Source organism: Diceros bicornis, unplaced genomic scaffold, assembly GCF_020826845.1.
Source record: "Diceros bicornis minor isolate mBicDic1 unplaced genomic scaffold, mDicBic1.mat.cur scaffold_376_ctg1, whole genome shotgun sequence".
Lineage (NCBI taxonomy): Eukaryota > Metazoa > Chordata > Mammalia > Perissodactyla > Rhinocerotidae > Diceros > Diceros bicornis.
The window spans coordinates 3,831-75,919 of NW_026691246.1; the positions used below are offsets into that span (position 1 = coordinate 3,831).

Here is a 72,089-nt window from a genome sequence, read left to right on the forward strand (position 1 = left end):
GAAAGCTGAAAATAGGGGATATAACTTCCCATTCTCTAAAGCTAAGAGTGCTTATCTATCCCCCTAGCTATCGAATAGACCAAGAATAAAGCAGCTATCCTCTACTCAGTTTCCTAGATGTCACCTTCTCCATGTCCCCACTCTCTTCAGCCACTCAGCTCCACCAGGGCAGATACCCAGAACCTGACTGAGCCATCAGAGTGTTACCTCTCGCTGCTCCCAAGTCTTAATGGAGACTGGCTCCCATCCAGGCCCCCTCCTGCCCCACCTCCTCATCACACTCTGATTTCCCCGCCTTTTTATCTGCCTTTTTGTTCTGAGGGCTCAATGCCTCATAAAGATAAATCTTTGCTGGATTTCACATTGCATTAAGACTGCTCCTCCCCAGCTGCTGATGAAAGCAGATTTGAAGACTATTCATTCATGTACCCGAAAAGCATTTGCGGGGTCTGTACTATGTGCCTGACCCAGGATGGGGAGAGAGAGAAGCCAGAGTACTCTGCCCCATGAGTTCAAAATGCTCAGGTCTCAGACCAGACCCATCCTGGAAGTAAGCAGGACATAGGGGCTCTGAGAAGCTTGGGACAAAGAAGCAGCCAGGGTACATCAGAGAGAGTAATTTCCAGGCCTTCTAGCACAGTCCCCTTAACGTGTATATGAAGTGTGTTTGCTCCAGAACAAGGGCTGAGCTCCTCATTTCCACAGGAGGAAACTGAGGATGAAGCCAGGAGACACGTCATGCTGTAAGCCCGCCATGCTGCCCACTGAAGCCTGCAGCCCTCTGTCACCGTGTTGGGGCCCTGAAGACGCTAAAACCACCCCAGTCTCTGCACACACTATGGGTTTAGGCCACCAGGCAGTTCCGGTGCCCTCTTTTCATGAACACAGAGATCCAGGGCAATTTTCTCTTTCAGGGGAGATCAGATGGAGCAGAGAGGCCTGCCCGCACTCCCGGCCCTACATGGCATCTGTACTTTCCTACAACAACAACGAAGGCAGGAGCAGATGTGGAGAGTTCCTGGCATGAGACAACTTTGTGCTGACAGCAGCTCACTGTAACGGAAGGTGAGGAGCACAAATGAGTCCTTCTCTTCCTGGGAACCTCTTGTATCATCCCAGGGCTCAGAACTCAGGAAGGTACCTTAGCACACAGAGCCAAGGACTAATCAGAAAAGCCATCCAATCTGCTCAGGCCACGACAAAGTGGGATACAGGGTTGGAGCATGTGGACAGAGAACTGGGTGGCAGGCAGGCTGCTGAAGAACGAGGCTGGGTCACTGCTGCACAGCAAAGAAAGGCCACGCTGTCCACCTTTCCCTTCCTCCCTATCTGACTCAGCTGCAGGTGTGTAGGCTGGAACTTCAACCTATGATTCTAAGACAGAGCGTAGATCCTGTGGCTTACTCAATCCTTCTTTCTTCACAGAAAAATGAGTGTCGTCCTGGGTGCTCATAATATCAGAAAAATGGAAAACAGCCAGCAGGTCATTCCTGTTCTTAAAGCCTTCCCTCACAAGGATTATAATAATAATTCAAAGTTCAGCAACATCATACTACTGAAGGTACCATCTTGCTGACTTTCAGGTGCACGCACACAGGTTATGAGGGAGCACACAGCTCATTCAGGGTCTCAGTCCCCTCCTCTCCTCCAACCTGTCTGCTCTGCCTGGGTAAATGTAATAGAAGGGGGCTTGGGAGACTCCAGGTGAGGGGTACAGGCACCCTCACCCCTGGCTCTGAGTCCAGCTGGAAGGCGGGCCCTCAACTGCCATCTCTCACCTTTCTGACCAGCTGCGAAACAAGGCTCAACTCAACTGGGCTGTGAAGACAATCGCCCCGCCACAGAGCCAGGACCGGGTGAGGCCGGGGCAGGTGTGCAGCATGGTAGCCTGGGGAAGTCTGGAAAGTGGCAAAAAGCCGAACCAACTCTGAGAGGTGGATCTGGTACTTCACAACGGGCAGAAGTGCAAGAACGTCTACAAAAACTACAACAACTCCATCCAGCTGTGCGTGGGGAACCCTAAGGACAAGAAGGCCACTGCACACGTAAGGAGACAAGTGTCTTCTCAGCCTTTCCCAGGGACACAGTGATGCTGGGGTGACATGGCCATGCCTTCTCCCACCCCACAGCCAATGGTGGACCAGGGTACACTCATGGGTACAGGTTTGCTGTTCCCAGCATGTGCGGCCCAGGTATCTCCCTCCAGCCAATCTCATGGCCTTTGTCCATTGGACAACAAGAGGAGGGTCTGGGACTGGGTTGTGCTGGAGAGAGGGCATAGCCAGGACACAGGCTCATGGTGTAGATAGATCACACAGTATCCACCACCCCCCCGGGCGCTCAGAGCCAAGGTGAATGGTGACCACTCAGCCACTACCCCTCTGAACTGCTGGGTCCTGAGAGGGGGGCAGGAGAGCACCAGGGAGGATATGAAGCTGAGAAGGGGGGAGCCAGAGGGGTCTGACTGAGACTTCACCATTCTCTGTCCACAGGGGGATTCCAGGGGCCCTCTCATGTGTTAACAACATGGCCCACAGCATTGTCTCCTTCAGAAAAAAGAGTAGGAAACCTCCACTTGTCTTCACCAGAATCTCAAGCTTTCTGCCCTGGATAAAAAGCACAATGAGACACTTCAGACTTCAGGGACCAGACTGAGGTGTTCCCAGGATTGATCCATCAGTCTTCTCTGGGGCAGAGGCCAGAACTACACTGGGCAGAGGGGGGTGGAGGGGGCGCTGCTAGGGACTTAATAAACGTCCATCTCTAGAGTAGAAATCACAGATTCCTCTTTCATTCACCAAAATGTCCTATAGCCTATAGCTCATTGGGTAAATTTTCCTTCTATTTTTCAACGTCTCTAAATCTTCTCTAAGAGAATGAATTCAGATAAGTAACCTCATTTTTAAAACATCCATCTTAGAGAAGGCTGGACTGGAGAGAAGTGGCTTGCTGAATGTTTACCATTGATGAGTGTGCTTCAATTACGGGAAAATTTATGTTGGGTGTAAAAGTAATACATACTCATCATAGAAAGATAAGTAAACACAGAACGTACCAGTAAGAACATTAACCTTCCTGGGAATTCCACCACCTAGAGATCATCATTAATCCTTAAGCATGTTATCCTCCCTTCTTTTTCTATGTACTCATAAGATGGTGTTGCTTTAACAGAATTGAGATTGGGCTCATAATGACTTCCTTTCCACTACTCTTTCATATGTCACCATACTGGTGAGAGTGTTGGGATAATCTGTTTTCAAATGTTTGTGATTATTAGGTCCTGAGACATCAGGGCCGTGGTTCACTGGGCCCTGGACAGAGAATACTTAGTGTAGAGTAATTATTGGGATGATCGGCATCCATTTCCCCCTCACCTGGCAACAGTAGCCAGCATTTCTCGAGGGGAAAACCCTGCCCCCAAAAAAGGCACCAAGATTTTAGTGGAACAGTCCCCGCCTGAGGTCCAGGGGTGCTAAATGACCCAAGTATAAACCAATCAGGCAACTCAATCCTGCTGGACCCGATGATGGTTTCTTTTGGTCCAATGAACATAAAATAAATGACCTTTGTTCAAAATTGTGGTATAAGAGATGCTCTCTTTGTTACAGAATACTTAGATTTAAAGAGGAGATTCTAAATATTCCAAAATACAAGGTTGGACTGGTGGTCAGATAGGCAGTGGGGTCACATTTGGGGTGTTTGGGTTCCAGCTCTACATACCCCTAAGGCCGGTGCAGCCATGGTCTCACACCACCAAGTGAAACCCTCACCACAGCCCTTATGATCATGTACTCTAACCACAGATTCTCAGTCTACACCAGCCAACCTCCAGCTTCTCAACGGCAGGAAGCTTGTTGCTAATCTCCCTGGACCTAGGTTACCACATAATTAGTCATGACTCCACCAGGATGGAAAAAGAGCCAAGAGCTGAGAAATGGAGACATTCTTGATTCTTGCTTCTTCTGGGTTCCATCGCCTCTGCTGGCCTCAGCACGGGCTTCGCTTTCTTGTTCTTTCTTCTTGCTTTCGCCTTGTGACTTAGCACTGGGAGTGCAATTGTGGTGACAGTGCTACTGTCACCTACCCCAAGCCAGGGAATGTCGACAAACCCCCTTGCATGATGGCACAGGAAACCCAGAGGAGCACAGGTCTAGGAGGTCTCTGAGGTACTGAGCCACCCCTCTTGCCTTCCTCTCAGGGACTCTGTGTCTGGAAGGAGGAAACATCAGCAGCTCTGACCTGAGCAGACCTTCAGGAAAGATACAGCCACCTCTGCTCTTGTTGGCCTTTCTTCTGCCCCCCGAGGCTGGGACAGGTGAGTGACCATCCCCACTCCAGAAGCTTCAACTCATCTCACAAAACCCTCTGTACTCCTGACCCTTCTGCCCTGCAGAGTCAGAGAGTTTCCCCAATTTGAGCCCAAGAATTTTCTAGACCCCAGCTCCCATCCCAAATCTAGACAAATAAGTCCAAAGCTTCATAGACGCCAGAAGCAAGGGTGTTCACTAAAACACTCTTCCACGTTCACCCACCAGCACCAGTAGGTGTGAGCCTCTCTTAACATCTGGAAAGTGGATTGCTCATAGAAAAGCATTTGGCAGAGGATGTGAAGCTACAAAAGACAAGTAACTAAAATCACTCACTCCAACCCAGGAAAGGACCGCTCAGATGAACTGGTAACAGTATTGGCAGTTGTCCCGGGAGCCAGTTTAAGAACCAGTTACATTTCTCAGCGCCCTCCACCCCCTCACTCTTGCCCAGGAGAGGAGCCCAGGGTGCAGTCGATCTCAGAAAGGGCTGGATGACTGTACCCGGGCTCCTCTGAGGCCTTGGCTCTGCTGCAGGCCTGAGCCCACTTTCAGTCCCACCTCCCCCTGCTTTCCCAGGCCCTCGGCTGCTCCACACCGTGCCCTCCTCCCATCCCTGTGTCCTTGAATCCCACCAGCATTATCCCCACCAAACTTCTGCCTAAAGCTGAGTGAAGGCCCTTCATTCATACAGCCAAAAATGGTTACTGAGATCATAGGATGGCTTAGACACTAGGACGTGACGATTTTAGAAAATCCAACTCTATAGGCTCACGGACAGATAATTAGATGAAGGTGATTTCCCCAATCACAGTGTTAGCAGAGGTTCAGAGGGGTTGGGAGACTCACTGAGACAGAAGCCGTCAGGGGAGCCCTGTCCAGGATCCCTAGGGCTCCACCATCGTGAAGAGAGATCTTATCTCCTCAATACATTGTCTGAAGTAGGACGTGGAGAACAAGCACTGTTCCCCTTTTCTCACAGGGGTTCTGAGGTTTCATGTTCAGAAAAGGTTCTTCTGCTGCAAGGAGAACCCAGGAGATCTCTCCTCCAGAGTCTGCAGGGCACTGTAGACCCCACCGTCAGTCACCACCTTCCGAAACCTTCCCTCTAGACCACGGCCGCTCCCAGAAAGCCCATCTTTCAGTCTTTGTTTCAGAGGACATCATGGGGGACGTGAGGCCAAGCCCCATTCCAGCCCCTACATGGCGTTGGTTCAGTTTCTGGTTAACGAGAGAAAGAACAGGTGTGGTGGTATCCTCCTACAACGGGACTTTGTTCTGACAGCTGCTCACTGCTAGGGAAGGTGAGGGGCCACAGACAACGGACACCTCCTGAGACCCCCACAGAGACCCTGTCCTCTGTCCAGGGGCTACAGCCCAGGGGAGCTCCCACAGCTCCTGGTAACTCAAGGTCACGAGAGCTCATCAGAGAAGCCATCTGAGAGCATGACTGGGGGATAGAAAGTGAAAAATAGGACAGGTAAAGTTTGGGGTCAGAGGTCAGAGGAGAGAGCTAGTGGCCCGGTTGAGAAGAGAGACCACACTGGCCAAATAAAGCAGCTGTGGAGGGTGAAAGCCTGCATGAGGGTCAAAATGCAAACTCAGAGGATTTTCACAATATTGCCTAAGGGCAAGAGAAAGCTTCCAGAAGCTCTACCCTCAGTGTTATTGAGAAGCACAGAGCACAGAGACACTCAGCACCCGGCCCTCCTGTTGCCTCAATTTCCCCTAGCTGCTGCCCTGGCCTGTCCCAGCTGTCACTTGCCCATCATGGCTCTTGGGCTGGATCTCCTGTGACTCCACACCCTCAACACTCCCACTCTACTCTCTGTGCAGCTCAATCAGTGTCACCCTGGGGGCCCACAACATCCTCGACCAGGAGAGGACCCCCCAGGTCATCCCTGTGAAAAGAGCCATCCCCCACCCAGACTATAAGAACTTCTCCAGAGCCAGCCCGGTGGCTTAGTGGTTAAGTGCACGCGCACCACTACTGGCGGCCCGGGTTCGGATCCCAGGCGTGCACGGACACACCGTTTTTCCGGCCATGCTGAGGCCACGTCCCACATACAGCAACTAGAAGGATGTGCAACTATGACATACAACTATCTACTGGGGCTTTGGGGAAAAAAAAGGAGGAGGATTGGCAATAGATGTCAGCTCAGAGGCAGTCTTCCTCAGCAAAAAGAGGAGGATTAGCACGGATGTTAACTCATGGCTGATCTGCCTCGCAAAAAAAATTTAAAAAGAACAAAAAAAAAAAGAACTTCTCCAACGATACCATGTTACCCTCTCACTGCAACCTGTCCCTTCTTTCCTTCCTATCCTGGCTGCCTGACTAGTTCCAAGTGGCTCAGGGGAGAGGGAAGACAGTGCAGCCCCATCGCTGTGTCCAGGCCCAGGAGGCCATTGGCTGAGCTGGACTTTCCTGCCTCTTCCCATCAGCTGGCGAGAAAGGCCAAGCAGACTGCAGCTGCGAGGCCCCTCAGCCTGCCCAGGGCCAAGGCCCAGGTGAGGCCCGGACAGGTGTGCAGTGTGGCCGGCTGGGTGAGAGTCTCAATGGGCCCTTTAGCACCACTCTGCACCAGGCAGAGCTGACCCTACAGCAGGTTCGCGAGTGTGAATCCTGCTTTCCCCGCTATTACAGTGGGCCTCCCAGGTCTTTGAAGGGGACCCTAGGAAGATGAAGACCAGCTTCAAGGTAAGGTTTCCACCATCTACCGAGACAGGGCCCGGGAGAGAGGAGGGTGGAGAGCTGTGGGGTATGACAGTGGCCATATCTTCATGCTTTCTCCTGAGAGCTTGGGCAGGGTGGGTCCACGAATCCAGTCTTCAGCTATTCCCCTGAGTGAATCAGGGGTGCAGGGTGAGGAAGGATCAGTCAGCCCACAGCAGAGTTCTCACCAAAATTTCCCTGAGGACTGGAGAGAAAGCCTTGGCCTGGGTGGAGCTGAAAAGAACAATCAGAGCCAGGCTGGAGCCCCGGGATAAGGGAGGTGACAAGGCTGCCCTGGCCCTGATCTCCCACACAGCCCCCTAACAGAGAACACCCACCCCCGGGATAGTGGGGAGGGCAGGACCACGAGGAGGCCAGCTCAGTTCTTCTCTCTGCCCACAGGGGGACTCTGGTGGTCCCCTCGTCTGTGATAATGTGATCCAGGGTATTTTCTCCTATGGACAAAGCAATGAGACCCTTCTAGGATTCTACATGAAGGTCTCACACTTCCTGCCTTGGATAAAGAGAACAATGAAGCGACTCTAACAGCAGGCCTGAGGCTTCACTTCCTCTGTGCTGACCATCTCTTCAGGGGCAGAGGCAGAAATCCCACGGGAGTGGGCAGTGGGTTGGCAGGGCCATAAAATGGATCACCAGTACGAACATCACTGAAGTCTACTGATTCATGGAACCACTTTCAATGTGCAACAACGCTGCTCCAGGCTGCCCTCTGCTGTCCATTCTGGGCTGCACTTTCTCCTTTCTCCCCCAGCCCTCCTTCCCCCCTAAACCCTATGTTGTATAGTTTCTTAGTCACACCACTGTGGTGCTTGGCCCTCTGCAATGGCTGAGTCTAAAGGCTGCCCATTATAGAAAGACAGTCTTCTCCCCCAAAATATGTTCCTCCCTGGGCCTTAGAAATTTCTTTTCTTCTCTAAGCCAAACACCACCACCAAGCCTGCAACAACTGAGCAGAGAATGGAGCTGGTCAGTGGAAGCAGAGTAACAACCAGGGCCTCTCTCTCCAGTGGGGGCAGCTTCTCCCAGCCTGGACAGCCAGGACCGTCTGCAGCTTAGGAGGCTCAGATGCTCCTTTGATGGCCCTCAGCCTCACTCAGGTCACATTCCCTGCCCTGCTCTCAGCCCAGCACTGAGCTCAGTCAACCTTCCTCCCTGGCTGACCGACCCACACCAGCCCCTGTTTTCTATCATCTGACTGCCCTGACCACCTGCTCCTTTCCCTTCCAGCTCCTTCCCTTCCTGTCCCTACCTTCTTTAGAGCCAGCCTCTCTCTTAACTCCCCAACAGAGTTCCCAAAGCCCCATGTGAATTCTCCTCTATTGCTTGTCCCTGTCATACCTGAGCTGTCAGCCCACCTGATGCCTATCAGAGGAGCCAGTATCTACTTCCTACCTGGGCAGAGACAGTTCAGGGCTTCCATCCACCAGCATCCCTCAGAGCCTCAGCCAAAATGGCCTGTGGAGTCACTCAGCAGCCTCAGCCCCTTTCAGCCTGACCTGACTCCCCCTGTTCGCAACATGGGGTATGGCAGCTTTGTGAGCCTGAGGGCTCAAGGGCCATGGGCTAGAAAATACCATTTTGGCATCCATCAATAGATCAATTGTTGACTTCTCTCTGTGGGCCAGGCACATAACGGGCTCTGTGCTTGACATTGGGACACTTACATGAGGGGAAATTTCCTCTAAATTCCCCTGGTTCCTCTCCTTCCACCAGGCAGGTCAGTTTGGCAGATGGATCTGTATGTGGAATCCACAGGAAATCTTGTCTTGAAAATAATTAAATTCTCTGTATTTTATCATTATTGTACATTACACTTTCACATGGGTGATCTTCTTGATTCCAGAAGGGCAGTGTAAAATCAGAAGGGATTTGGAGACCCACAGGTCCCGAGGTTCCCAATCTGTGCTCTGTGGAGCCCATGTCCAGAGGGAAGAGCAGGAGGGAGGAGGGAACCGGGGCAGCCTTCTCTTTATTTATTTACATGTAGAAGGCATGACCTCAGTCCACAAACCAACACAATGCCACATTTCAAGGGCGAGACCCTTCATTGTGACCCAGAAGACCTTCTTTTAGGATCTTGTATCCTTCAAACAGCCCCCCCAGTGAGTCAGCTGTGACAGAACATGACAAATTCACGCGAGCCGGACAAACATGACAACTGGGACCAACATAGAAAAGAGAAGCAACTTCATTGAAAAGAATAACAAATAAATCACATGGCTATGAAAAGCAAAATCCAGCACATTGGAAAATAAGTTGAAAAGCAACCAAAAGCTTATTTTGTACACACTACTGTCCATCTGCCAAGTCCCTGGGGCTCACAGCACCGGCAGAAGCACAGCTGAGAGAAGAGCTGAATGCATGTGTGGACATGAGCAAGAGAATGATAGAGGGTGCTGGTCCAGGGGACAATTTCGGGTCACAGCAGCACAACAGTGAAAAAAGCACATTCTTTTTTTTTGTTTTTTTTTTTTGAGGAAGATGGGCCCTGCACTAACATCTCTTGCCAATCTTCCTCTTTTTCATTTTTCTCCCCAAAGCCCCAGTACCTAGTTGTGTATCATAGTCGTAGGGTTGCAACTCTTCTATGTGGGATGCCACCTCAGCATGGCTTGATGAGCGGTGAGTAGGTCCCTGCCCAGGATCCGAACCAGTGAACTAGCAGCTGCTAAAGCAGACCGTGGGAACTTAACCGCTACACCACCGGGCAGGTCCGAAAAAAAGACCCTCTTACGAGAGGCCATCACACTAAAGAGATAGAGATTCCAGAGAGTCGGCCATGAGGAGCTCCATGGAGCTCCAGGGTGTAAGCCAGAGCCAGAGAGAGAGGGGCCAAGGACATCCGTTACCAGGGGCCCAGGTGTGTGGCCTTGAGGGACAGTGCCTGATGGGTCAGTTCCCCTCACGCCTGATAGGAGCGCTTGACATACTATGACGCACATTTGGAAGAAAAACTATTACCTTATAACGCCTGTAGCATCAGGAGACTGGGCTGCACTTGATGGGACCTGTTGACTTAAAATGATGTCTAAGTCAGTTTACATCTAATTCTCTCTCTAGATCCAGTGATTTTTATTTCTTGGACTTGTTCCTACATGAGGTTTAAAGTGCGTGTGTGTGTGTGTGTGTGTGTGTGTGTGTGTGTGTGTTATTCATAAAGATGTCACCACACCATTACTTAATAATAGACCCCAAATTGGAATCAGTATTAATGTCCAAAATAGGAAAAGGGTAAAATACGGTACATGCACATTATGGATTCTGCAGCCCTTCACATCTACATTATCCACAGCTCTAGAAAACTAAGCTAAGAATATTAATGGACAGGTTATTTTAAAAGACTAATAAACATTTGGAAAAAGGTAAAACTCACTAATTAATCAATGCAAATTAAAATATTAATAATTTTTGCTTATCTGATTGGGAAGGATTTACAAAAATGATAATACTGAGATTCAGTATGGACATTGAGAAAATGGCATGTCTGCATCTGGTACACAGAGATCCTGAAAAAAGGAGGAAAGGAGTCTTTGCCCTAGCCGTCAACCACACGGAGAAAAGCAAACAAGGTTATTCCTTATAGATTTGTTACGCAAGTCAAATCATAGAAACAATGCCAATGTTCAGCACTAATTTGAGGATGAGCTTTTAAAAAGTCACACATGACTGAACACTATGGAAACTTAAAGTTATGAGATAGAATTACATTTTGCCACACGGAAGAATGTTCGCCAGGTATTTTTGGTCAAAAGCAGGTTACAGAACAGTATATACGACAATCAAATTTTTGCTTATATACATAGTTTTCTTTTAGGCCTTTTTTTCTTCCTATGTATCCATTTTCCTATTTTTTCTAAAACTTTTATGTATTATTTATATAACTTAAATACATATTTGTTAAATATGAATGAGATTCTAAAACAAGATTCAATAATAGATCTTTAATAAAATGAGGAAATGGTTCTGTTGAGTAACTTAAACTATAGGATTCAAAACTGAATATATTGTGATGACACCTATATAAAAATATACACAGAAAAATCATAGGTGGAAATCCATTGGTTATCTGTGGTCAGTTGGCTAGTAGAATTAAGGCTGACATTTTTCTTCTTTCTAGTTTTGAATTTATTCACTATTTTAAATTTTATAATTATTAAAATAATTTTATTTTAAAATATATTCCATGTCAGAAAAAAGGAGGCTTAAGTAAGTTGATCCATGTCTTAGTTAAGATAACCCTAACTGTTCTAACTGATGTTTTAGCATTTCAGTGACTGACACAACAGGAGTCGATTTCTTGCTCACACACGGTCCAAAATGAGTTTCCTGGTGAGCAGTGGCCCCTCTAACTCTTAAGTGCTCCAGTTTGCACAATAATTACAGGGTCAGCCCGTGATTAAGGGACCAGGCTCAGTCTCCTAAAGATGGATCCGTGTTCCCCAGGTTCCTCGGCCTCAAACCCTGGAAGGTCAAGAGCCTCTCTTACCATATCACCTCTCTTACTCTCTATAAATGGGTGTAATTGTGACTGGTGCCTGCCATACATCTGAGCTGGCAGGGAATTTAACCTTATCAGCCATTCTTGGGACTGACTGCACACTAGGGTCATGTCATAGTTCCGGGGTCTGAAACATGGCCCAGGCCCGGTGTCTTGGGAGCGCTCTCTCTCATCACATGTCATCAGTAGGGTTGGTTCACTGCTGACACATCGCTCTCTCTGTGCAGTCTCCTCCTACCCCGGGGCTCTCTGCAGATTCATGCCCATTAGGTGACTTCCTCTGGAAGGCGCAATGGGAGGGTGAGTCCAATAGAGGGCTTCGTCGGAGCATCAGCAGCTATTCCACGGGCAAAAAATGCAGACTGGAAATAAGACATTGTGATGGAGACAGCAGACTAGTAAAAGGGAGAGAGGGAGGGAGCAGTCTCCAATCTTATTATCCCACAGTCATATGTCATAAGTAGGACTCCTTCTCCAGGTGTGAAAGGAAGGCACAAGAGGAGAAAGAGAAGCTATCGTTTGAAAAATCGCTCCTAGAAACCCTGCTCAGTGACTTTCATGGGCTAGTATTGTGTCACATGTAAACAACTATGTGCAAAGGAGTCTGGGAGGGTGAGTGTGTTTAGCTGGATATACTACCACTCTGAGCAGAATTAAAGTTCTTTACCGAGGAAGAATGGAAGGTGGATATGGGGCAGGCAACCAGCAATCTCAGACACAAAAAGTATCCTCTGTTTTAACAGTGAGGACACTAAGTATCACAGCCTTCTGCACAAACATGAGCCAGGAAATCTTTGGGGCTGCTTGGAGGGTTGATGATAAAACTCATCTCCTAAGGCAGACAAGTGTGGACTATGGAATGTAATTGTGTACCTCAGACTTGCAACCTGTATGTAATAGGACACTGTTAGAGCTGGGGCTGTAAAAGATATTTTGATGTGGTTGTTTTGTCACCAGAGAAGAGACTCATGCAACTAGACCTGAGGTTGTGACAGGATGAAATCTGCCCACCCCGCCCCATCAAGTCCTCGCGGGGTGGCAGCTGTCATTTTACTTCTTCACCACAGTGTCCTAAACATCTACAGTCTCATGGTGTCTCCCCAGCCAATGATAAGGAGCCTGCTCTGGGACCACAAGGAGGTTTTTCTTATTGGGTTAGGGGAGTGGAGCAGAGATCTCTTTTGATTACCTGCCTGGGCAGAGTCAGCTGTCCGCACTTGGACTGCAGCAGGAGCATCCTCCCTCAGAATCTCAGGAAGTAGGTCCAAGCAGTGGCAAGTTTCCATGACCCTCAGACCCACCACCTCAGCACCTTCTCCTTCATTCCTTGACCTGATGTTTCTCCCTCATGGTCCTGCCACCCGTGGGGGCCCAGTGAGCTATAAAACCTTCCTTCTGAGAATTTTCTCTCCCAATGTAACTCAGAAAGCTGCTCAAGGACACTCCTGACACAAGAAAATCACTCAAGACTACTCCCCCTCACCACCACCCCTAGGAGGTGCAGGAGATCCGTCCTTGTCCTGAGATCAAGGCAGCTCTAGGGGAGCAGAAGACAGTCACCATGTGGGTAGAGCATAGAAAGGTCAGGGGGGCTTGTCATTCACAAGGATACATGGGATATATTATGTTTTCCCACAAGGAACTTTGACTTGGATAAAAATCTTCCAGGTAGTGCTTAAGTGTGCACACTCTACAGCCAGACAGCTGAAGTGTGAATCCTGGTTCCACTACCACCTAAAGGCACAACCTTGGAAAAGTCCCTTAACCTGGTGTGCCTCAGTGTTCTCAACTGTAAATTAGTGATAATAATACTACAACCTCATGGGATATTATAGAATTGAATGAATTCATATAAAGCACTCGAAACAGTACCTGATGCAGAATAGGAGCTCAATAAACGTCATCTGCTCATCATTGTCCCATTCCTACTGCACGAGGCCCTCAGTAGCTCACAGCTCCCACCTCATGCGGTGCTGCTCCCCCCCAGGCTTCTCTCAGAAGAGAAACTTGGACTGGGCCATAAAGCAGAAGGGAGAGCTTGTTTGCTTCAGTAGGTAATACTCCCTATCGATCAACCCTTCTTTATGCACTGACGCACAATCTCACATACAGAATCTCAGTTGAGGTATGAGAGAAAATGGAGAAAAGGAAAAGAAAAAGAGAAGATGCAGATGAAACAGAGACCATTAACACAAGGGAAAAACAGAAAAGAAAGGATGTCATTTTCATTTATTCAGGATCACATTCCAAGTGAGGTGATGGCTGTCTTCCTTTTTCTCGTCTCTTTTCTCTATTTTGTTCAACTCTAAAAAGATGTCCGTTTTCTCTCAGGTCGATATCTCTAATTAATGCTGTATTTATTTTCTATTGCTGTGTAACAAATTACCACAAATTTAGCAGCTTAAAATAGGACCCATTTATTATCTCACAGTTCTGTACATCAGAAGTCTGGGCAGGTTCCACTGGGTTCTCTGCCCAGGGTCTCTGAAGGCTGAAATCAAGATGTCAGCCAGGCTGGGCTCTCATCTGGAGGCTCTGGAAAGGATAAGCTGCCAGGCTTATTCAGGAGGTTGACAGGACTCGGTTCCTGGCTGTTGTAGGATTTACAGCCCCATCTCCTCACTGGCTATCATAGGGGGCAGCTTCCAGAGGCTGCCCTCCTTCCTGACACATGGCCCCCTCAATATTTAATCCAAAAATGGCACATCAAGTCCTGTTCATGCTTGGGATTTCTATGACTCCATCTTCTGTAACCACCTAGAGAAAACTCTCTACTTTTGAAGGGTTCATGTGATTAGGATAGGCCTACCCAGATCACCTCACTCTTGTCATATAACCTAACATAATCATGGAAGTGATATCTTATTATATTCACAGACTCCAGCCACGCTCAGCGGGGAGGATATTACACAAGGGTGAGAGGCACTAGAGGTCATTTTAGAATTCTCCCTACAGCAAATGCCATGAACTTCAAGAGTGACAATGACAAAGCTTTTAAATGAACCGAGGGAGAAAAATGGGGCAGGGACGGTTCAGGGTCACCTAAAGAGTTGCATTTGGGATATCTTCCCCCTAGGACATAGGACCTTCTCTGTATCAGGTTCAAAATCACTTCAAGGGCTCAAATGCTCTGGAAACATATACGCCATCCCAGTTCCAAGGCACATAGACCTTGATAGAAGCAAGAGCAGGCTCCTGAGCAGACAGAACTGTGAGCAGGCCCAGGGGGACATAAGACAATGCTCACCTGGTTCTGACCTGGGAGGTCATGACACAGTGGCCCCAGGCCTTAGAGATCATGAGATATCAGGAGAAGGTCAGGACATTCAATACACATTCAATGGATTAAGAAAAGGAATATTTTCTTCTCCTTGGGCTTCTCTAAGAAAATTGAAGACTGGCTCAGCCTCCAATGGGAAGGAAAATTCCAAGCTAGTTGGAAGCAAAGAGGAGGACTTTATTAATGAGAGAAGAGACTAAGCCTAGTGATCTGAGTCTGTCAACTGACCATTCAAGCTTAGTCCTCATCCTCCAGTTGGAGGGCCCAAGGGAAGGGTCAGTTCTCAGACACAACAGGACTTAGAGATCTGAGCGGGTCACATTGCAGACATCAGCTGATTTATCTATTTGTTACAACAATGTTTACAACAGGTTTCAACAAAGTGCCTTGTTCTATCTCAGCCAGCTCGTGTGATAATTTTCTGACAGAAGGAAGTAAACCATCTCAAGGAAGGAAGGAGATCAGCTGTCAAGATCAGTCAGAGGAGCAGGGCTTTCCAGGAAGGCTGCCCAGGGCAGGGGCTGCTCCACATGTCAAGTGTTTTCCCTCAGAGGTGGAAGGAAAGCGAGAACTCAGGGGCCCCAGCCTCTCCCTGCTTGTGTAGCTTCTGCTGTCTCTCTGCCCTCACTGTATTTTTCTTCCCCTCTTGTCTTTATTGTCAGAAGCAAATAAAGGAAGAAAATCAAGAGCTGTGGTTCCCAGCCAGTGTAGTGGCTCAGGTGTAGAAACCACGGGGAAGTTTGGACTCTGTCTGAGCTAAACTGGGTGCAGTCGGGGTTGTGGGAACAGTGAGGGGAGCAGAAGTGCACTGGTGGTTCTTCGTTTTGTCTGTTTTCAAACATTTAAAATTGATTTATCCTATACCAGCTCTCTGTAACCATTTTATTATTCAACATTTAAAAAATTAATTGATTTTTTTTAAAGAAACACACTTACTTGGTGCAAAATTTGGGTTCCAAAAGCATAAAAAAGTCAAAATACTTCTCTCATCTCTGACTCCTAGTCATGCTGTTTCGCTCCCTGGAAGAAACAAATCAATGATACATTTTTGAGATTTATCCATGTCAATGCATGCGAGTAGAGTTCATTCATTTTAATGGATGCATAACATTCCAATGTATGCAAATATCACAATTTATTCTTCTATTCTTAGGAAATTTAGGTTGTTTCCCATTTTTCTAATAGAAAAAGTTGCAGTGAGCTATCTTTGACATGAATCTCTCTAGGGATGTTAGGGTATATCCTTACAGTGGAATGGCTGTGTTAGAGAGTGTGTGTAACTTTACTTGTCTTGGTAGTTGCTTGGTTGCTTCACAAAGTTATTGATCCAGTTAATGCTCCCAACGATACTGAGTATTGTAAGTCTTCATCATTTTTGTCAGTCTACTAGGTGTGAAATGGCAAATCATAGTGGTTTTTATTGCCACTTCCCTTCATCTTTTCAAATATTTATTAGCCATTTGAGTTTGCTCCTCTGCAAATTGTTGTCTTTCTCTTTCACATTTACATTTGATTGTTTGTTTTCCTTAAGGATTTTAGACTTCTTTATAGATTCTAGGTGCCATTTTTTCAACAGATCACTGTAATTATCGTCTCCCAATCCAAAGTTATTTTTTGCTCTATGATGTTGCCTTTGGTTAAACAGAAGATTTAAATTTTCAAAGACTCCAATTTATTCACTTCTGTCTATTGCCTTTGAATTCCACATATTTTGTGGAAAATAGAAGAATTTAATTTTTGGCAAAATTTCTCATTATTTCTCATGGTGCTCAGGCACTTCAGAACTTCTGTGTGTGGTCCCCTCAAGATAATTACTTGAACATATCAGCGAACACTTTCCATCTTCAACTGTACGTTTGCATGACTGGTAAATATGACCTTGTCGGGGGAGAGGGAGAATCTCCCTCTGCCCTTTTCCTTAAGGTTCTTATGGCTGGCCAAATAATCAACAAGACAGGTTAGCAGGAGAAAATAATACCAAGTTTAATAACATGTATACATGGGAGAAACTCAGAAATGAGCAACCCGTCCCTCTGTCTAAGCTGCTTGCTTAAGTATTGCAGCTAAAGGCGAGGAACATGTTGAGGGTGGGTAGTGGTCTGGGACTTCAGAGGCCAGGAAGACAATTCTTTTCAGGGTCATCTATAGATAATGTGGTCAGGGAGACACAGAGTTTTTGATAAAAGAGGCTTGGTGCCTTCTCTATTGTAACCTCTATCCTACATTATCTGTACAGCCGTCATGATAATAACTCCTTCCTGAAACAGATCTTTTGTTTTAAATTCTTTAGGCAGATTGAGAGGGGAAACTCAAATATTCTTCCTGAGTTCTCTGAGTCCTTATTGGCTTCAGCTCGAAATAATCTGCATACCAGAGTGGTGCTTCCTGGGGTAGCTTGCCCTGAGCACCATCAACCTCCTCAGGAAGGTCTTTCCTACCTCTAGAAAAAGACAGGTCAACCTGTCATCTTCTCCTATAATTGTTTTTCCTTCAGAGCACTTGCCACCATTCATAATCCTATACATGTGTGTGTACTTAGCTAATATATGTCTCACTCCTGGAGACTAGAAACTAAATCTGTCATTCCATCTCCATCTGTATTGTATAAAACTCTTCCCTTAGAAACTGTTTCTCCAGTGGTCCTATGAGTTAGCTTCCCCATATCAGCTCAAACTATGGAAAGGCTCACAATTTGCAGGAATTTGCATCTCTATCTTTTATCTAAGGCCCACAGTGGTCTTCTCTTTATGAGGTTCCTACAGTGGCTACAGTGATTATGAAAAGTCAATGGCTCTTTCAACACAGTGAACCCTAGAAGGGTGACTTGTGGTGACAGCAGTCTAGTTTGTGGATTATTGGCTAATCAAAATGAATTCTCACCACTTCCCCAAGCACTATGCATTTATTCTATGACACATTTTGAAGGGATTATTCTATTTTCTTAAATTTAGGGCAATGAAAGGAGTGTCAAGGTTATAGTACGACTGATTAAGCCATGCTGGAATGCCTACCTTCCATCTGGATGCCATGGCACAGGCATCTGTTATCACATACAGACCCCACTCACAGTGCTCCCATTGTCTGCCTGTCACAGGTTTTCCTGAGTCTATCATATACCCTCCTCCCCTCAGGCTCGAGTTTGGAATGGAAGCAAGAAATCAGATGAGAACACTGATCTGGAGCATCACGCGTGGGGTGTACAGCCATTTTATATAATGATGGAAAAAAGAGGATGGAAATCGCATAGGAAGGAGGGAGTTCGGTGGAATTCCTAAAGCCGAATATTCAATCTGCATGTAAAAAGTCAATACTGAGATTACACAATTGGTCTTCACTTCTAGAAAGTCATGTTCCTAGAAATGAAACTTAGTGATGGAAGGTGGTGATATACAAGAAGGGGTGCACATTACACCATCTAAAAGTAATCTAAAAATCGCAAAGAAGATGAGATCAAATGCCAGAAATGAAACATTGTATAGAGAGACAGAAAAAGTCAGAGATGTAATTTTTTTGTCATTATTGTTGTTGTTCTTTAGGTGTGGAAGATTAGCCCTGAGCTAATATCTGTTGCCAATCTTCCTCCTTTTTCTGAGGAAGATGGGCCCTGGACCAACATTCTTGCCCACCTTCCTCTACTTTGTATGTGGGACGCCTGCCACAGCACCGCCTCATAAGCGGTACGCAGGTCCGTGACCGGGATCTGAACCCTGGAAGACCGGGCCACGGAAGCAGAACACGCAAACCCAGCCACTACACGACCAGCCCAGCCCTGGATGGAGTTTTTGTTGCATAGGTTGAGAAAAATGAAAAACGTACTAATTGTTGACAACTAGTCAGTTCTAACGGACTCTTCCAAGCCTGATTCTCTGGAGATCCCAAGAAGCTCCTGGAAAGTCTTTCCCTTTTCTATCACTGATTCTTCAACAGTCTTCTGAGTACCTACTAAATATTTATACACTATCAGTTTATTTCTCACTACCTTCTCCTGACTGCTCCACGTCCACCCCACACCTTACAGTCCACATCTTCTCTATTTTGCATCAGGTCTCGTCCTCCCCATCCTTCCTTGACAACATTAAATAAAGCTCTACATGCGCACTGTCCCCAAGGCTGTTTTTGAGCACGCCATGCTGCAGGGTTCGCCCCAAATACAAGAAAGACATCAGAGTCAGAGCATGAGGCCCAGGGACCCGCGATTACAGGGAGGAAAAGAGCCAGCAGGGCTGCAAACCCTCCTCTCCTCTGCCCACCCCTGCTTCCTCCCTCGATCTACTCCACACATTCTCCCCCTTTAATCTCCAAAGACTCCCTGAAAGAATCACCCTTGGGATCATTTCCAGACTCCAGCCTGCCCAAGGGAAAGAGCTGGGAGGAGCACACCAGGATCACACACAGCGTGCAAAGCAGCCTGGAGGGAAGGGCTTTCTCACATTCTTGAAGGTAGGATGGAAACCTCAGTTATTTTACTAGATGGGGGGTTGATCAAACGGTTTCTGTAGGTTTTGCAGATACTGTGTAGTAGATTAAGGAAATTTCTCTCCTTTTTGGTCTGATAAAAGCTTATCTTTGTTATTGCGAGTGGATGTTGAGTTTTATCAAATGCCTTTCTGCCTACTGACATAATGATTTTTCTCTTAGATCTGTTCCTGTGGTAGTTCATGTTACTTGATCTTTCTATGGTTACATGAGATCTACACTCTTAGCGTAAACCTAACCTGCCTGTGATGTGTTAACCTTTTTCTGTATTGTTGGACTAGTTTTGAGAGTAGATGCCTTGTGTAGGTTTTGTGTCTGTGAATCACGAATGAGGTTAGCCTCTACATTTCCTCTCTTATCCTGTTGTTCGTGTCAAGGTTATGCCAGCCTTATAAAAGGAGACGGTAGTGTTCCTTCTTTTTCTCTTTTCTGGAGGCGTTTGCAGATTAAAGTTTTTCTTCCTTGAATTTTGGTAGAAGTGAACAGTGCGCCGTCTAGGTCAGTTCTCCAGGTGGATAATCTCTGATCGCTACTGCAGCTCCTGTGACAGCTCTAGTCCTACATAAGTTTGCAGTTTCTTCTTGAGCAGGTGTCAGGAGTGATATTTCTATTGTGTCTAAAATTTCAAATTTGTTAGCATAAAGTTTTTAATAATGATCTTGGCTTAACTTTTAATGGTGTGCAACTTTGTAAAAATATTCCCTTTTTAGTTCCTGATCTTAAATATTTACACTTCCTCTCTTTTTTCCTGATTAGTTTTTCTGGAAGTTTGTAATTTTATCGGCTTTTTCAAATAATTAATACTTGCTTCATTAAAACTCTCTGTTGTTTGTTTGCCTACTACTTCATTAACTTCTCCTACTTCTTTTATTTCTTCCTCTCACTTCATTGAATTTATTCACTTATTAATTTCTAACTTCTTAGGAATAGTATCAGCTCAATAATTTCAGTTTTTTGTAATATGTGAGTTTTAAGACTGAATTTTTCTCTACCTGCCTTCACTGCACTCCACAATTTTTAATAAGTACTGTTATTATTATTCACTTAACAACAATTTCTATTTCTTTTTTAATTTTATTTTGACTTTTGGGTTATTTAAAAGTGTATTTCTTTTTTTCTAATATTATGAGTATTCTTCTAGTCACCATTTTTTTGATTTCTAGTTTATGTTGTGGCCACAAAACGTTCCGAAGATTTACATTTTTAGTGCCTCAAGATTCACTTTATGGCCCAATATATGATCAATTTTTACAAATGTTTTGTGTGTCTTTTAAAAACATATTGACATTGGGCACAATGTTCTAAATATGTCTATTAGATCCAGTTTGTTCACTGTTTTGTTTAAATCATATATATCTTTGTGGATTTTTTTTTTTTTTTTTTTTGGTTTACTTACTGTACTAATTCTTGAGATGATGGTAGGTTTATTTATCTCCTTGGAGTTCTTTCAATTTTTATTTTATTTATTTTCTGGCCATACAATTAGGTGCATTAAAATTTAAAATCATTTTGTCTTCCTGATGAATTGATCTTTTTATCATTGTGAAATGACCCTAATTAACCTTATAGATACTTTTGAGTTAAAGTCAATTTAGTCTGGTATTGATACACCTGCAATGGTTTTCTATGGTTACTATAAATATGGTATATGCATTTCCTTTCCCTTACTCTCAACTTTTTATACCTGTCTTTTGCTCAGAGTACATATTTATGTTTTTTTCACAGCTGATCTGATATTCTTTGAATTTTAACTAGCACATTCAGGATGCTTACATTTAATATCGTTGTTGATATATTTGTTTTTAAATCTACTCTTACTTTATGGTTTATATTGGTCCCAACTATTCCATGGGTTTTTTTCCCTCTTCTACCTTACCTTTTCTAGGATGGATTACTTTTTACCCTTCCTTTTTTCTCTTCTACTATTTGGAAGTTATGCATTGTTTATATTATTTTAGTATTTACATAAAACTACAGGATGTTTCCACAACTTATCAAAGACTAAATTTAATCCGTAGGTTTACCATCCTCCCTGAAAATACAAGAAAGTCAGGACTTTTACCTTCTCCCAACATTTTAGCATTTATTTTACCATTTTTTAAGCACTGTTAGAAATTGTGATTATCGTTTTATATAAACAATGTTCATTTTTCTTTGATAGTTTCTAGTTACTAGATGAGTTTTGTTTTTTTATGTATTATACTCTAATAATTTTTTCAATATTCCTTCCACTTAATAATTCTCTTTTTTGTTGTCTTCAATCTGCAAGCAAATCTACCCACATAATTGTGTTTTTTGGGGGTTTTTTTTGGTGAGGAAGATCAGCCCTGAGCTAACATCCATGACAATCCTCCTCTTTTTGCTGAGGAAGACTGGCCCTGAGCTAACATCCATGCCCATCTTCCTCCACTTTATGTGGGATGCCGCCACAGCATGCCCTGATACGTGGCGCGTTGGTGCGCGCCCGGAATCCGAACCCAGGCCGCCAGCGGCAGAGCGTGCACACTTAACCGCTACGCCACAGGGCCGGCCCATACCCACTTAATTTTTAATTTTGTTATTTCATTTTTTATTTTTAGATTTTCTGTCTAGTTCTGTATCATATCACTAATGACACTTCATATTTTCCTGTTCCCTCCAGTTATTTTTAAGTTTGTAGCATAATATGTGCCAGATAATTCCAAAATCTCAAGTACGTATTTGCTGATCTCCCCCAACTCAGAGTTATCTCTGCTGGCTCTCAATGAAGGTGTCACATTTTCTTGTGTTCTTTGGTATTTTGACCACGTGCAGCTTGATACTTTTAAAAAGATTTTGTGTGTGTGGTGGGTGGGGCAGAGGGTGCAGGCTTCCCAAGGCCTGGACTAAACGTATCTTCAGAGAGAATTTGCAATGGCTTCTGCCTGGCCCCAGGGGGCATTTCCCTTCTAAACCTCCTGAAAATCAAGACCCCTCCTGGAGAGCCAATGAGACCCTAGGCTGTAAATCTTCAGGAATGCTGTCCTGGGTCATAGCTTCTCAGAATCCAGTTGTTCTTCCCTTTTCTCTAGTTTTCCTGCCTTGTTCAGTAGCAAGGCTAATTTCTCTGTCGGGGGTAGATTTGGTTCTGCTTCACCCTTATGCTAAGAGACAGCCCAGCCCGTGTGCCCCAGGTTAACATGAGGAGAGTTTCTTACTTGACTCTCCATATTGGTTGGAGCCAGGGCCTTGACTCTTATTCCTCTCTTGCCCCAAGAAATCACCAAAACCAAAGGCCAAATTTTTCAGATGGCAAAAATCGCTTGTCTTGTCTTGACTTTTGCTTACCTTTCTGGGTTTCAGAATGAAATCCAAAATTTAACCTGACAGGCCCTCACTGTCTTGTCAGTTCCTCAATGCTTTAAAAAGCTTTCTTTTCCCCTGTGTTTTCCCTTAAATTTTTTTCATTCGGAGGGTTGGTCCAAATAACCTGGCTGCTATAAGTAAAGAATAAAGTCAGGGTACTACCTGTGTATTTATTCAATCAACCTTGATTCAGTTTCTCTTAGGAGGGACATAATTAGAACTGTTGTCCCTTGTCACAGCCCTGCCATTCTGGCGGTTATTCTTTACCTCATAAAATTACAGAAAATAGTTCAGTGACTACAGTTTAGGGGGCTCCTGCCCTGGTCACATGTGAGAAGATGGTTTAATCTCAGTGAGCAATCTTCAAATTCATCACAGGTTGGTTTTCTTCAGGGGAGGGTTCCTATAAAAAGCTAATCCAAACTGGTGTGTAAACTCTTTTCTGACTTCAGGATCCCATACTGTTCCTGAGTTGTGAGAGAATACGTTTCTGTGGTTTTAAGCTGTGAAGTCGGTGACAGTTTGTCGCAGTGGCCATAGGAGACTAATACAGCACCTTATCGGGAAGTTTGCATTTGAAAATCCTGTCCTGGGGCAGCTGCCTCAGAAAAAGCCGCCTCCTCTGAGAGGAGTTGGTGGAGACAGGCACCCTCTCAGGACTGTCACTCACGTGGGCTACGGGTTATCAAACTACGCCTTTGTGTGAGGAAACAGTGTCCATTCCTCCAAGGCTCTGCAGCCCCAAGCCAGGGATTAGCCCAGTTCAGGCTCACACCTGTGTGAGAGCGCGGCCTCCACAAGCCCAGGCAGCCCCTCCGGGGTTCGCACCACACAGACACTCTGGGGGCAGGGCCTAGGCCAGGGTCAAGCTGGGAGAACACTCAAGGCCAGGGCTGGGCCCCAGGACCGCCCCTCATCACCCACACAGCCCCCAAACAGACACCACCCACACCAGGGAGGCAGAGAGGGCAGGACCACACAGAGGTCAGCTCAGTCCTCCCTACCTCTGCCTACAGGAGGCTCCAGGGGCCCCTCGTGTGTAACAACACGGCCCAGGCATTGTCTCCTTTGGATGAAGAGTGGAACACGTCCTGGTCTTCACCAAGATCCCGTGCTTCCTGCTCTGGAGAAAGATCAATGAGATCTTCAATCACTGACCATTTTCTCCCGGAAGAATTTAGACTTCCCCTGTGGAGGCTGCCATGTCCTTAATAAAAGTCCATTTCTAGATGGAAACGACTGATTTCTCCTTTATTTATTGAACCACAGTCACTGGGTACTAGCTGTGGGCAGGCCCACCTCTGCTCTGTCTGCTCATGTTGCTCCCCTGTTTTCTGCTTCAACCTTTCTCCCACCGCCCGCCACCTCCTCACAAACCCTTGCTGTTTTACAACTCATTGATGCTTTTCCACACCTCCTTGCGGCTGAGCCCCCTCACATCCAGCCACACCACTCTGATTGGCTCTGAGACTACTCACAGGCTATTCACTCACAGCCTCGGCCCCTTTCAGCCTGTCTCCTGGTAACCCAGGGTAACTGGCTCCTGGTCTAGGACACTTGCTGCCCACCAGGGCTAGAGCTGCCAGTTGAGTAACGGAAAGAGTCTTTGCAGCAAGACTGGATGGTAGTACTTTTGCCATCAGTCAGCTAACAAACAGATATCGAGCACCCACTATGTACCAGGCCCTGGAGGCTCAGAAGTGAATGTGGCAGACACCGGACATACCCTCATGAAACCTACAGCCCAAAGAACTTTCATCAGAATTTCCCCAAGGCTCTTCCTCACCCAGGTTGGTCGATTGGTTGGCCTGAATCTGTGTGGGAAATCCACACAAATGAACATCATCTTGTCTGAGGATAATAGCATTCATTTGTCTGACAACTTCCAGTTCTCACGTGCATCGTCACGTTTAACTCTAGAACAGCAGTGGATGGGATTGGAAATGAAGCTTCGAGTTCTGTAGTCAGTGGAGCCACACCTCTGGATGAAGGAGAGGTACAGGGAGGAAAAACACAACGAGGGCAGCCATTTCTTTACGGTTTACATCTAAGGTACACTATGGCTATAAAGTTCAGTATAAACTCTGACATGGAAGAGATACCACAGTTCTTTAACTTCTTGAAATCACACCAGATCAGGGACGCTCACATGCTGCCAGAAAAATGGAGAACAGCTTGCAACCCACAGGTCACCATGGTTACTGCTACATGCTTAGCATCCAAGCCCACCATGACCCTCAAAGTTGGCCAGCTCTTAGCTCAGAGGCCACACATGTGATAGGAGGCTCTTTGTTGACACTGAGTTCCCTGGGACTGGTCAGGCTAGCCAGGCATGCCTGACAGCCGTCCCCTCCCAGGTCTTGATGCCGATCTAGTGTGCAGCTTTGCAGGTCAGTCCAGTCACGGTTGTGGATGAATAGCCCTGACCAAAACACGCACACCAACACCAGACACATTTTCACATGGGGGAAATATTTCCCTCAGGGTTCCCGTCATGCAAGATGGCGTGCCTTCTCACATCTTGTTGCCCACCAAGACCTCTGTGCAAAAGATCTTTTTTTTTTCTTTTTGCTTGAGGAAGATTAGCCTTGAGCTAGCAATGTGCCAATCTTCCTCATCTGTAGCAGAATATCTTAATGATTGTGGCCACTTTCATAATAAGGGGAGAACAGTTGACTTCACACAGCTTCTTTTTGAGTGCTGAAAATCCTCCTGACACAAAGATGTTCCAAGATCATGCTCAGAGAGAGAAAACCAAAAGATCGAAACAAACAAAAACACACAACTGTACACACAAGCACACACAAATATATATGCACACATACAGACATATATTTGTGTGCTTATCATATATAAAATATACAGACGTGTCTATATACATATGTGTAGATACAGGTACAGGTATGGATATATGATTTCAGAAAGCTGCCTTGGCACATACATAACCCATTTGAGGAGAGGTATCTGTGGTGAACAATGTTTACAAATCCTCTCCCTTGACCCAATGGTCTTTTGTTAAAGGAGGATAGTGAGGCCCAGAAATTGACGATAGAGCTAAATCCTGAGCAGGATCCCAGGGCTCCGAACCTCCAGGTCAGGTGTCCTCCAGCTGAGAGGGAAATGCTCAGAACTGTGAGGTCTTAAAAGTGACCTTATGCCCACGATCAAGATAACCTCCCAGTGGAGATATTTTCCAGCCTCTGCTGCAACAATTCCCTGGAGACAGAGCTCCTGGGCCACCTGAGCAGCCATTCTAAGAGAATTCTAGTTGTCAGAACACAATCTTTGCTCGGCTAAAATCTGACCACTGTGGCTTCCCCCACCTCTAAGAGTGATATCAAAGAAAATTTGCAGCTTGGCAGGCATGCATCCTGTGTGTGTGTGTGTGCATGTGTGTGTGTGTGTACACATTTTCTGTAACCAGGTGACCTTGGGCACATCATTTATTTTCTCTGGGTTTGTATCACTTTACAACATGATTACTGATAATACCCATGCAGAAGATGAAGAATTGAATGAGGTCACATATGAATTATATATGTGTTGGAACATCGTAAGCTGTGGATTAATAGTAATGCCCTTTGCCTTCTCTCTCCCCGATTGCCCCCACACTGTATTTGTGTTAAAAAGCAGCTCCCAAATGACAGCCTATTTGAAGACAGCTCTGATGCACACCCATCCTCCAGCCCATCTTTTTCCTGTACAAGTCAACTGGGAGTTAATTTACCAGTGCGGACCCTCTCTTCTGCGACACTCAGCAGAGTCCAGGGTCGGCACCCTCTTGGAACAAGCCTTCCTTCCTCTTATCTGTTATATCCTCTATGGGGTCAAGAAAAAAGTCCTAACCACCCTGTCCCTGTGAGACTGCAGCAAAGATGAGATTTCTGGGAGAGAGGGGCCAAGCTGAAGGACACAAGCCAGTGCTCATCCCACTGATTCTGGTCCCCATTATCTCCTCGGGAGTTATCAAGTACCACTTGTGAGTAGGTATTCATGTGTAGGTATTTAAGGTGTTCATAGCTGCACAGCCAAAGTGTTAGCATATGATGCCAAGGGGGACTCCGAAAAGCTTCAATGGTGGAGTTCAATGCCTTGGTGAATTAAGTATGCTCCAGTAACAGATCCATCCTCTGCTTTCAGGCTTAGGAACCTGAGACAAGGGAACACTAAAAATGTTTCGAGTTTCACAATCACATACAGAGGTTCTAGCAAATTAAGGCGGAGAGAGGACAGAGAGAATAATAGTCATTGGTATTGGTAAGATAAAGGTTCCTCAGTGGCTACCATATTGTGATGGGAATTCCATCATGTTGTGATGGAAAAGGTCATTGGGATCACACACTCTCTTTGCTTTTATTCTTCCTTCTCCTGACTTTCATCGCCAACATGTAGGAGAGTGTCATGCCTGGCCCATGAGGGGCACTCCCCTTGGGCCTTAGTCGCTCACTGAATCACATCTAGTACCTATTGGAAGTGGGTAGGGCCATTCTTAGCAGCAATGACAATGGCACAATGACATGACATTCCCACACTCACACATGTCATTTGAGTCTGCTGCTGTCAACCAAATTTCCCTGAGCCTCATCTTTCTCTTAAGTTATGCCTAAAATCAGAACCTAGAGGCATGAAGGGCCAGAACTTGGCCCTAGCTGACTTCATTTGACCGTGAGACTCAGCCACGTCGTTGAGAAGAGATTGCTGCCTCAGATAGGAGTTGTCTCTGCATTCCTATTTGGAAGCTGGGATGATACTCAGAATTTCTGGGCTGTTTACATGGCATCAAAAACACCTCCAATATGCTTGGTCATAGCAGAGAGAAGGGCCCAGACACACATCTGCTAAAGGAATTATCCGGATGGACTTAGCAACATGGGAATGAGGCACTGGTGTTTCTAGCACTGGGATAGAAGGTTTCAGGGGCTCCAACACCTCTACTAGTCGATACCACAGCCCGCAGTCTCTACCTTCTATGCTCGGGTTCCTGCTCCGGGCTAGAACAAGTGGTCGGCACTGAGTCATCCACTGTGGCCACTGATGTGGTCACCGAATGATTCTCAGACAACAACCCAGAGGACATCATCAGGCAGAGGGGTTGGGGGTGGGGAAGCTTTTGTAGAAAGCCATCTATGATGAAGCACCACACAACCGAGGGGGACTTGACGTCATTGAGCCCACCTGCACTTCTTTCCTCTCCTGGCGGCTATAAGAGAGCAAGGAGGAAGCACCAGCAGCTCCGAGCTGGGCAGCCTTCCTGGAAAGATGCAGCGTCTCCTGCTCCTGCTGGCCTTTCTACTGTCTGCCAGGGCAGAGGCAGGTGAGTGACCATCCCCACCCTCAGAGGCCCCATCCCATCCCACAGGGAGCACAGATCCTCTGCCCCTTCTGCACAACCCTGATCCATCTATCCACCAGCTACAGTCCTAATCCAGCTCCGTTCCCACCTCAGACCCCGGAGTATGATACTGGATAAGCTACTAGCAGGAACGGCAGGGCAGAAGGCTGTTCTCAAGAAGAGCCAGTGGGTGCTATTCCCTCCCCAGCCCTCCAGTTGCCATCTGGAAAGTGAAACTTAACTAGATGTGCCTGGCAGAGGGAGGGAAACTGGAAAAGAGAAAATAATAAATCCCCCAGCAGATGACAGAGTGGGGCCTGGCTTCCCTGTCTGGGATGAGGCAGATGTTCCCTTCAGTGTCTGCTCAGGAGAGAATCCCAGAGCTCAGCAGACCCTGGAGCTGGTGGGACCACAGTCCCTGGATGATTGTTGGTGCCTTGCTCAGTCCCAAGGCCCCTCTGTCCCTTCACCAACTCTACTCTTCTTCCCAGGCCTTTAGCACCTCCCCTCTTTCCAGGAAGCAGCCACTGTTTGGCAGACCCCAACTTCTCTGCTTTCTATAATCCCACAAGCACTGGCCCTACCAATCCTCATCCAGAGGCCAATTGGGGGCCATTCCTTCACGTAGCCAACAGACACTTCTTGGGCATCCACTACCTGTCAGGCCCTGAAAACAGGCCATGACAACATCTAGATCCTAAACTTAAGACTTGGCCACTGGAAAGCAGCACAACCTTATATGGGGGCCGTACAAATGCACAGGAAACAAAGTCAGGAGAGGAATTTTCAGGAGCCTCTAGGACTTCGCTGTCTCTCAGACAGAGATGCTCGCTTCCAATTATCTATGGAGGACAGATGCACAGATGGAGCCTGCTCCTCTTCTCTCTCCCAGAGGAGGAAATTGAGGCTCCTCCTCAGCCCTTGCCAACTCCAAAACATCCCGGGCTCCCAGACGCCCAGTAGTCCTGAGCCGTAAGCCTACATATGCCTGGTGGACTCAATGAGTGCACACAAGCAGATCAGGGTTTCCTTTCAGGAGAGATCATCGGGGGACACGAGGCCAAGCCCCACTCCCGCCCCTATATGGCCTTGGTTCAGTTTCTGGTGAACGATGGATGGAAGACGTGTGGTGGTGCCCTCGTGCGAGAGGACTTTGTTCTGACGGCTGCTCACTGCTGGGGAAGGTGAGGGGCCACAGGCAACTGATACCTCATGAGACCCCCACAGGGACTCCTGTCCTCTGTCCAGGGGTGCAGTCCAGGGAAGCTCCCCCGGCTCGTGGTAACTCAAGGCCACAAGAGCTCATCAGAGGAGCCATCTGAGAAGATGACTGGAGGATGCAAAGTGAGAAATAGGACAGGTAAGGTTTGGGGTCAAAGGTCAGAGGTGAGAGTCAGTGATCCAGTTGAGAAGAGAGGACACTGGCCAAATAAAGCATCTGTGGAGGAAGAAAGCCTGCACGAGGGTCAAAATGCAAACTCAGAGTATTTTCACAACATTGCCTGAGGGCGAGAGAAAGCTTCCAGAAACCATACCCTCAGCGCCATTGAGCAGCATAGGGCACAGAGACACTCAGCGTCCGGCCCTCAGGTTGCCTCGATTTCCCCTAGCTGCAGCCCTGGCCTGGCCCACCTGTCACCTGCTCTTCATGGCTCTTGGGCTGAATCTCCTGTGACTCCACATCCCCTACACTCCAACTCTGCTTTCTGTGCAGTGCAATCAGTGTCACCCTGGGGGCCCACAACATCCAGGAGCAGGAGAAGACCCAGCAGGTCATCCCTGTGAGAAGAGCCATCCCCCACCCAGACTACAATCCTAACAACATCTCCAACGACATCATGTTACTAGAGGTAAGGAAACCTCTCTGCTGCTTCTGCTCTCCTGGGTCCAGATTGTTTCCCCTCCCACTGCGACCTGTCCCGTCTTTCCTTCCCATCCTGGCCACCTGGCTACTCCCAAGTGGCTCAGGGGAGAGAGAAGACAGTGCAGTCCCATTGCGGTGTCCAGGTCCAGGAGGCCATTGGCTGAGCTGGACTTTCTTGCCTCTTCCCATCAGCTGGCGAGAATGGCCAAGCAGACTGCAGCTGTGAGGCCCCTCAGCCTGCCCTGGGGCAAGGCCCAGGTGAGGCCCGGACAGGTGTGCAGTGTGGCCGGCTGGGGGAGGGTCACTCCAATAGGCCCAATCTCAGACACTCTGCAGGAGGTGGAGCTGATCGTGCAGGAGGACCGGGAGTGTGAATTCCGCTACCCCGGCATTTACAGCGGAGCCACCCAGATTTGTGTAGGGGATCCGAAGGAAAAGAAGTCTTCCTTTAAGGTGAGACTGATGATCACACTAGTTTGGCTCTGAAGAGAGGGGTGTTTGGTGAAGATCTGGGACCTGTTCCTCCAAAAAGTGGGGTCTCCTTCACCCCCTGGACTCTGATCTTTCTCCTGGGAAGGGAAGGGCTGAGCAGCCAGAGTGAGAAGTCACAGGACTTCTGCGAGCCCCCCGGGGGCCTGTGATGGATCCACAAATGGCATTCCCCTGGGCGGTGATGGTTCAACACTCTGCCCCATGCTGGGCACACGTGCTAGAAAACTGTGCTCCCTGCTGTGCAGCAGTTAAAACAAGGTGGCTCCTCAGAGCTGGCACCCATCTTGGATGATGGGCTCACCCTCCATGCTGAGTGTCGGCCCCACCTGCAGCTTCTGTGTCCTTAAACAGTAGACTGAAGCACAGTCCCACAGCACCTTCATGGGGAGATGATACGGGACCTGGGGGAGGACAGAGAGCTGCCACCTGAGTGAAGTGAAACAGTGACAATGTCCAGGGTCAGGACTGGGCAGCTGAGGGGCCCACAGGGGCCGCCCTCCCCTCTGATCTCCCACATGGAGGCCATGCAGGAGGCCTTCTCTGAGAAGGTCTTTGGGATGACAGGGAGGGCAGGACCAGGAGGAGAACTAGCTCAGTCCTTCCCTTTCTCTGTCCATAGGGGGATTCTGGAGGCCCTCTCGTGTGTAAGAAAGTGATCCAGGGCATTGTCTCCTATGGACGAAGTGACGGGACACCTCCACGGGGTTACACCAAAGTCTCAAGTTTCCTGCCCTGGATAAAGAAAACCATGAAAAGCCTCTAACTGCAGAAAACAGACCATCTTCTCTGGAGCTTATCCAGAATCACAACAGCAACTAAATAAATGTCTCTTAGCCGAGTGGGAACGGCTGGTTTCTTGTTTGTTCATTGCCCCTCATTCCCAGGCACCAACTCTGTGCTTAGAAGGCCAATAACACAAATCTGCTATTTTCTGCTTCCTCCTCTTCCCACTGCCAGCACCACCTCCCCCAACCCCCATGCAAAGCTGTCACCCAACTCCGTCTTACCAACACGAGTCTCTCCAGGCCCTGCTCTTCTGCCAGGGCTGAAGCTGAGCACCGTCAGGAGAAAATATGACCCTCTCTGGTCCCGGGGCTCAGGGTGAACTTCTTACCTCCTTCCAGGTGTTATATGGCAGAGAGGAAGGGGGATAACACCACAGATCCCAGAGACCAAGCTGGCACAGCCTGGGGCTGCAGCTCAAGGGCACAGCCCCCAGCACAGGGGAGGGGAGGGGCTGCCTGAGCAGGACATTTCTCTCCCACAGCCCGGGGAGCTGGCACGGAGTGGGGCGGGTCTCTTGAGAAGCTCCTGTTCTCACCTGGGCTGAGTTTCCTCCTTGACCTGCTCTGAGCTCGGAGCCCAGCTCGGCCTCCAGTCTCCTGGCTGCCCCTTCTTCTCCATCCCTGCTTACCACTGAGAGTCCTCAGAGTCCAACAACTCCTGTTGCCTCCAGACAACAGTGCTCTGAGCTGGGCCCTTCCTCACAGCCGTCCCACCCAGGACCCCCAGAGGTCCATGTCGTTCCAGCAGGGCCTCTCCACTGACATGCCATCCCAGCTCATGCCCTGGCAGAGAGGGCTACAGAGGGACCAGGCCTGTGATGGAACCAGGCAGGGCCCGTGGAGGACAGGGTAGGCGTGTGTCTATCCGGAACCTAAGGCCCCATCTCTCAAGTGGCAGGGCCACCTCAACCCCTCACATCTAGACCAGTGTCACCGCTCGTGCTCAGGGTCCCCCGGCCACCTGGTCACTCAGTAGCCTGAGTCCCTTTCAGCCTGTCACTCTTAGTCCTTGCTGGCCTCCAGGCATAGACCCCTGCTCACCACCCAGGGCTGTATCAGCATTTTGAGTTTGCATGGGCTGCTCTCTGCAGTAGGACTGGAAAGCACAGGTTGTCCATCAATCAACAAACATGGGCTGATCGAGCACCTAACTGTTCTGCCCTGGGGTACACAGTGAACCCAAGACAGACTCTGTCATCTGAACCCGAGTGACACTGACAGTGTGACTTTCACCCAAATCATCTAACTCTCCCTCCCTCCTTCACATGAGTCCATGTGGCCTAGATCTATGTGGAAAACCCACAAGAATAAAATATTTTATTTTTATTGCTGATTACAATCTGTATGAATGTTATCACATGTGACTCTAGAACAGCAAGTATGGGATTTGGAAATGACGTTAGTCATTTAGTTTCTAGAGTGAAGTTACTAAGCTCGGTTTACTGGAGCATCCTCTTCACCTAGAGGAGAGGGCAGATGGAGGGGAGGAAGAAGACAGGAAGGGCAGCCTTACGTTCATTTGCTTTAAAAGCAGCAGGTATGAACATCATTGTCCAGATTCAAATGGTAGGAAAAACTATATGATGCATTTGCTTGAAGGCAATTAGAGTCTGACTCCAAACTCCCATCCAATTGGACCAGCCAGAAACATGAACCCTGTCGTTACTGCAGCTCCTGCCTGCGCAGAAGCCAGCTAGAATCTGGGAGGCGGATACAGTCTGGAAAAATGGAGAAAAGCCTCTAGTCTGCAGGCCTTCATGGTTACTCTGCATCCACCATTTCCAAGGCCACCCAGACTTTTGGACTTTAGGAGGTTTTTGGCTTGGAGGCCACACAGTGTACATGATTCTTTGCTGAATGAGGATCTCCCTGTGTTGGGCTCACCTTGACAAATACTCCCAGAGGCCACCCCTCCAAGGTCTTGCCACAGATATGGGGCACTGCCCAGGGGCTGAGCAGAAGTCCCAGCTGGGCTAAAGCCCTCCTGCCCCAAATACACACGGCACAACCCTCTTGTGACGAGGGATAAATACTCTGGGATCGTGTAACCCTCAAAGGCATGACTTTTCCCATCTTGTTGTGCACAAAGCATACAGCAACCCAGTCTCTTAACGACTGTGGGCACTTTCACAAGGGAAAAGCAGTGATGTTACGGAGCTCATGACTTGGAGCTAAAAAATCATCCCTGCTTCTAAGACGTACTAAGAACCTGGCTCCTTGATGGAAAAAGACAAAAAGGAAAATGCAGAAAGCAAAACAAAAATAATATTTTTAAAATTTGCCTAGGGATCTGGCCCCGTGGTGTAGCGGTTAAGTGCGCGCGCTTGGCTGCTGGCGGCCCCGGGCTTGGATCCCGGGCATGCACCCATGCACAGCTTGTCAGGCCATGCTGTGGCGGCGTCCCATATCAAGTGGAGAAGCGTGGGCACAGATGTTAGTCCAGGGCCAGTCTTCCTCAGCAAAAAGAGTAGGATTGGCATGGATGTTAGCTCAGGGCTGATCTTCCTCACAAAAAAATAAATAAATAAAAGTTGCCCAGCCACATGCAGGTTTAGTTTAGTTATAACATTGACTTTGAGAAAACGGTTCTGTGCTTTAAAGCAAGTCTGAGAACCCCTGTTGTAGGTCTTCATCCTCCTTTGAGAGATGACAGGGAGCAAAGTCCCAGGAGGGGGAAGTGACCGACTGAAGGTACCACAGAGTCAGGACACAGCCTGGACTGAGCCCCGGCCCTGATGGCCAGGCCAGCGAGAGGCCTGACATGTTGTCTAACACCCTCTCTGTGCTGGCTTCCTGGCGTCCCTGAGCAAGAGGTGAGCTTCTCTCAGACGTCTCCCTGGAGAGAGAACCTCGGGCTCCTGTGCAGCCACTCTGGGAGAACTACTCAAGACACCTTGTTCAGTGAGCTGAAGTCTGCTCATGGGCACATTTAGATGGAGGTGGATAAGGACCCTAAATATGCTGATTCCTTCAAATCTCCTTTGTCTGTGGAAGTATCTCCCTGTCGCACTCCCCACCTTTGAGGAAACGATCCTTCTCTTGCTTAAAAATATCTGTAATGAAAATTTTAAAATAAAAATACATAAAATATCTCTGTAATGACCTCAAGGAAATGCCTCTATGCACAAAACCCACTCTCACCGCCCCTCCTTCCTTCCAGACCCACAAGAAGAGTCAGGTCCCAGGATGTCGGGGAGAGAATTGCCAAGCCAGCTCCTGGGGGAGAGACGCCCAGAAGACTGCGAGATCTTGCTAATCTGTTTTGGGAACGTGTCTCTGGATGGATCTGCCCTTCCCGCCCACCACCACACTTCTGCTGGGCCCCATCTTTGTGAACTTACAGAACTCACAGGGTTTATTTCCTGTCTGTGTATCCCACACAGCACAGCTTTTGACCAATAAACATATTTCACCACAAAACAAGTGCTGCAATGGGTTCCTTTTTATCATAGGCCTATTGCTAGACTACATTCCTCATCCACAGATTCAGGAAGCTCAGTGAACCTCAGGGAGGACAAAGAAGGCCACATCTAAGCACATAATAGTCAAAGTGGTGAAAACCAGAGAAAAAGCTGAAAGTGGACAGAGAGGAAAATAATATACATTACTTTAGGAGAAACAACAAGAATAACAATGAGCTTCCATCAGAAATAGTGGAAGTCAGAAGACAGTGACATGACATTAGTAAATGGTTGAAAGTAAAAAAGAAGTAAGCAATCTATTTCTGGAATTCTATGTCCAGTGAAAATACTTTTCAAAAATGAAGGCAAAATACAGACGTTTTCAGAAAAACAAAAGTAAGAAAATTTGTTGCCATCTGACCTGCGTGGCAAGAAATACTAAAAGAAGCTCTGCAGGCTGAAAGAAGATGATCCCCATTGTGGGCAGGAAGGAGGAAAGAAAAAGCAAAACGTAAATGGTGACTAAATTTAAAAGACTTTACATAAATTTCTTTCAAAGACTAATGACTATATAAGACAAAAAATGCTTTAGGGCTTATGACACATTTTGGTAAAATGTATGACAAAAATAACTCAAAGGCTGGGAGGGAGGATAAATGGAAATACATCATTGCAAAGTTCCTATATGAAGTGGTATAACATTAATTCAAAGTGATATGTGAAGGACGCGTACTGTAATCCTAGAGTAACCACTACAAGAATATATAGAGATATGACTAAAAACCAATCAAATAGCAATATGATATTCTCCAACCTAACCCCACCAGTAGTTGCATTAAATGTAAGCAGATTAAACACTCCAACTAAAGGGTAGAGATTGTCAGTCTGGACAAAAAAATGGATGACTCCATTTTGTGCTGTTTACAAGAGACACTCTTCATTATAAGGACGTGGATAGGATGAAAGTAAAATGGGAGAAAAAAGAAGATATATCCTGCAACACCAATCAAAAGAAAATAGCCTTGCCCATGGAGTGCGCTGTTTAACTTTAGAATTTTTGACAACCTGTGATATCAGAGTGTCTCAGTGGAATTTTTATTTCCATTTTTCCATATTTTATTTCCATTTCTCTTAATATGAGTGAACTCTTTCCATTATTTTTTAAATATATTTTACTGTGAACTATCAGGTCTTTCACCCATTATTCTATCAGGTTTTTGGTCTTTTTCTTCTGGATTTTCAGAGCTCTTTATATACTAGATAGATTAGATCCTTAATTGTGATATATGTTGCAATAGTTTCTCCAAGTTTGCTGTCTGTATTTTGAATTTGCTTACACTGTTTTTTGACATACAAACTTTTAACAATTGTTTTTTTACATATGAAAGTTTATTTATCAATCTTTTCATTTCATGTTTCTGGATTTAGAGTCAAAAGCAGTTAGCAGTATATACTACAATCAAATTTTTCCTTATACACATATTTTCCTTTTACGCCTTCTTTTCTTCCTACATATCGCTTTTCCTAGTTTTCCTATAATTTTTCTGTATTATTTAGATAACTTAAAAACCTATTTATTAAATATGAATGAGATTTTAAAACAGTATTCAATAATCGATTTTTAATAAAATGAAGTAATGTTTATGTTGGATAATTTAAATTATAGGATTAAAAACTTATTTTTATCCTGAGCAAATATATTTATGATCAAACCTATATGTTGTGATAAAATCTATATAAAAATATACATAGAAAAAATCTACATGGATAAACATCTGTTCACAGTGGTCAGTTGGGTTGTGAGATTAAGGCTGACATTTTTCTTCTTTCTATTTCATAATTCATTCAATATTTGAATTGTATAATTATTAAAATAATTTTATTTAAAAAAAATTACAAATCGGAAACAGGTAGGCTTCAGTACGTTGGTCCATGTGTTAGTTAAGATAACCGTAACTGTTCTAACTGATAAACTTTAGCATTTCAGTGACTAACACAGTAGAAGTCGATTTCTTGCTCACACACGGTCCAAAATGAGTTTCCCGGTAAGCAGTGACCCCTCGTACTCTCAAGTGTCCCAGTTTGAACAATAATTGCAGGCTCAGTCCCCTAAAGACAGATGCATGTTCCCAGTGTCCATCTGCGTCAGACTCTGGAGGGGAGGAGTCTCCGTGATCAGGCACAGGAGTATGTTTGGAGCCAGGTCTGGACAGCGCCCAAATCATCTCCACTCACATCCCATTTGCTGCAACAGTCACACAGCCACACCAAACCTTGAGTGAGGCTGCACAGTGGGGTCACCTACGTCCCCTGGAAGAAAAGGACATTGATTTGCTAAACTGCTAGCTCATCTCTACCACGATGCCTAACAATGTTTGCTGTTAGAAGGACCAGGGGCCATAAGTATTTTTCTGACTATAAAACTAACAACTTTCCATTGTATAAAATATTGGATAAGATAGAAGTGAAACTAAGAGTCACATAAAATGGTTGTTCTGGTTCTTGTCTTTTTCTTTAAGAAAATTAGTATCAATTTGTATATACCGTTCTACATTCTACTTTTTATACTTAATATTACATGACACAAACTGCTCCACACCACTAAGCAGTCTTCTCAAACATGATGCTTTTTAACAGCTGGATGGTGTTTCATCCCATGAATATATCATAATGTATATTACCACTCTCCTATCGTGAATATTTGGATTGTCTCAGCATTTTTGGAAGTGGGTCTTAGTGATATGTCCACCTCCACCTCATTCTTTATTTACCCAGGGCCCCGGGGTCAGCTGCCCAGTCTCAGAAGTAAGCTTTTTTGTCAGGAAACACTGAGGTTCTGGACCTTTTTTCAAATTCTTCTCTGCCACATCCAGGGTCTGGGTCCCTCTCTCCCACTAACTACTTTGAGGGGAAGATTGTATGCAGATCTCATTGAATTTCCTATGTCACCTGCTCTTTCCTACAAGCACAACAGCACAGGCCACTTCTTGGCAAGACAGTGTCTTGCTCCCAGCAGACACGTGTGGTGGGAAGACAATGGCATGGGTACAGCCTTCTCCCAGCACTGACACTCCATAAAACACCACAAGCTATCAGGAGAAACTTCCCAAGGAGCTTCCAAAACCTCTCTCTGAGACTGAAATTAAGGCAGCCCTGAGGATGTCCGGAATGCCCCAGTAGTACACTGGTCTCCTACAAAGCTAAGAGCTGTGAGATTGGTTTCTGACTATAGCGGCATCAGAGTGAGGGAGGGGGAAGTGACCCAGCATCAGCCTGCCCAGAAGATTGGCATTGATGGCAGCCTATGGGGCCCAGGGAGGAGGTGGGAAGCACCCGACTTTAATGTCCCAACATCGCAGAGGACAAAACAGTTGTAACTGATGGAAATGTAATAAAAGAGTCCAAATTGGATGTAACCAGCTACGGATGTTGTGAAACGTTTCAGAGTCATATTTGACCTAATACTACAATTTCCTATTAAAGTAGAAAATAAAAACGTTAAAAAACCTATGTGTCCCTATCTACTCTCATGCATTAGTTCTCCATGGACAGTTTCTAGAAAGAAGTGGGAAGACAGCTAATTTTCAATAAAGGAGCCCAGAACATACAATGGAGAAAGGAAAGTCTCTTCAATACATGCTGTTGGGAAAACTGGACAGTCACGTGCAAAAGAATGAAAGTAGACTATTATCTTATGCCATACTCAAAAATTAACTAAAAATGGATTAAAGACTTGAATGGAAGACCGGAAACCATAAAACTCCTAGAAGAAAACATAGGCAGTACTCTCTTTGACATGGGTCTCAGCAGCATCTTTTTGAATATCATGTCTCCTCAGGCAAGGGAAACAAAAGAAAAAATAAATGAATGGGACTACGTCAAGCAAAAAAGCTTCTGCATGGCAAAGAAAACCACCAGCAAAACAAAAAGACAACCCACCAACTGGGAGACAACATTTGAAAATCATATATCCAATAAAGAGTTAATTTCCAAAATATATAAAGAACTCATACAACTCAACAACAAAAACGAACACCTCAATCACAAATGGGATCATGGACAAGAACAGATATTTTCCAAAGAAAATATAAAGGTAGCCAACAGGGACAAGAAAAGATGTTCAACATCACTAATTATTAGGGAAATGAAAATCAAAATCACAATGAGCTATCACTTCACACCTGTGATAATGGTTATCATTAAAAAGACAAGAAATAACAAGTATTAGAGAGGATGTGATTAAAGGGAACCCTCATCACTGCTGGTGGGAATGTAAACAGGTGCAGCCACTATGGAATACAGTGTGGCATCGCCTCAAAAAATTAAAAATAGAAATATCATGCAATCCATCTGTTCCACTTCTTGGTATTTATCCAGAGAACATGCAAACACTAATCCAAAAAGATATATACACCCCTATATTCATTGCAGCATTATTCACAACGGCCAAGAGTTGGAAGCAACCTAAGTGCCCATCAGTGGATGAACAATGTAGTATAATTAAACAATGGAATACTACTCAACCATAAAAAAGATGAAATCTGGCCATTTGCAACAGTATGGATGGATCCTGAGGGTACTATGCTAAGCGAAATACGTCAGATAGAGAAAAACAAATACAGTATGATTTCACTCATATTTGGAAGATAAACAAACACAGAGATGCAAAGAACACTTGGTGGTTACCAGAGAAGAAGGGAGGAGGGGCGGGGGGGGAAACAGGGTAAAGGGGTACATACGTGGGGTAACAGATGGAAACTAGAATTTTGGTGGTGAATACAATGCAATCTACAGAGAAGTCGAAATAAAACGATGTACACCTGAAACTTACATATGTTATAATCAATGTGACTTCAATAAAATATAAATAAATAAATAAATAAATAAATAAATAAGAAGTGGGAGGAGCCAGGGTCTCAGCAGGGTGGCCAGGGGTCAGAGGGTAAGACAGGCAGGCTTCCTCTTTCCTCTTTCATCTCCGTCAACTTTGTCCTGCTGTCTCCACCATATCCCACATCTGTGTTTCATTCACCTCTGTCCATGTCTTACTAAGTACAAATGAATAAGGAATCCAGGAAACATATTCATTTAGAGAAACCAAAATTCCAAAGGACTGAGCTTTAATCTTGGAGACACAGGAAATAGAGGACATAGGCAGCCACCAGCTTTCATGCATTGTTGGGAAATTATTGAATTTGGTGGGTTTAGGGTTCTGGGACACAGGCCCCACGCCCCCTCCTGTGGCCCTGGGTCCCCATTTCTGCTGCCAGCTCTGACTCTGCAGTTGTGGGGGGATCACACTGTGGCTGGGATGTCTCTCTCTTCCTCAGATCAAAATGGCAGTTGGTAAGCAATCCTCCTGAGCAGCTTGGGTGACGAAACCTATCCCACCAGCAGGAGAATGGGACTGTGAATTCTGACCCCAACCTGGCCCTTCCTTCCTCTCTCGGGGGCTAAAAGTCTGGCAGGAGGAAGCACCAGCAGCAACTCACTGGGCAGCCTTCCTAGGAAGATGCAGCCGCTCTTGATCCTGGTGGCCTTTCTCCTACACCCCAGGGCTGGAGGAGGTGAGTGACCATTCCCAACCTCAGAGGCCCGAGCCCTCTCGCAGACCCTGGAGCCTGACTGCCTAGGCACCTTCTAGCTCAGGATCACCGGGCAAGTCATTCGAGTTCAAAGTTCCTCAGGTTCCTTACCCATAAAATAAGAATAATTTTAATGGTTACCTCACAGAGTTGCTATGAGTGTTAAATTAGTTAGTGTACATAAAACTCTTGGAATTGGTCTCAGCACCTGGAACCTGCTTTATAAATGTGCTCTCTAAGTTCATTCTCCCACCCACGGATCAAAGCCTAGCATACAAGGAAACAGCAATAACAGTCCCATCAGCTCACATCTAGTCTCATCCCACGCTGGTCATGAGCTGTCCAGGAGCTGGACTCAGGGGGATCTGGGAAGCTTCCTGAGGAAGAAAGTACCAGGAACTTCAGGGAGAGGCCACTCCAGCAGGCTCCCATCCAACAACACAGCATCTCTCCTCAATGCGGGTGGCTGAAGTTGGCCATGCCTGGAGCAACAAACTTCTCCTCCTTCTACTCCTCCTGCCTTGGACCCAGGCCAGCCTGAGGCCTGGGGACTTGTGGGAGGGGGCTGAGGTCTGGAATGGGGAGTCAGCAGAGTTTCCTGAAGATCCCTGGAGTGCTCCCCCAATGTGTGGTGCAGACCTCAATTCTCACCGCCAACTCCTCTGTCCTCTGCATCATCTCACCTGCCTCCCAATCTTCTAGCCTTTCTGGAGCCACCAACCAGGTATCCACACCATGGGTTCCATGAGCACAAAGATAAGTACTGAATGCTTCCTTCCAGGGCCAATCATTGGAGGCCGAGAGGCCAGGCCCCATTCCCACCCCTACATGGCATATCTTCAGACCCAGACTCTAGTGGGTCCAGGCATGTGCGGGGGGTTGCTGGTGCGAGAAGACTTTGTGCTGACAGCAGCCCACTGCTGGGGAAGGGGAAGAACTAAGGAGCTTCCGGGGTGACCAGTAACACAGGCCCAGACGGGTCATAAGAGAGGCCATCTGAAAGCAGGGCTCTAGCAATGAAGAGGTGAAAGAGCCCAGGGAGGTCTGGGGGCCGGGAACAGGCCAGTGTAAATGAGGAGAAAAGAAGGGCATGATCAAAAAGAGCGAGAGGAGGAAATGGAAGACGCGCATTGGGGCTCAAAATGTGAATTCAAACTCTCTCTCAGTTTATTATAGGGGAAGTAAAACTCAGGTCACTGCGTCCCCCACCATCCCCAGCTCGGGGCTTTGGGGAAGGAGAGGGCACAGACAGCCCCAGAGCCCCCATCCCCTCAATTCCCTCAGCTGCAGTCTCACCACCCTGGGCTGTCCCCCTGCCCTGCAGAGCTGGTGGAACATAGTTGCTGAGGCTCACACCTACCTCTAGGCCTCCTCTCCTTTGTAGCCCTTTGAATGTCATCCTGGGGGCCCACAACATCGGGAGACGGGAAAGCACCCAGCAACGCATATCTGTGCGCAGAGCCGTCCCCCACCCTGAGTATAATCAGCAGAACCACCTGAATGACATCAAGTTACTGCAGGTACCACCTACCTGACCCCCTGGTTCTCCAGCCCAGCTGACTTTCTCCCAGTGTGGGGGCTTCACTCTGTCCTGGGACCATAGAGGAGGAAGCTGGCACAGAGTCCCAGGTAGTGGTGAGGGCAAGGGGTGGGTTCTGCACAGGGGTCCCTGAGGGCCTGCACTCTTCCTGCCAGCTGGAGAATAGAGCCACACAGGACAGAGTCGTGAGGCCAGTGGCTCTGCCTCGGACCCAGACCAGGCTGAGGCCTGGGGACATGTGTGCCGTGGCGGGCTGGGGCCTGGTGGGCCTGGATGGGAGAACAGACACACTCCAGGACGTGTGGCTGAGAGTGCAGAGGGATCAGGAGTGCAGCAATGGCTTCCATTTCTACATCCACCGAAGGCAGATTTGAGTGGGGAACCTGAGGGAGGGGAAGTCCCCTTTCATGGTAAGGCCACAGGTACCCACCAATGCTGCCCATACGGAGGGACCTGGGCAGAGCTGAGCGGGGGAACAGACTACACCCCACGGCCTCAGTCTCGGGCCCAGACCGGAGTGATGGGGTGCTTTGTCCCATCAATCTGGTCTGGGTACAGGGGAGGAGCACCAGACACACAACGTACACATATGCTGCCTTGTCCTGGGGAAAGGGAAGGTACCCCGCCTTGGGTTGAGCTAGAGACAGTAACAACAGTCAGGACTGAAGCCCAGCGAGGGAAAGATCCAGAAGCTTGACTGCTGCACCCCACCACCCTCCTTTCTCACATACCCCACAATTGAAGGAGCCGACCTGTCTCTGCCTTCTCTGAGGGCCTGGCCTTAGGGCAGCAGGAGTGGAGAGGCCTGACTTCATTTCACTTCCTCTCATCACCCACAGGGTGACACTGGAGACACCCTGCTGTGTCACAATGAGGCCTAGGGCACCATCTCCTATGAAAATAGGATCGGGGCCCCTCCAGCAGTCTTCACCTGGGTGTCCAGTTTCCTGCCCTGGATAAGGAGAACAATGAGATGCTTCAAACAGCGGGGTCAGACTGAGACCCCCAGTGACTCACTCTTCTTCTCTGGGGCTGAGGCCAGCTCTGGGGGGTTTCTCAGAGCCTTAATAATTGTCCATGTCTAGAGTGGAAATATCCAATTTCTCATGTATGCCAGAACTAAGGCTAAGCAAATCCAGGAAAATGGGGTCTCTTCTTCAGGACAATGAATCCCCCCATGTCATGGAGATCAGGATGAGCTTCTTCCCTTCTCCAAGACATCCATTCTCCCATCTCCCCTCCCCCCACAGCCTTAGGGATTGATGAAAGGACATCTCTCTCCCCAGAGCAAGACTGTCTACTCTCCCCCTACCAGAGACCCCCACTAGATATTAAAGTACAATCCACCTTCCGTATCCCCCACAGATTCAACCAATGCAGATCGAAAAGCCTATGATGGTTGCATTGTACTGAACATGAACAGACTTTTTTTTTCTTTATTCCGTAAACAATACAGTATAACTACAGTATTAACAACTACAACATTTACATTGTATTAGGTATCATAAGTACTCTAGAGATAATTTAAAGTGTATGGGAGGTTGTGTGTAGGTTATATGCAAATACTTTGTCATTTTATATATGGGACTTGAACATCTGGGGATTTTGATATCCATGGGGGTCCTGGAACCAATCTCCCTCGGATGCTGAGGGATGACTATATACTATAAAACTGTGTGCCATTGGCATGTGTAGGACAGGCAGACCAAAGGACACAATTGAAATTCCATACAAGGCCCAATTTAATACATGGTGAAGGTGGCATCTCAAATCACTGGGAAACTATAAACTTTTAATACAAGGTGTTAGAACAGCGAGGTAGTTATTTGGGGAAATACAGAGAATTAGATCCACTCCTCACACCATAATCTAAAGTAACCCTCTAATGGATCAGAGATCTAAATCTAAAAAATTAAACCATACAAGTACTAGAAGAAAAAAAAGATTTACTTGCTTAAAAATAGCTAACGAGCACCCATGGTCACAGCACCACTATTCACAATGGCCAAGAGATGGAACAACCCACGTGTCCATCACAGCCAGAGCCCTTCTGCTAAACCCTTCACCACACCAACCCCCACTGTCCTATAGACAGATGTTCTCATTTTCAACGTGAGGAGGGTCTGCTGCTTGTTTTAATATACTGAAGTTATACAAAATTCCAAAGAAAATGTTGACTAAAATAACATGAATTTTACCCTAAAGATTAGCCCATATTCAAATAAAAGATTACTGACGTGACTTAATTTAAAATCATGCTTTAAATATCTTCTTAAGGTAACTGTACAGAATGACCTGGGAGGTTTTTCTACCTCCACCAAAATGTAAATAGCTCTTGTAGTCTATACCGAAACTGAAAAATAATAATGTGCGCCTGAAATTACACAATGTTATAAACCATTATGACCTCAAGAAAACAGTTGGAAAAAAATGTTAATTACTCTTTGCAGCATAACATTTACCATCTAAACTTTTGCAGCCTGAATGTCTTAAATGGAGTAATCACTGAGCACATATTTTATCAAATCCAGCTGGCTACATGCAGAAATGCTCTCGTAAATTTTACCATTATTTTCCGGGTATTTCTTATCAGAAAGTCATTAGCCTAATATTCAGTGTAAGCCATTTATCAACAAAATTTTAATCAACAATACATCTTTGACAATGCTCAGTCATTCTCTATATTTGCTACCATCTACCCACAGGAATTATCTGTTACTTGCATGCTCGGGAAGATAGTCTCATTATTCAATGTTTGCATTGGCAAATGGTGGGGAGGGTGAGGACAGAGCAGTGAAAGCATCCCCCATTCAACCCTTCCTCTCTGGGACATTCACTTAGAGCCCCACAGCACTGCCTCGTCTTAGGACTCGGTCCCCAGGAAACACCCAGGGCAAACATGTCTCACTTCCGTGTCTTTCTCTGCCAGGCAGCACTTCCAAGGCAGCTCTCTGCATCCAGCTGCCCTGCTGAAAAGATTTCCACAGACCTCATGGTGGTCACCTCAGGAGACAATTCCCTCATGACCATCCCAGAGTCCAGCCCCACTACATCTTGCAGCTCTGCTCTCTTCAAGATTAAGGAAACCTCAGCAGCAGATCTTTAGCAAGAAAGTGTTGTGCACACTGAATCCTCGTGCAAAAGCACACAATTCCTCCCACTCTCTTTCTCCAGGTGCAGACGCTGTGCATTAAAGGCCCTTCTGACCTGACTGGGAAGTCGTAAAACCATGACAAGCTCATGCTTAGTAGCCTCACTGGGAACTAAGGAAGACTTGTGGTCTGCAGAGGCCTGGGTCTTCTGTTCCAGGGCCTGATCAGAGTCAGGAGAAACTGGACACTGGCCATTCATCATAAGTATAGCAGAATTGCAGAGGAGAGGGGTGGTGACCTTGATAATGGTGTCAGAGTTTGTCTGGGAAAATGTGGGTGCCCCAGAGAAGACTCTGAACCTTGAGTGTGAGAACAGGAGGCAGCACAGGATGTTTCCATATGTCATAGGAATCTTCTCTACTACGGAAATGTGAAAAAACTATCAGAAGTACGTCAAATCTGCTAAATAAATTATGAATGAGCAATATTTTAGGTGGCATCACCCCCAGAACAAGTAAGAACTCCACTAGACTGATATCTTATCACAATTTCATTTTCAAATTTCCACTGAATTTTCAGAAGTATAATTTTCCAAGGCTGCATTATGATCCACTGCGTGATGCATAGCAACTTACTAAACCAATTCAGCAATCCAGGAATTTACAGTGTGGACTTTGAACATGCTATTACTACTTTGACAATCAGAATGGGTTTCAGTGGTAGCCAGCTCTAATATGGCCTGGATGACCCCCACCTCCTGGTGTTCCCACTGGAGGGTGAAGGTTTTTGCTGGCATGACAACGTCACTGAGACCCCAGATTCCCAGGGCAAGGAGACTAACGAAAGCCAAGATGAATTATACCCTCTTCACCTTTTCTATGGCAAACAGATGTCACCCATGGTGCCCACAACATCACAGAAGAGGAAACCACACAGCAGCAAATTCCTATGTGCAGAGCCATCCACATCCTGATGGAGACAAAAGACAGGGACCACATACAACCACAAGAGTCTCATGCCTGCCTTTCTGGTCCTGCAGATGATCAGGCCCGACCCTCCCCTCTCCTCCACCTGAATCACCTGCTGGGTCCCAGGACACCCAGGGGAGTGGTACAGCTTCTGATGGAAGGGTTCAGTAGACAGTTCTTCTGTGGCTCGAGTTCCCAAGAGGAGCAAGAGAGAATTTGCCATCTCTTGCCTCTTCCAGCCATCTGGAACACAAGGCCAAATGAATTCTGCTTTGAGGTTCGTTGTCTTGCACGAGAGCTAGGACTGGGTGATACAGGGGAAGATGTGCAGGGAGGCAGGCTGGCAACATCTGGATGACGGCAACTCTCAGACAATCTCCAGGGAGTGGAAATGGAGATACAACTGGAGCACAGACCAGTATCTACAGCAGCTCTGAACAGTTGTGTGTGGGATGCAAAGGAGAACGCTGTTCAAGGGAAAGGTGACAGATATATGTCCAGCCGTGACCCAGAGGCAAAAAGTCGTATGGGCATCTGGGGAAGAATATACCCACAGTCTACAGAACTGGATTACCAGGGTCCACAGAGTCCCCCATCCAGTCTATGGACTTTGTTTCTGATGCTCCGGACAGACACTGGAAAGCTGGGGTAGAGCTGGAGATAGCAGTCAGGACTGAGAGGGACGACCAGGATGCTGATATGCACTCCCCGTCACAATCACACACACACATTCACACACACCAGGGCCCTGACCCTCTGACATGAGTGAGTCTGGGATCCAAAGGGAATCTCCCTCTGAAAGGAATGCCCCTGAAAGGCTGAGATGATTGGCATGAGGAAGCCCACACGAACAGGGGCAGTGAGCTGGGCTAAGGGACACCTGAGGGCCCGGGAAACCACTCATCCCACTAGGAATACCTTCCCTAGGGAATCACCACACCTACCTGGCCCAGGTTCCCACTGTCACCTGTTGCATATATAGTGGGTGACAACAGGGCTCCTCTTTGTGGTGACAAAATTCCTAGCTGACTGGACACTCGGCTGGGCTGTGTGCTGAGTCCTAGAGAACATGGTGAAAGCATCTGCCCCAGCCTCAGGGTCCACCCACTGCCCAGTCACTTAGCAGCTACAGGACATTTTAGCCCATCCCTTCCTTTCACAGCTGGCAAACTGGCTCTGCTCCTGCCAACCATCAATACACACATGGTTAGTGAGGCTCAGTCAACTGCCAGGCCTGGTGCAGGGCCCTGGAAATACAATGGCGAGAATGACAAATGCCTAATGACCCAGTGTCAGAGCAACCTCAGTCTGCATTCTATGGATCTCTGTGCTTTTTTCTCAGAGTCTTCAGTGCCCCAGATCTAGACAAAACTCAATAAGAACGGAAGAGTGTCCAGTTCCAATAAACACCACAACTTCCATTGTTTACCAAACTACCTCTGCTTGTATCATTTCAAATGACCTTAGAAATATAGATGATTTTAGCTAAAGTAATCTTGTACTTCATCATGTCCCATGGTTTCAAATCCTTGAGCACCCTACAGGAAGACAAAAGGGTAGGGATGAAGGCCACCACGCCATCAGGTTAAATCAGATTTGTCCATGTGTTTGAAATATTTGGCATTGGTGAAATTATTTCCAGTGAGGAAAATATCCCAATATTAAAAAAGAAAAATATGGACACATAGTGATGTAGATTGTCTTGCTCCTAAAGGCCGAGAAAGAGAGGTGACCAGCACAGCCATTCGGCGAGTACTCCATGGGAACAGGGTGCCTGGTGTCTCCATTACCACGCCAGGGCTCCTCCATTCGGAAAATTTTGCTCCTTACACTCTCTTCTCTCCAAAACCTCTGGCCATGGGTCATCCAGGCTGCTCTGAAACCTACTGGAGACGATGCCTGATGTGAGACCATGTGGTCCATCTCAACTCCTGCCTGTAAACTATACTCAGCCCAGCTGGGGCTTCCAGACATCTGTATTTTACAATTAAGTGGTAGAATCAAGTTACCTGAGTATCTTCTGGAATCCCCCTATTAGTGTGACTCACCAAATCATTCAACCACACAGTTCTGGAAGCTCAAGGAGAGAATTTCACCCAGGTCTGCCTGACAGTTCTTAGTTTAGGACAGCTACCGTGAACACCATCCTTTCAGCCCAAGTATAATCTCTACCAAGCTAATCACCTCCAGTCTCTTCTCCATTCTCCTATGGAAGTTGGAAGGCCATTCAACTCCCAGGATCCTCTCTTGTGGAAATTCTCCTCAGAGGACAAAGCTAGAACCTCCAATGGCCAGATTCTCTTGGTTTCTCTCCACTGCGCTGAGCTAATATCTCAGGTAATAAAGGAGAGTGGCCACTCTGGAGAAGACCCCATCTTCCACCCTAGTGAGCTTCTCCACTGAGGCTCAGGTCTAGAAATGTGTTTTTAGAAGGGAAAGTGGCCAATATTTCAACTGTAGCCACCATTCCTCTTAGGACATTGAGTGTTGGGAAAAGGGCAGAAAACAACACCCAGGTGGGGCAGTGCCCCATAACTGGGACTGTTTCTTCTTTCCATGGAAATAAAAGCAGAGACTCTCAACCAGGGATAGAGTGTGATGAGGTGCAGAAACTTTCCATACACGACAGTCTTCAATGGGGTCCCGTGATCCAGGCCCCATGGGACAGGAGATATTGGGATAGGGAGAATCATGGGAAAGTCTGATTCCCTCTCTTCATAGCACTACTTGCATGTTCGAAATACCTTGCAACTGGAAACTGTAACCCCTTGAAAACATCCTGATATTGAGAGCAACATGGGCTTTATCAGGGCGACCTAGGAACACACATTGAACTCAAGCACATATGTCATCAATCCTCCTCTAAGGCCCCCTTCTGGCCTCTCCTTACCTTCCTACTACTCTCTTTAACACTCCATCTCCACCTCATCCCCAATCTCCATGCTGCACCCGCAACCCCAGGATCTGCCATGTCTGAAACTAACAAGAAATTGATGGATGACTGGACTCATGGCTAGCGTCTTTCAGGTGAGATCAGAGCTTGGCACTCTTGCATGAATACGAAAAAAGGGCTCAGGCTCTCCAACAGTGAAAGACTAAAAGGGAAGGGATTTTGTTGAATGGTGATATTGCAGAAAGTAGGCAGGTGCTAACCACAAATGCAAGGAAATGAGGGGTGCTATTCAGGCTCTTTGACCACCTGAATTCAACCAAGGTGGGAAACGTCACTTCTGACTCAGGCCAGAGTCCTCAAAACCCTATTCATCCCTTCTGAGAGCCTGGTATTTCCTCCTGGTGAATGTGGTCAGGCTGACTCAGCAAATGCTGAAGAATGTGGTTCTTACAATACCTTTACTACTTACAGAGACCCCCAGCCAGGCTATCTCTGTGATCCATCCTTGGCTCAGTCCTACCCAGGAATTTGTTGAACACCAGCTCTATGACTGAAAACAATTCACCGAAAGGACAGAAATGAAAACTTCTCCCAAAGGGCAATAGTGGGCATCTCCCTTTCATGGCCCTCTCACTTGTAACCAAGAAAGTGATTTGGTATTAGGATGGCACATGATTATGGTGGAGTGAATGCTGAAAATGCAGAATATAACTTTCCATTCTCCAGAGCTAAGAGTGGTTATCTATACCAAGAGCTATCATCTGGCTCAAGAATAGAAGAGCTAGCTAACAGTTTCCTAGGTGTGACATTCACCTTGTCCCCATACTGCTGAGCCACTCAGCTCTACCATGGCAGATACCCAGAACCTAGCTGAGCCATCAGTGTTGTAGCCTCAACGCTACTCCCCCAGACCTAATGGAGACTGGCTCCCACCCAGCCCCCGCCTGCCCATTTCCCCATCTAGCTCTGATTTCCCATCCTTTGTATCTGCCCTCATTGTCCTGAGAGCTCAATGCCTTAGGAAGATAAATCTATTTCTGAATTCCTGTTCAGAAATTTATGTGGACCTTTCTCACACGTGGCGCAACCCAAAGCCAATTTGTGTATTATTCATTCCTATGTCAAACAAACATTTATGGGTATTTTGTAAGTGTCTGACTCAAGATAAAATAGAAAGATACCAGATCATTCTTCCAGATCAGCTCAAAATATTCATGTCTTAGAGACCAGACTCATCCTGGGAGGGAGCAGGACACAGGGTTCTGAGATGCTCAGGAACAAAGGAGCAACCAGCATAGGCAAGAGAAAGTGTTTTCCAGGTCTTCTGGACAGTCTACCCTAAAGACAGAACCTTTCTCCTTAAGATGTGTCTGAAGTATGTTTGACACAGATCACAGGTGAGCTCCTCACCACACAGGAAGAAACTGAGAACTAAAGAAGGAGCCAGGTCATGCTACAATGATACCACACTGCCCACAGAAGCCAGGAGCCCCATCTCAGTGTGTAGCGGTCCTGACAAACGGCTCTCTTCCCCACCATGTCCAACTCCACAGACTATCCCAGGCTCTAAACGTCCTGTCTTCTCGCCACCAGACCTGTCCTCTGGTTTCTAGAATTCTCCTCAGAGCCCAAGGCTGGGACCTCCTAGACCCAGCCTCCAGGTGAGCTTTCTCACACCTCATGCCAAGCTAACCTGTCAGGTAGTGAAGGAGACCAGACTAGTGGAGGAAGATCCCATCCTCCACCGTAGTGAGCAGCTCCACTGAGGATCAGGACTAGGGATGTGGTTTCTGGAGGCAATGTTGTTTCTATTCCCACTTCTGAGGACAGTGAGTTTTTGCAGAAAGGGCAAAGGAGCAGCTCCCAGGTGGAGGCAGTCACTCTTCACTGCGGCTGTTCTTTCCTTGCAAACAAGAACAAAAGCCCTTACCAGGCTACAAGCATCTCTCGGTTGTCCCTGTAGACACCAATACCCCATTCAGATGAAGAAATTTGATTCTCATCTATTTCTTTATCTTCCACAATACCCAAAAGGAAGGAAGGCAGGCCTCTCTATCCCACCTGGACACATTCAGGAGAAATGAGGGAATTTATTTTGTGTGTGTGTGAGGAAGATCAGCCCTGAGCTAACATCCATGCCAATCCTCCTCTTTTTGCTGAGGAAGACCGGCTCTGAAGCTAACATCTATTGCCAATCCTCCTCCTTTTTCTTTTCCCCCAAAGCCCCAGTAGATAGTTGTATGTCATAGTCGCACATCCTTCTAGTTGCTGTATGTGGGACGCAGCCTCAGCATGGCTGGAGAAGAGGTGCATCGGTGCACTCCCGGGATCCGAACCCGGGCCGCCAGTAGCAGAGCGCGGGCACTTAACCGCTAAGCCACGGGGCCAGCCCTCAGGAGAAGTTAGGAGGAAACTCGGCTTCATCCTGGTGGTCGTGGGCAAAAGGATGAATTCAGGCAGGCTGGTGTAGCATTGCTTGCCCCCTCCCCAGCTCTTCCTCTGTCCCTTCCACTTTTCTTCCAATCTCTGCTTGCATAAAGTTTGCCTACTACCTAATAAGTACCCATTGATAAATAAGGGGTAAGGTACTTATGAGACCATACTCAAGGCTTTTGCATTTGAGTAAGAGTCCCTCAAATTTATAGAGACACAAAGTAGAATGGTGATTCCCAGGACTAGGGGGAGAGACCAATGGGAAATTACTGTTTAATGGGTTCAGAGTGTCAAGTGAGAAAGACAAAAAAGTTCTGGAGATGGATAGTGATGATGGTTGCAAAACAATGTGAAAATACATAGTGCCAATGAACTGTACACTTAAAAATGGTTAATAGCTAAATGTTATGTTATGTATTTTTTACCAGAGTTTAAAAAATAAACTCTGGTAAAGAGGGTGAGAATGAGCCAGAGGTGCTGTCTCAAGAGAGGGCTGAGCTAGAAATGAGATGATGAGATCCAGGATAGAAGGGAATGAGGAATAGGGGAAGTCTTGCCCATTCTTCTATGACACTTTCTCCTACTTGGAGTTCACTGAACTTCTTGGTTGTGTTCATTAATGGTTTTGGTTTCTTTGGGGGTTTTTTTCACCAAACTTGAGAAATTTTCAGCCATTATTTCTTCAAATATTTTTTTCTGCTCTTTTCTCTCTCTCTCTCATTCTGGGACTCCCATTACAAGTATATGCATGTAGTGTCCCACACATCTCTGACACTGTTTATTTTACTTCTTTATTTTTCTGTCTGTTCGCTGAAAGTCCTAAAGCAATTACAAATTTATTAATGATAGTCTCGGAGAAGCAACCAAGCTTCTCTCCAGGCACAATGGCTCAACACAAGGACAGGTGCCTTCTGCCCTTGGTCATAGCAGCAGGGTCATGATCAGCTAGGTGTGGGTCAGGAGAGGCAGGGGCCAAAGGGGGGAAGAAGGAGAGCAGAAAGAGGCAACCCTCTGCCATTATCACCTGGATCCATGGGGAACCCTGCCCAAGGTGTGTCCCAATAGCTCAGAAGATAATTATCTATCAGAAAAATGTGATAGCGCAGCCAGATGTACAAGCCAAATGTAAAGAGCTATGGAAAATGTGGAAATTCTCATGGTTCTCTGACCACAGATTCTCAGTCTACTCAGCCAACTGCCAGCTTGTATGGGACAAGAGCCATGTTGCTCATCTCCCTGGACGTAACATGCTAAATAATTATTCATGACTTTGTCAGGATGGAAAAAGAGCCGTGAGCTGAGAAGTGGAGACATTCTTGATTCTTGATTCTTCTCGGTTCCATCACAGGCTTCAATTTCTTGTTCTTTCTTCTTGCTCTCACCATGCGACTCAGCACTGGGGGTGCAAGTGTGGTGACAGTGCTACTGTCAACTGCCCTAAGCCAGAGAACTTTGACAAACCATTTTGCATGATGGCACAGGAAAACCAGCGGAGCACAGGTCTAGGAGGTTTCTGAGATCCTGAGTCACCCCTCTCGCCTTCCCCTCATGGGCCATGTGTCTCAAAGAAGGTAATACCAGCAGCTCTGACCTGGGCAGACCTTCAAGGAAGATGCAGCCACTCCTGCACTTGTTGGCCTTTCTTCTGCCCCGCCGAGGCTGGGACAGGTGAGTGACCATCCCCACTCCAGAGGCTTCAGCCCATCTCACAAAACCCTCTGTACTCCGGACCTTTCTGCCTAGTACAGTCAGATATGTTCCTCAGTTTGAGCCCAAGAACTTTGTAGACTCCAGCTCCCATCCTAAACCTAGACGAACAAGTCTGATGCTGCAAAACACTCAACAAGGATGGCAGGAAGGAAGGGTGTTCACTAAAAGGTTTAGTAGGTGTGAGCCTGCCACTTATCACCTGGAAAGTGGGTTGTTCATAGAAAGGTACCTAGCAGAGGATGTAAAGACACCAAAGAGAGGTAAATAAAATCCCTCACACCAGCCAAGGAAAGAGCAGCTCAGACAAACCAGCTGCAGTAGTGGGAATTGTCCCCGGGCCCAGCTTAGGAACAACTTACATTTCTTGGTACCCTCCACTCCCTCACTCCTGCCCAGGAGAAGAGCCCAGGGTGCAGTTGATCTCAGAAGGGGCTGGACGACTGCACCCAGGACTCCCCTGTTGCCTTGGCTCTGCCACAGGCTGGAGTGGCCCATTTTCAGCCCCACCTTCCCCTGCATTGCCAGGGCCTCAGCTGCTCCACTGCAGTGCCCTCTTTCCATCCCTGTGGCCTTGAATCTCACCAGTAGCATCCCCACCAAACCTCAGCCTAAAGCTAAGTGAAGCCTCCAGTCCACATGCAAGGGCTGAGTCTAAAGGCTGCTCATAAAAAAGAAAAAATCCTCCCCCTAAAATTGATAATCTCTTGGCCTTAGACTTTTCTTACCTTCTCTCAACCAACTACCATCACCAACCATGCAACAATTTGGCAGAGAGAGGAGCAGGTCAGTGGAAGGGGAGTAATTCCAGTGACCCAGGAGGCCAGGGGGCCAAGCTGTGGGCACTGAGTTTCCTGTTTCCAGGGCCTATCTCTCCAGTAGGGGCAATTTCTCCCACAGCCAGGACCGTCTGCAGCTTAGGAGGCTCAGATGCTCCTACGATGGCCCTCAGCCAAACTCGGGTCCCATTCCTGCCCTGCTCTGGGCCCAGCACTGAGTTCAGTCAACCTTCCTCTCTGGCTGACCATCGCACACCAGCCCCTGTTTTCTGACTGTCATGGCCCCCAGCTCCTTTCCCTTCAGGCCCACCCTGTTTCAAGCCATCCTCTCTCATCTCCCTTACAGAGTTCCCCAAGTCCCCTGTGAATTATCCTCTATTGCTTGTCCCCACCATACCTGAGCTGTAAGCCCACTTAATACGTATCAGAGGAGCCAGTACCCAAGTCTCACCTGAGCAGAGGCAGTGAGGCCTTCCATCCAGCTCAGCATCCCCCAGGGGCTCAGCCACCATGGCCTGTGGAGTCACTCAGCAGCCTCAGCCCCTTTCAGCCTGACCTGACTCCCCCTGCTGGCAACCTGGGTTATGGCAGCTGTGAGCCTGAGGGCTCCAGGGCCATGGGCTAGAAAGTACCACTTTGCCACACATTGATAGATCAATTGTTGATCTCTCTCTTTGTGCGAAGCACGTAACAGGTTCTGTCCTTGATATTGGGAAATTTACAGTGAGGAGATACTTCCTCTAAATTCCCCTGGTTCCTCCCCTTCCACCAGCCAAGTCAGTTTGGCACGGAGGTATCTGTATTTGGAATTCACAAGAAATCTTGTCTTGAAATCAATTAAATTCTCTACATTTTATCTATATTGCACCTTGCAGTTTCACGTGAGTGATCTTCTTGATTTCAGAAGGGCAGTGTGAAATTGGAAGGGACTTCGAGACCCACAGGTCCTGAGGTTTCCCATCAATACTCAGTGGAGTCCATGTCTGGAGGGGAGAGAAGGAGGGGGCAGGGAACTGGGGCAGCTTATCTTTATTTGTTTACATGTAGAAGGCATGAATCTCAGTCCACAAACTCACAAAATGCCACATTTCAAGTACAAGACTCTTCATTGGGACCCAGACGACCTTCTTTCATGATCTTGTATCCTTCAAACAGTCCCACCAGTGAATGGGCTGTGACAGAACACAACAAGTCATGAGGTCTGGACAAACACTGACAACTGGGAGAAATGTGGAAAAGAGAAGCAACTTCATTGAAAAGAATAACAAGTAAATCACACAGCTATGAAAAGCAAAACCCAGCACAGTGAGAAATAAGGTGAAATGCAACCAAAAGCTTATTTTTCACACTCTACTGTCCATCGGCCAAGTCTTCCCTGGGGCTCACAGCACCTGCAGAAGCACAGGTGAGAGAAGAGCTGAATGCACGTGCAGAGATGAGCAAGAGAATGACAGAAGGTGCAGGAGCCAGGGGACAACTTTGAGTCACAGCAGAAAAAATGGACACGCTTAGGAGAAGCTGTCACACTAAAGAAATAGAGACCCAGAAAGTCAACCATGAGGAGCTCCATGGAGCCCCAGGGTGTAAGCCAGAGCCAGCGAGAGAGTGGACAAGGACATCCGCCACCAGGGGCTCTAGTGTGTGGCCTCGAGGGACAGTGACTGATGGTTCTGTTCCCCTCACACCTGATGGAAGCACTTGACATAGTATGACGCACATTCGGAAGAAAAACAATTACCTTATAATGCCTGTAGCCTCAGGAAGACTGGGCTACTCTTGATCATACCTGTTGCCTTAAAATGATGTCTAAGTCAGTTTACATCTAATTCTCTTGATCCAGTGATATCTACTGCTAGCACTTATTCCTACATGAGGGCTAAAGTGCGTGCGTGTGTGTGTGTATATTATTCATAAAGATGTTCATCACACCATTATTTAACAATCGACCCCAAATTGGAATCAGTATTAATGTCCAAAATAGGAAAAGGGTAAAATATGACCCATGTACATTATATATTCTGCAGCCCTTAACATCTACCTTATCCATGGCTCTGGAAAACTAGGATAAGAACACAAAACAAAGAAAACTAGGCTAAAAATATTAATGGGCAAGTTATTTTTAAAAAGTAATAAACATTTGGAAAAAAGTAAAACTTATTAATCAATGCAAATTAAAAGGTTAATAATTTTCTGCTTATCTGATAGGGAAGGATTTACAAAAATGATAATACTGAGATTAAGTATGGATATTAACAAAATGTCATTTTCACATCTGGTACACAAAGGTCCTAAAAAAAAAAGGAGGAAAGGAGTCTTTGCCCTAGCCATCAACCACACGGAGAAAAGTGGACAAAGTTATTCCTTATAGATTTGTTACACAAGTCAAATCATAGAAACAATGCCAATGTTCAGCACTAATTTGGAGATGAGCTTTAAAAAAGTTACACATGACTGAATACTATGGAAACCTTAAAGTTATGAGATAGAATTACATTTTGCCACATGGAAGAATGTTTGCCAGGTATCTTTTAAGTCAAAAGCAGGAAACAAGGAAGTGTACACTGCAATCAAATTTTTGCTTATACACATAGTTTTCTTTTAGGCTTTTGTTTCTTCGTACGTATCCATTTTCTTAATTTCTCTACTTTTATGTATTATTTATATAACTTAAATGCCTATTGATTAAATATGAATGAGATTCTAAAGTAATATTCAATAAGAGCTTTTTAATAAAATGAGGGAAAAGTTTATGTTGAATAATTTAAACTATAGGATTCAAAACTAAATATATTGTGATCACACCTATATAAAAATATACACAGAAAAATCAGAGTTGGAAATCCATTGGTTATCAGAGATCAATTTGCTGGTAGAATTAAGGCTGACATTTTTGTTCTTTCTATTTTTTAATTTATTCAATATTTTAAATTTTATAATTATTAAAATAATTTTATTTTTAAAAAATATTCTGTGTCAGAAAAATGTAAGCTTAAGTAAGTTGGTCCATGTCTTCATTAAGATAACCCTAACTGTTCTAACCAATAAACTTCGGCATTTCAGTGACTGACACAATAGAAGTCGATTTCTTGCTCACTCACGGTCCAAAATGAGATTCCTGGTGAGTAGTGCCCCCTCTTACTCTCAAGTGTCTCAGTTTGTAAAATAATTATAGAGTTAGCCCATCATTAAGGGACCAGACTCAGTCCCCTAAAGATGGATGCATGTTCCCCGTGTCCATCGGCATCAGACCTTGGAAGGTGAAGAGCCTCTCTTACCATATCACCTCTCTTACTCTCTATAAATTCATGTAATTGTGACTTGAGCCTGCCATACACTTGAGCTGGCAGGGAATGTAACCTTATTAGCCATTCTTGGCACTAACTTCACACTAGGGTCATGACATAGTTCCAGGGTCTGAAACATGGCCCAGGTCCTGTGGCTTGGCAGCCCTCTCTCTAGTCACCCATCATCAGTACAGTTGGTTTACTGCTGACACATCGTTCTCTCTGTGCAGTCTCCTCCTATCCCATGGTTCTCTGCAGATTCACGCCCATTAGGGGACTTCCTCTGGAAGGTGTAATGTGAGGGTGAACCCAATAGAGGGCTTCATCGGAGCGTCAGCAGCTATTCCAAGGGCAGAAAATGCAGACTGGAAATAAGGCATTGTGATGGAGACAGCAGACTAGTAAAAGGGAGAGAGGGAGGGAGAAGCCTCCAATCTTATTATCCCACAGTCATAAGTCATAAGTAGGACTCCTTCTCCAGGCATGAAAGGAAGGGACAAAAGGTGAAAGAGAAGACGCCCTTGGAAAAAATCTCTCATAGGAACCCTGCTCAGTGACTTTCGTGGGCTGGAACTGTGTCACGTGTAAACCCCTATGTGCAAAGGAGTCTGGGATGGTGAATATGTTCACCTGAGTACACTACCATTCTGAGCAAAATTGGGGTTCATCAGCGAGGAAAAAGGGGAGACGGATATGGGACAGGCAACTAGCAATGTCAGACACAAAAAATATCCTCCGTTTTAACGACGAGGACACGAAGTCTCACAGCCTTCTCCACAATCGTGAGCCACGACATCTTTGGGGCTGCTTGGAGGGTTGGTAATAAAACTCATCTCCTAAGGCAGATGAGTGTGGACTCTGGAGTGAAATTGCGGACTTCAGATTTGCAACCTGATGTAACGGGACACTGCTAGAGCTTGGAGCTGTAAGAGATGTTTTGATGTGGTTGTTTTCACCAGGGAGGAGACTCATGCAACTAGACCTGAGGTTGTGACAGGAGGAAATCCACCCACCCCACCCCACCAAGTCCTTGGGTGGTGACAGCTGTCATTTTACTTCTTCACCACAGTGTCCTAAACATCTACAGTCTCATGGTGTCTCCCCAGCCAATGATAAGGAGCCTGCTCTGGGGCCACAGGGAGGTTTTTCTTATTGGGTTAGGGGTGTGGGGCAGATATCTCTTTGGATTACCTGCCTGGGCAGAGTCGGCTGTCCGCACTTGGACTGCAGCAGGAGCATCCTCCCTCAGAATCTCAGGAAGCAGGTCCAAGCAGTGGCAAGTTTCCATGACCCTCAGACCCACCACCTCAGCACTTTCTCCTTCATTCCTTGACCTGATGTTTCTCCTTCCTGGCCCGGCCACCCCTGTGGCCCAGTGAGCTATAATTCCTTCCTTCTGAGACTTTTCTCTCCTAATTTAACTCAAAAAGCTGCTCAAGGACACTCCTGACACAAGAAAATCACTCAAGACTACCCTCCTCACCGCCACCCCCAGGAGGTGCAGGAGATCCATCCTTGTCCTGAGATCAGGGCAGCTCTGGGGGAACAGAAGACAGTCACCATGTGGGTGGTGCAGAACAGGGTCAGGGAGCCTTGTAATTCACAAGGATACATGGTATATATGTTATTTTCCCACAAGGAACTTTGCCTTGGATAAACAACTTCCAGGTAGTGCTTAAGTATGCAGACTCCACAGCCACACAGCTGAAGTGAGAATCCTGGTTCCATTACCACCTAAAAACAACCTTGGAAAAGTTCCTTAACCGGGCTGTGCCTCAGTGTTCTCAACTGTAAATCTGTGATAACAATACTGCAACCTCATGGGATATTATAGGATTGAATGAATTCATATAAAGCACTCGAAACAGTACCTGATGAAGAATAGGAGTTCCATGAACATCACCGTTTCATCATTATCACATTCCACTGCACGGGGCCCTCAATAGCTCACAGCTCCCAACTCACTGTGGTGCTGCTCCCCCCAGGGCTTCTCTCAGAAGAGAAACCTGGACTGGACCATAAAGCAGGAGGGAGAGTTTGTTTGCTTCAGAAGGTAATCCTCCCTATCGATCAACCCACGTCTCTTCTTCACACTTTTACACACACTCCACGCACAGTCTCACACACGCAATCTCAACTGAGGTGTGAGAGAAAATGGGAAAAGAAAAAGAAAAAGAAATGATTCAGGTGAAACAGAGACCATTAACACAAGAGAAAAAGAGAAAAGAAAGTGTGTCATTTTTCGTTTCTTTGGGATCACCTTCCAGGTGAGGTGATGGTTGACTTCCTTTATCTCCTCCCCTTTTCTCCATCTTGCTCTACCCTAAAAAGATGTCCATTTCCTGTCAGGTTGATATTTTTGATTAATGCTGTATTTATTTTCTATTGCTGTGTAACAAATTACCACAAATTTAGCAACTTAAAATAAGACCTGTTTATTATCTCTCAGTTCTGTACATCAGAAGTCTGGGCAGGTTCAAGTAGGTTCTCTGCCCAGGGTCTCTGAAGGCCAAAGTCAAGGTGTCAGCCAGGCAGGGCTCTCATCTGGAGGCTCTGGAGGAGAATCAGCTGCTAGGCTTATTCATGGAGTTGACAGGACTCAGTTCCTGGTGGTTGTAGGACTGAGGGCCCCATTTCCTTCCTGGTTATCATCAGGGGGCAGCTCTCTGCTTCCAGAGGCTGCCCTTATTCCTGCCACATGTCCCCCTCAATCTTTAATCCAAAAATGGCACATCTAGTCCTGTTCACGCTTGAGATTTCTAACTTCATCTTCTGTAACCATCTGGAGAAAACTCTCTACTTTTGAGGGGCTCATGTGATTAGGTTGGGCCTATTCTGATCATCTCCCTTTTGCCATATAACCTAACATAATCATGGAAGTGATATCTTATACTCATAGATTCCAAGCACACTCAGAGAGGAGGAGATTATATAAGGGTGGGGACCACTGGGGGTCATTTTAGGATTCTGCCTACAACAAATGCCATTAACTTCAAGAGTGACAATGAGAAAGATTTTAAATGAAATGAGGGAGAAAAATGGAGCAGGGACAGTTCAGGGTCACCGGAAGTTGAGTTCGGGATACCCCCCTCCTAGGACATTAGACCTTCACTGTATCAGGTGCAAAATCACCTCAAGGGCCCAAATGTTAAGGAAACATGAACACCAACCCAATTCGAAGGCACATGGGCCTTGATAGAAGCAAGAGCAGGCTCCTGAGCAGACAGAAGTGTGACCAGGCCCAAGGGGACATAAAACAATGCTCTGCTGGTTCTGACCTGGGACGTCATGACACAGCGGCCCCAGGCCTTAGAGATGGTGAGATACGAGGAGAAGGTCAGGGCATTCAATAGACATTCAATTGATTAAGCAAAGCAGTATTTTCTTCTCCTTGGGGTCTATAAGAAAATTGAAGACTGGCTCAGCCTCCAATGGGAAGGAAAAGTCCAAGCTAGCAGGAAGCAAAGAAGAAGAACTTAAGAGCGAGGGCTGGCCCCGTGGCTTAGCGGTTAAGTGCTGTCTGGGGAAGAGGGAGAATCTCCCTCTGCCCTTTTCCTTAAGGTTCTTATGGCTGGCCAAATAATCAACAAGACAGGTTAGCAGGAGAAAATAATACCAAGTTTAATAACATGTATACATGGGAGAAAGCAGGGACACTGCGTTTCTCAACACAATAGCAGAAATTCTCGTCTTAAATACCATTTTCAGCCAATGACAAAGGAGGATTTTGGGGGTGGGGGGAGTCAGTTACAGGAGATTACCACTAAAGCACAGTAAACAAGAGTAAGGTTATTATGCAGCCCCAAGGCCTCACCTTCCACATTGATAAGTCTCTAGAAATGAGCTCATCCCCCTCTCTTCTCAAAACAGAGAGGGAGATACCTTTACAAATGGAGATTTCCCTTATAAATGTAAATGATTGTCTGGCAACTCCTCGCAGGGTCATCCAAAGAATGTGGCCAGAGAGACAGAACTCCTGATAAGATGGGCTTGTTGGTGCCTTTTCTATTGTAACCTCTATCCTACATTATCTTTATAGCAGTCATGATAGATCTGTTCTAGGAAGGAGCCACCATGTCAAATTCTTTAGGCAGTTAGTGGGGGAGGTCAAATGTCCTTCAGAGAAAACAACCAAGGTAAAGAGATAGATTTCAGGGTAGCCAAATTTTGATCTCCCACAGTGCTCACTCCGCTACTGGCGGCCCGGGTTTGGATCCCGGGTGCGCACTGATGCACCGCTTCTCCGGCCATGCTGAGGCCGCGTCCCACATACAGCAGCTAGAAGGATGTGCAACTATGACATACAACTATCTACTAGGGCTTTGGGGGAAAAAAGGAGGAGGATTGGCAATAGATGTTAGCTCAGAGCCGGTCTTCCTTAGCATAAAGAGGAGGATTGGCATGGATGTTAGCTCAGAGCTGATCTTCCTCACAAAAAAAAAAAAATAACTTAATAGGGAGAGAAGAGATTGAGCCTAGCGATCTGAGACTGTCAACAGAACTTTCAGGAATAGTCCTCATCCTCCAGTTGGAGGGCCCAAGGGAAGGGTCGGTTCTCAGACGCACCAGGACTTAGAGATCTGAGCGGGTCACATTGCAGACATCAGCTGATTCATCTATTTGTTATAACAATGTTTACAACAGATTTCAGCTAAGTGCCTTGTTCTATCTCAGCCAGCACCTTGTGATAATTTTCTGACAGAAGGAAGTAAACGATCTCGAGGAAGGAAGGAGATCAGCTGTCAAGATTAGCCAGAGGAGCGGGGCTTTCCAGGAAGGCTGCCCAGGGCAGGGGCTGCTCAGCACGCCAGGTGTTTGCCACCAGAGGTAGAAGTCAGAGGTAGAAGGAGAGCGAGGGCTCAGGGGCCCCAGCCTCTCCCTGCTTGTGTAGCTTCTGCTGTCTCCCTGTCCTCACTGTATTTTTTTTCCCCTGTTGTCTTTATTGCCAGAAGCAAATAAAGGAAGAAAATCAAGAGCTGTGGTTCCCAGCCAGTGCAGTGGCTCAGGTGTAGAAACCAGGGGGAAGTCTGGACTCTTGTCTGAGCTAAACTGTGAGCCATCAGTTGTGGGAAAAGTGGGTTGTGGGAACAGTGAGGGGAGCAGAAGTGAGCTGTTCATTCTTCATTTCGTCTGTTTTCAAACCTTTAAAAATTTTTTTATCCTATACCACTGTTACCACACCAGGTCCCATTTTGCCTGCAGCCCAGAAAGCCAATCGCTGATATGACGAGATTGCAGAGAAAGAGAGTTTAATCACAAGGCAGCCAACTGAGGAAAACAGGAGAACAAGTCTCAAGTCAGCCTCCCCGAAAATAGGGACTCAGGGGTATTTATGGGGAAGAGGGCAAGGAGGTCTCAAATGATTGGAGGTGAGGAGAGATGAGGTACTCGAAGCTCTGCGCAAGCATAGTTAGGCTTCATTTCTCTTCCGTAGTGAAGATTTTCACAGAATGGCAGCATTTGCATGCCCTGAGGGTGGAGTTCCAACCTCTTGCCGTCAAAAGGGCCCAGTTGATGGGTTGGTGGTCTCAGTCCAGCCCGAAGTGGACAAGGGGTTCAGTTCCTGAAAAAAATAGCTCAAACACCCATTACCATGGTGACCCAGGCTCCAGGGAGATGTCATCTATAGGAACCTAGTGGGAGTCAGATAGCGTATTACCCAAACAACACAGTTAACAATGAGTAAGTTTATCATGCAGATTTAAGCCCTTGCCTTTGATTTGGTTAAATTTCTAGGTAAGGCCATCCCCCCTTCTTTCTGGTGCAGGGAAGAAAATACCTTTAAAAATGGAGATTTTTCTTTACAAATGTAAATGTCTCTCATAAAGAGTAACTAGAACTAAGAATGGGCTTAGCACCACCCACTCAGGTACCTGGAGATATCTATAGTAATGGCCTTTCCTGGGGGCAGGCATCCCATCCCAAACTCCTTTGGTCAGTTAGTGGGGATGGTAGTCAAAATGTCATTCAGGCAGAAACCTATTTTGAGGTGGCAAATTCCAATCCCCCATAGTTACTAGCTGTTTAATCATCAATGGCTATTGGCTGGTTTCACCAGCCCACTGCAATCATTTTATTATAAAACATCTAAATAATAAATTGTATTTTTTAAAAAAAGATACATTTACTTGGTGCAAAATTTAGGTTTCAAAAGAATAAAAAGGTAAAAATACTCCTCTCACCTCTGACTCCTACTCATCCTGTTTCCCTCCCTGGAAGAAACAAATATAATTTCAAAATCTATCCATGTCAATACATGGGAGTAGAGTTCATTCATTTTAATGGATGCATAACATTCCAATGTATGCAAATAATTTATTTATGTATTCTTAGGAAGTTTAGGTTGTTTACAATTTTTGCTCATAGAAAAATGTTGCAATGAGCATTCTTTGACATGAATCTCTCTGTGGATGTTAGAGTGTATCCTTACGGTGGAATGGCTGCGTTAGAGAGTGTGTGTACCTTCACTTGTCTTGGAAATTGCTCAGTTACTTAGCAAAGTTATTGTTCCAGTTAATGCTCGCAGAAATAATGAGTATTATGAAGCTTAATCATTTTTGTCTGTGTACTAGGTACGAAACGGCAAATCATAGTGGTTTTTGTTACCACTTCCCTTCATCTTTTCAAATATTTATTAGCCATTTGAGTTTGCTCTTCTGCGAATTGTTGTTGTATCCCTTTCACGTTTACATTTGATTGTTTGTTTTCCTTAAGGATTTTAAAGACTTCTTTATAGATTCTAGATGCCAATCTTTCAACAGATCACTGTAAATATCATCTCCCAAGCCAAAGTTGTTTTTTGCACTAGGATGTCACCTTTGGTTAAACAGAAGATTTAAATTTTCAAAGACTCCAATTTATTCATTTCTGTCTATTGCCTTTGAATTCCACATATTTTGTGAAAAATAGAAGAAATTAATTTTTGGCAAAATTTCTTATTATTTCTCATAATGCTCAGGCACTCAAGAACCTCTGGGTGTGTGGTCATGAAACTGGCAAACGGTTAGCCATTGATGGATAAGCAGCTAGTAACTATGGGGAATCGGAATTGGCTGCCTCAAAATATGTCTGCCTGAAAGACACTTTGGCCTCTACCCCCAATAATTAACCAAAGGAGTTTGGGATGGGAGACCTGTCCCCAGAACAGGCCATTACCATAGACATCTCCGGGTATCTAGGAGGGTCCTTGCTAAGCCCATTCTCAGTTCTGGTTACCCTTTATAAGTGACATTTACATTGGTAAAGGAAATCTCCATTTGTAAAGGTATCGTCTTCCCTGTACCAGGAAGAAGTAGGGGATGACCTTACCTAAAAAATTCTCAGAATGGAAAGCCAGAACTTAAATCTGCATGTTAACCTTACCCATTGTTAATCATGCTCTTTAGGCAATATGCTGACTCCCACTAGGTTCTGATAGATAACATCTCCCTGAAACCTGGGTCACCATGGTAATGGGTGTTTGAGCTATTTTTTTCAGGAATTGAACTCCTTGTCCACTTCAGGCCAGATTGAGACCACCAACCCATCAACCGGGCCAACGCAGACAAATGTTGGATAAGCGACCTTTTGATGGCAAGAGGTTGGAACTCCACCCTCAGGGCATGCTAATGCCGCCATTCTGTGAACATGCATCCTACGAAGAGGTGTGAAGCCTGACTACGCTTGTGCAGATCATCAATTACCTCATCTCTTCTCAACTCCAATCATTTCAGACCACCTTGTCCCCATCCCATAATTATCCCTGAGTCCCTATTTTTGGGGAAGTGGATTTGAGATTCAGTTTCCCGTTTCCATACTTGGCTTCCTTGTGATTAATAAACCCTCTCTCTCTGCAATCTCATCATCTCGGTGATTGGCTTTCTGGGCAGCAGACAGAAATGGACCTGGTGCAGTAACAGTCACCTCAAGGTAATTCCTTGAACATATCAGAGAACACTTTCCATCTTCAACTGTACGTTTGCATGACTGGCAGATACGACCTCCTCAGGAAGGTCTTTCCTACTCTAAAAAAGGATAGGTTAACCTGTCTTCTTCTGTTGTAAATGTTTTTCCTTCAGAGCACTTGCCACCATTCACAATTCTATATATGTGTGTGTACGTGGCTAATGGATGTCTCACTCCTTGAGACTAGAAACTAAATCTGTCAGGGCCACCATCTGCCTCCCAGTGCTTTGTAGAGGCAACACATGGAGAAAGTACCTAACACATCTTTTTGAATGAAAGAACTGCCCAGGCTTGGCCATTCCATCTCCATCTGTATTGTGTAAAACCGTTCACTTAGGGACTGTTTCTCCAGTGGTGGTATGAGTTAGCTTCCCCATATCAGGTCCGACAATGGAAAGGCTCACAATTTGCAGCAATTCACATCTCTGTTTTTGATCTAAGGCCCACAGTGGTCTTCTCTTTATGAGGTTCCTACAGTGGCTGCAGGGATTGTGAAAAGTCAATGGCTCTTTCGACACAGTGAACCCTAGAAGAGTGATCTGTGGTGATAGCAGTCAGGTTTGTGGATTATTAGCTAATCAAAATGAATTCTCACCCCCCAAGCATTTTGCATTTTTTCTATGACGCATTTTCAAGGGATTATTTTTTTTTTATTATTAAATTTAGGGCAATGATTCACAGAAATAGAAAAAAGAATACTAAAATTTATATGGGGCAACAAAAGACCCCGAATAGCTAAAGAAATCCTAAGAAAAAAGAACAAAGCAGGAGGCATCACAATTTCTGACTTCAAAACATACTACAAAGCAATAGTAATCAAAACAGTATGGTACTGACAAAAACAGACACACAGATCAATGGAACAGAATTGAAAGCCCAGAAATAAAACCACACATATATGGACAGCTAATTTTCGAAAAAGGTGCTAAGAACATGCAACGGAGAAAGGAAAGTCTCTTCAATAAATGGTGTTGGGAAAACTGGACAGCCACATGCAAAAGAATGAATGTGGACCATGTGCTATCGCCATTCACAAAAATTAACTCAAAATGGATCAAAGATCTGAAGGTGAGACCTGAAACTATAAAACTCATAGAAGAAAATATAGGCAACACACTATTTGACATTGGGTTTAAAGGAATCTTTTCGGATGACATGCCTACCCAGACTAGGGAAACTAAAGAAAAAATAAACAAGTGGGACTTTATCAGATTAAAGAGCTTTTATAAGACAAATGAAACCAGAATCAAGATGAACAGACAACCAACCAGCTGGGAGAGAATATTTGCAAAACATACATCTGACAAGGGGTTGATCTCCATAATATATAAAGAACTCACACAACTGAACAACAAAAAAACAAACAACCCGATCAAAAAATGGGCAGAGGAAATGAAGAGACACTTCTCCAAGGAAGATATACAGATGGCCAATAGGCACATGAAAAGATGCTCAACATTACTAATCATCAGGGAAATGCAAATCAAAACAACACTAAGATATCACTTCATGCCCGTTAGAATGGCTATAATCACCAAGACAAAAAACAACAAATGTTGGAGAGGATGTGGAGAAACAGGAACCCTCATACACAGCAGGTGGGAATGCAAATTGGTGCAGCCTCTATGGAAAACGGTATGGAGATTCCTCAAAGAATTAAAAATAGAGATGCCCTATGATCCAGCCATCCCACTACTGGGAATCTATCCAACGAACCTGAAATCACAATCCAAAGAGGCTTATGCACCCCTATGTTCATTGCAGCATTATTCACCATAGCCAAGAAGTGGAAGCAACCGAAGTGTCCCTCAACTGACGATTGGATTAAGAAAATGTGGTGTATATATATATATATATATATATATATACAATGGAATACTACTCAGACATAAAAAAAGACAAATTCGTCTCATTTGCAACAACATGGATGGGCCTGGAGCGTATTATGTTAAGTGAAATAAGCCAGAAAGAGAAAGACAAACACTGTATGATCTCACTCATATGTAGAATATAAACTAACACATGGACAGAGAAAACTGGACTGTGGTTACCAGGGGCAGTGGGGGTGGGGGGTGGGCACAAGGGGTGAAGGGAGTCATATATATGGTGATGGACAAACAAAAATGTACAACCCAAAATTTCACAATGTTAGAAACCATTAAAACATCAATAAAAAAATAAAAATTTAGGGCAATGAAAGGAGTGTCAAAGTTATAGTATGACTGATTAGGCCATGTTGGAATGTCTACCTTCCATCAGGATGCCATGGCACAGGGTCATCACATATGGAACCCACTCACAGTGTTCCCATTGTCTACGTGTCACAGGTTTTCCTGAGTCTATCATATACCGTCCTCCCTTCAGTCAGGCTAGAGTTTGGATTGGAAGAGAGAAGTCAGATAAAAACATTGACGTGGAACATCAGGTGTGGGGTGTACAGTCATTTTATATAATGAAGGCAAAATGAGGATGGACATCGCATAGCAAGGTGGGAGTTCAGTGGAATTCCTAAAGACGAATATTCTGTCTTTACGTAAAAAGTCAACACTGAGGTTACACAGTTGCTCTTCACTTCTAGAAAGTCATGTTCCTAGAAATGAAACTTAGAGATGGAAGGTGGTGATATACAAGAAGAGGGCTACACATTACACTGTCTAAATGTAATCTAAAAACAGCAAAGAAGGTGAGATCAAATGCCAGAAATGAAATACTCTATAGGAAGACAAAAAAAGTCAGAGATGCAGTTTTATTCTTGTCAGTGTTGTTGTTGTTTTTGGTGTGGAAGATTACCCGTGAGCTAACATCTGTTGCCAATCCTCCTCTTTGCTGAGGAAGATTGGCCCTGGACCCACATGCTTGCCCACCTTTCTCTACATTGTATGTGGGCCGCCTGCCACAGCATTGCCTGATAAGTGGTGCACAGGTCCATCCCCCAAACACTGGAACCCCAGGTCACGGAAGCAGAGCCCACAAACCCAACCTTTACGCCATGGATAGAGTTTTTCTTTCATGGGTTGAGAAAATGCAAAAATGTACTAATTCTTGACAACTAGTCAGTTCTAATGGACTCTTCCAAGCCTGGTTCTCTGGAGATCTCAAGAAGCTCCTGGAAAGTCTTTCCCTTTTCTATCACTGATTCTTCAACAGTCTTCCGAATACCTACTAAATCTTTATACACTGTCAGTTTATTTCTCACCACCTTCTCCTGATTACTCCACGTCCACCCCACGCCTTACAGTCCACATCTTCTCTATTTTGCATCAGGTCTCGTCCTCCCCGTTATTCCTTGACAACATTGAATAAAGCTCTACATGTGCACTGTCTCCAAGGCTGTTTTTGAGCACGCCGTGGTGCAGGGTTCACCCCAAATACAGGAAGGACATCAGAGTTACAGCATCAGGCCCAGGGATCTGGGATTACAGGGAGGAAAAGAGCCAGCAGGGCTGCAAAACCCTTCCCTTCTCTGTCCAGCCCTGCTTCCTCCCTCCATCTACTCCTCACATTCTCCCCCTTTAATCTCCGTAGACTCCCTGAAAGGATCCCCCTTGGGATCATTTCCAGACTCCAGCCTGCCCAAGGGAAAGAGCTGGGAGGAGGACACCAGGATCACACACGGTGTGCAAAGCAGCCTGGAGGGAAGGGTTTTTTTTTTGCATTCTTGAGGGAAGGATGGAAACTTCAGTTATTTTACTAGAGGGGGGGATGATTAAATGGTTACTATAGGTTTTACAGATACCGTTTAGTAGATTAAGGAAATTTCACTCCATTTTGTTCTGATAAAAGCTTATCTTTGTTATCATCAGTGGACATTGATTTTTATCAAATGCCTTTCTGTTTATTGAGATAATGATATTTCTCTTAGATCTGTTTCTGTGGTAGATTGCATTAATTGATCTTTCTATGGTCAGAAGAGATCTGCAGTCTTAGTGTAAACCTAACCTGCCTGTAATGTATTAACCTTTCTGTATTGTGGGACTAGTTTTGAGAGTTGTTATATTGTGTAGGGTTTTGTGTCTACGAATCAGGAATGAGGTTGACCTGTACATTTCCTTTCTTATCCTGTTGTTTGTGTCAAGGTTATGCCAGCCTTATAAAATGAGACGGTAGTGTTCCTTCTTGTTCTCTTTTCTGGAGGTGTTTGTAGATTAAAGTTTTCCTTCCCTGAATTTTGATGGAAGTGAACAGTGCACCGTCTAGGTCAGTTCTCCAGGTGGATAATCTCTGATCGCTGCTGCAGCTCCTGTGACAGCTCCAGTCCTACCTAAGTTTGCAGTTTCTTCTTGAGCAGGTGTCAGGAGCGATATTTCTATTTTGTCTAAAATTTCCAATTTGTTAGCATAAAATTTTTAATAATATTCTTGGCTTTTGTTTAATGGTCTGCAGCTTTGTAAAAATATTTGCTTTTTAGTTCCTGATCTTAAATATTTGCACTTCCTCTCTTTTTTCCCTGGTTAGTTTCTCCTGAAGTTTACAATTTTATCAGCCTTTTCAAATAAGAAATATTTGCTTTATTAAACCTCTCTGTTGTTTGTTTGCCTACTATTTCATTAACTTCTGCTACTTCTTATTTCTTCCTCCCACTTCATTGAATTTATTCACTTAATTTCTAACTTCTTGGGATATATGATCATCTCAATAATTTCAGTTTTTTGTAATATGTGAGTTTTAAGACTATGAAATTTTCTCTACCTGCCATAGCTGCATACCACAATTCTTAATAAGTACTGTTATTATTATTCAATTCACAACATTTTCTATTTCTTTTTAAATTTTATGTTAACATGTGGGTTATTTAAAAGTATATTTCTTTTTCTAATAGTATGAGGATTTTTCTAGTCACCATGTTATTGATTTCTAGTTAAATTATGTTGTGGCCACAAAACATTCCAAAGATATACATTTTTAGTGTCTCAAGATTCGCTTTATGGCCCAATATATGATCAATTTTCGCAAATGTTTTGTGTGTCTTTTAAAAACATATTGACATTGGGCACAATGTTCTAAATATGTCTATTAGATCCAGTTTATTCACTGTTTTGTTTAAATCATATATGTCCTTATGGATTTTTTTTTTTTGGTCTACTTACTGTACTAATTCTTGAGATGATAGTAGGTTTATTTATCTCCTTGGAGTTGTTTCAATTTTTATTTTATTTATTTTCAGGCCATACAATTAGGTGCATTAAAATTTAAAATCATTTTGTCTTCCTGATGAATTGATCTTTTTATCATTGTGAAATGACCCTAATTACCCTCACAGATACTTTCGAATTAAAGTCAATTGCATCTGGTATTAATACACTTACAGTGGTTTTCTATGGTTACTATAAATATGGTGTATCCATTTCCTTTCTCTTACTCTCAACTTTTTATACCTGTCTATTGCACAGAGCACATATTTATGTTTTTTTCACAGCTGATCTGATATTCTTTGAATTTTAACTAGCACGTTCAGGATGATTACATTCAATATACTTATTGATATATTTGCTTTTAAATCTACTCTTACTTTATGGTTTGTATTGGTCCCAACTATTGTATGAGTTTTTTCCCTCTTCTATCTTACCTTTTCTTGGATGGATTACTTTTTGTCCTTCCTTTTTTCCCTTCTACTATTTGGAAGTTATGCATTGTTTATATTATTTTAGTATTTACATAAAAGTAGAGGATGTTTCCACAGCTTATCAAAGACTAAATTTAATCAGTAGGTTTACCTTCATCTCTGAAAATACAAGAAACACCAGACTTTTAATCTCATTTACCTTCTCCCAACATTTTTGCATTTTAATTCTACCATCTTTTTAAGTGCTGTTGGAAACTGTGATTATCATTTTATATATACAACGTTCATTTTTCTTTGATAGTTTCTTGTTACTAAACGAGTTTTGTTTTTTCTATATTGTACTCTAATAATTTCTTCTGGTATTCCTTTCACTTAATAATTCTCTTTTCTGTTGTCTTCAATCTTCAAGCTAATATACAATTTTTAATTTTATTTCATTTTTTATTTTTGCAAGTTCTGTCTAGTTCTTTATCACATTACTAACGACACTTTCTATTTTCCTGTTCCCTCCAGTTATTTTTAAGTTTGTATTGTAATATGTGCCAGATAATTCCAACATCTCAAGTCTGTACTCGCTGATCCATCCCTACTAAGAGTCATTTCTGCTGGCTCTCGGTCATGGTGTCACGTTTTCTTGTTTTCTTTGGTATTTTGATCACGTGCAGCTTGATACTTTTAAAAAGATTTTTTGTGTGTGGTGGGTGGGGCAGAGGGTGCAGGCTTCCCAAGGCCTGGACTAAAGGTATCTTCTTCAGAGAGGATTTGCAATGGCTTCTGCCTGGCCCCTGGGGGCATTTCCCTTCTAAACCACCTGAAAATTAAGACCCCTCCTGGAGAGCCAATGAGACCCTAGGCTGTAAATCTTCGGGAATGCTGTCCTGGGTCACAGCTTCTCAGAATCCAGTTGTTCTTCCCTTTTCTCTAGTTTTCTTGCCTTGTTCAGTAGCAAGGCTAATTTCTCTGTCGGGGGTAGATTTGGTTCTGCTTCACCCTTATGCTGAGACAGCCCATGTGCCCCAGGTTAACATGAGGAGAGTTTCTTACTTGACTCTCCATATTGGTTGGACCCAGGGCCTTGACTCTTATCCCTCTTGCCCCAAGAAATCACCAAAACCAAAGGCCAAATTTTTCAGATGGCAAATACCTTCAGGGCAAAAACAGCTTGTCTTGTCTTGACTTCTGCTTACCTTTCTGGGTTTCAGAATGAAATCCAAAATTTAACCTGACAGGCCCTTAATATCTTGTCAGTTCCTCAATGCTTTAAAAAGGTTTTATTTCCCCTGTATTTTCCCTTGAATTTTTTTCATTCAGAGGGTTGGTTCAAATAACCTGGCTTGCTATAATTAAGATAGAAGTCCGGGTATTACCTTTGTATTTATTCAACCAACTTTGATTCAGTTTCTCTTGGGGGGGACATAATTAGAACTATTTTTCCTAGTCGATGCCCTGTCATTTTGGTGGTTATTCTTTACCTCACAAAATCACAGAAAATAGTTCAGTGACTTCACTTTAGGGGGCTCCTGCCCTGGTCACATGTGAAAAGATGGTTTATCTCAGTGAGCAGTCTTCAAATTCGTCACAGGTTGGTTTTCGTCAGGGGAGGGTTCCTATAAAAAGCTAATCCAGTCTGGTGTGTAAACTCTTTTCTGACTTCAGGATCCCATCCTCTTCCTGAGTTTTAATAATTGCCTTTTCTGGATTTAGGGGAATCTTGTACCACTTGGGAAAATCTATGTGTACCCGAGGGGTAAGTCCACTTCAGATCACCAATGTTTGATGGTCAGGCCAACGAGCAATGGAAAAGGGCA

General features: G+C 45.5%; 1 protein-coding gene and 2 pseudogenes across 4 annotated transcripts; all 3 read left to right on the plus strand.

The window, feature by feature from the left end:
- Positions 1-1,790: 1,790 nt before the first annotated feature.
- Positions 1,791-7,566, plus strand: LOC131402941 (granzyme H-like; annotated as a pseudogene).
- Positions 7,567-27,863: 20,297 nt separating this feature from the next.
- Positions 27,864-31,070, plus strand: LOC131402943 (granzyme B-like). Of its 4 annotated transcripts, XM_058537390.1 has the most exons (6): positions 27,879-27,913; positions 28,335-28,354; positions 28,988-29,135; positions 29,666-29,801; positions 30,008-30,268; positions 30,927-31,070. In XM_058537390.1, the coding sequence occupies exons 1-6, from the start codon at positions 27,879-27,881 to the stop codon at positions 31,068-31,070; spliced, it is 744 nt and encodes a 247-aa protein (XP_058393373.1). The 4 variants fall into 4 exon arrangements, with proteins under 4 accessions (XP_058393376.1, XP_058393373.1, XP_058393374.1 ...); XM_058537393.1 differs by lacking the exon at positions 28,335-28,354 and having other exon boundaries at positions 27,864-27,933; XM_058537391.1 differs by lacking the exon at positions 28,335-28,354 and having other exon boundaries at positions 27,879-27,933; positions 30,008-30,073.
- An 8,935-nt stretch (positions 31,071-40,005) lies between these two features.
- On the plus strand, positions 40,006-42,703 carry LOC131402949 (cathepsin G-like; annotated as a pseudogene).
- Positions 42,704-72,089: the final 29,386 nt, after the last annotated feature.

Bases quoted from the DNA above. Each gene is read 5' to 3' on its own strand.
- LOC131402943 (XM_058537393.1), top strand. From the start codon at position 27,879: ATGCAGCGTCTCCTGCTCCTGCTGGCCTTTCTACTGTCTGCCAGGGCA. The intron at 29,136-29,665 runs GTGAGGGGCCAC...CTTTCTGTGCAG, and splicing joins GCTGCTCACTGCTGGGGAAG to TGCAATCAGTGTCACCCTGG. The intron at 30,269-30,926 runs GTGAGACTGATG...CTCTGTCCATAG, and splicing joins AAAAGAAGTCTTCCTTTAAG to GGGGATTCTGGAGGCCCTCT.